Below are 72,089 nucleotides of genomic sequence, written 5' to 3' on the forward strand. Positions count from 1 at the left end.
CCAGGAGATCATTGTATACTTCAACAACAATACTATATGATGATCAATTCTGATGGATGTGACCATCTCCAACAATGAGATGAACCAAATCAGTTCCAATAGAGCAGTAATGAACTGAACCAGCTACACCCAGGCAAAGAACTCTGGGAGATGACTATGAACCATTACATAGAATTCCCAATCCCCCTAATTTTGTCCGCCTGCATTTTGGATTTCCTTCACAGGCTAATTGTACACTGTTTCAAAGTCAGATTCTTTTTGTACAGCAAAACAACTGTTTGGACATGTATACATATATTGTATTTAATTTATACTTTAACATATTTAACATGTATTGGTCAACCTGCCATGGTGGGGGGGAAGGAAGGGAAAAATTAGAACAAAAGGTTTGGCAATTGTCAATGTTGTAAAATTACCCATGCAAATATCTGGTAAATAAAAACTATTAATAAAAAAGGAAATGAAATTTAGGAAAAAATGTATAAAAATAAAAAAGATAATTTTGTTTAGAGCATTTTCTAGGGACATAAAATGTACTATGTAGAATTTAGTTTGCTAATGAAATTATCATGTTTGATTTTTCTGAAAAGAAATATACTTTTATTATATACTTTGTGGATCTCAAAACCCCAAGACTAAGTTTCAATTCCCTTTCAACTCATAACATCTTTAGGCTTGTACTTATTCTACTTTGTCCTCAGAACAAGAAGCAGAGGAAATGGATCCTTGTTTCTCATCCTTCTGGAAATAAATGGCTGTTACTTCCAATATGCACTCACTCTCAGGGTTTTGAGATCTAACCAGGAAAGGAATTATGTGTCACCTCCTATATCAAATAAAAACAAGAGAGAAATCCACAATTTTCTTGTGAAATGACAGTGCTCTAGAGAGAGAACAGATTTTTTTCTTTTTTTAATATTTGAGAGTCATACTATACCATTTATCTTTCAGGTACAAGAATCGAAGTAATCTCATATTATAATTATATATAGAAATCTACCAATTCAGTAGTTCTTTAAAAATCATTTTTGAGGAAGCAAAAAGTAGCAATATAGCGATACCTCAGAAGCAAAAAAAAAAAAAAAAAGAATCTTTAGACAGACATAAGAACAGTTTTCCTTAAATTTTTACATTTTCCCTCTGTGTTTGTATAGTTAGTTCTAGAATTTACAAGTCAATAAATTTTGTTCCATTTCGGTCTCCCTTCAGATGAGTCAATGAATAGGTTTAGGACTCCATTTCTTTATCTGTAAAAGGGAACCAACTATCAGGACATTTGCCTTATCTTATTATCTATGTGACTGTGACCTTGAACAAGTCACATTCCTCTAGACCAATGCTTGGACTAGATCATTTCTAAGTTTCCTTTTAGCTCAATACTTATGACCCAATGGTTCTATTTTGCAGGATTGTTAAGAAAATAAAATGGAAATAATAGGTTCAAAAGTTCTTTAACAAGCATAAAGTGTCATACAAGTGAAAGGTATATTAAAAATGTCCCTTGCCTCCAATGATTTTACAATCTAGTTGGATTTGCACAACATAGTCATAGAACTAGATGGTGATTTCTCTAGAGAAAGTACTGGACTTGGAGTCAGGGGCCCTGGCTTTGAGTTCTGACCCACTCCCTGACCACCTAGAAGCAAATAGATGGCATGGTAGATAGAGCATTGAGTCATGAGTCTGGAAAATCTAATTTTAAATCTGGCCTCATATACTTACTAGCTATATTATTAGCCTGGGCAAATCACTTACCCTCTGCCTCAGTTTCCTCAACTGTAAAATAGAAATTTTAATTGCATCTACATGTTGTTGATCAAATGGGATAATATTTGTAAAGGACTTAAGCACAGTACATGGCACATAGTGGGGATTAATAAGTGCTTGTTTCCTTCCCATTTCCTTCCTTTTCATTGAGTGCATTGGAATAATAAGACTAACCCTACTTCACAGAATTGATATGATAATGTAAGTAGAGTATTTTACAAATTATAAAGTCATACATAGTTATATGTAAGCCATTGTAATTATTACTTGCATAATTTCTGACATTCATTTTTATTATTAGCCAATGATAAAACAAAGGAAAATGTGTACAGCTTTTTGGGACCAGTCTCAATGAAGATTTTCCCTGAGCACTTCACCCAAGTAAAACAAATTTACCTTTCACTTAACTTGACTAAACTCAATGTTTAAATTTAACTTCATTCTAACTTCACTTATGTTGACTTAACTCTCTGTCCCAATGTTTGTCATAGAACTATCTGGTTGGTAGCAAAACTGTCATCAAAATGCATAAGATATTATTAGAGCTTAAAGATCCCAACTCCCCGATTTATTTCACAGAGCTACTTAATGACATTGGGGGTAGGAAGGTGAGGGTGAAGGTTGAGCCCAGATCTCCTCATCTTCAGTTCAATATTTTTTGTACTGCCCTTGGGAATCTGGATCTGCTCAATTCCTAGCCTAGCATTCTCTAAGCAAGACCAAATGGGTCCTGAGGTCACCACTTTGTCTACTATCATTATTATTATTTGTGGTAGATCAGAAAAAGGAAATGAATAGCGCTGCAGATTTCAATCCCTCCTAAGGCCTTGTAGCTTGAATGATTTCATCCATCCCAAATTGGTGAATGAGCTGGATACTTATAAATAGATACCATCTGAGCAATTTCCTCTCCTTTTGTAATCTTGGTAAATCATTGATGACCAATCCTTTTCCCTTCCAAATTGGGTATATTTGGGACTAGAAGCAAGGATCATAAAAACCCAGTAAGGAAAGGAACAGGTATTTATTAAGCCCTTACTGTGCATGTGCCAAACATTGCAATTTCAACTCTCTTAGAGGTGATCCAGCGTGGAGATTCTTAATTCTTTTTTTATGTCATGGTCATTTCTGACCATCCGTGAAACCAATGAACACTTCCTCAGGGGAATGTTTTCAAAATCATAAAATAAAATACACATAATTACAAAGAAAGCTAATCTTAAAATCATTATCATAATTTTAAAAAGAGAAGTTCATGAACCCCCGAGCTAAGAAATCCTGAATTAGTCCAGCTCCTACATTCTATAGATGAAAAAACTGAGGGCAGGAGAGGTTTTATAATAGAATTATGAATGTAAAGGCAAAAGAACAAAGTTCAAATTTCAGGCTCCCCCATAGACATGGACTGTTAGACAGTCATTTGACTTCAATGAGCCTCAGTTTCCTCATCTGCAAAAGAAGTTTGTTTGACTGGATAACCTGTAAGGTCTCTCCCAGCTCCAACATTCCATGTCTCCAAGTCCTAACCAAGGTTTGGCCTCATAGTAAATAGGGGAGATAGAATCTAGACATGCTGACTTAACTCCACCATAAAACCAATCTCCTTAACTAGAGGATTAGCAATGTTTTGAAAAACAAAAATGAAGAGGAAGAAAGTTATTCAATCAATAAATACTTATTAGTCACCTACTGTTTACAGGCACTGTTAAGCACTAGTAATACATAGAAAAGAAAAAGAAACCTAAAACAAACAAAAACCAAAACAAAGCAAAAAAACACTGAAGGCTCACAGTCCAGCTGTAAGCAGCTATTTAAAAAACAAACCAAAAAAAGATATGCATGAAGTAAATTAGAGATAAATAATAGAGGGAAAGCATTAGAATTAAGAAAAATCAGGAAAAGTTTGCTCCTATAAGATGAATTTCATCTGGGACTTAAAGGAAACCAGAAAACAGGAGTTGGAACTAAGGAAGGAGAAAATTTCAAGGATGGTTATCGCCTATGTATACTTCCCTGAATGCTTGTTATCTTCTCTAAGAATTAGAATCCTCTGAGGACTATTTTGGGAGATAACGAGATCAAATGCACCATCTATGAAATTTAATATAGGGTGCCTATGATGCTTGAATGGGAAAGAGATCATGGATATAAGTATGAATAATAACAATAACTCTGAATATACAGTACCTTGCAAAGATTCTTCTCAGAAACTACCCCATTTGACCCTCCCAAAAATTCTGTAAGGTAAGTGTTAATGTCTTCATTTTGCAGGTGAAGAAATTGAGTCTCAGAGAGGTTAAGGGACTCAATGAATGTCATATAACTAGTAAATATCAAAGGTAAGGTTTGAACCTGGTCCTCCTGACTTCAAGTCCAGCTATCTATCCACCAAGCATTCCTCCCTGTCTCTCAAGCAAATGTGCTACACAACACTGTCTATAAAGAAAAGGCATTCTATTTAAATGCTGCATCACAAACATAGATTAAGTAGCAAAAGCCATCAAGATACTTCAGTGGGATAAGAACTGCCAGGGCCTTGCAGGAAGAAAAAGACTAGGTGTAAATACTTGTGAAGTCCCTGGGGTACTTGGATGGCCACTGATCTTTTATCTTCTGCAAAGATATGAAATGACGGGGAACAATCTCATATGATCTGACTGCTTCTCAATGGAGCAAACAGACATGTCTACCTGCTCCTGCTGCCCCAAATTCAACCAGAGAGCCTGGAAGAGATTTCACAGAAAGATCAGAGATTGGCAAATCAGGCCTGTGCAATACCTGTATAACCCTCCTGTTTCACTGAAAGACCAATTCCCAGGAGCCTTGGAATTGTGAGACTCAAGCAAGAGGCTAGGAAATCTCAGATGCTATTTGCCAAGCAGAGAAATGTCACCCGCATGCACATGCACTCTCTTCTCTCTCCTCTCTCTCTCTCTCTCTCTCTCTCTCTCTCTCTCTCTCTCTCTCTCTCTCTCTCTCTCTCTCTCTCTCTCTCTCTCTCTCTCTCTCTCTCTCTCTCTCTCTCTCTCTCTCTCTCTCTCTCTCTCTCTCTCTCTCTCTGACGCTCTGTCTCTCGCTCTGTCTAAATGTCTGTGTCTGTGTCTCTTTCTCTTTGACTCTTTTTGACTCTGTGTTTCTCTCTCTCTCCTCCACCCCCTTCCTTCTTCTTCCTTCCTTTCTCCCTTTCAATCAGGACCCAGTAGCTTTAAACTGCAGTCCCAGCCCACTTTTCCCCCTTAGTTAAAAAAACTAAATGATTAGCGGTATGCTTTTAATATTCATATGAGTGCTGCCTCTGTTCTAGACACTGTGCAAACACAAAGACAGATAAGGTACCCTGCTGGTGAGCAGAAAGCTTGCATTAGATAGTCAGCCAGGGGAAATCACAGACTGACTCACCCGCCAGGCTATTGAAGGCCTGAGGTGAGACAGTATTGAGCAGAAAGCTGGTGCTGGAGAAAACAGGCAAAATGAGAGGAGGAAGGAGAGGGAGAAAATCTTCTAGTCTTTAACAGAGTGTGGAGACCTAGACTCAGCAAGGATATGGGAATAGAAATATCAAGACTTTGACTTGAAAATACTGCATTTTCAGCTCTCCACAGGGGCTGTTATGGGAATCATAAATTGAAATCTTTCAGGAATGTCAGAGGTAATCTAGTCCCCTTGTTTGACAGATAAAAGAAACTGAGACTCAAAGAGGTTCAATATTTTGACTAAGCGCTCACAATTAGGAAGCAGCAGAGCTGGCTTCTGAGCTCAGAAGTCTTATGCACAAGGTACTATCTAAGGACTTGATTGAAAAGAGACAAGAGAGGCAGCTAGGTGGCGCAGTGGATAGAGTGCCAGCCCTGAAGTCAGGAGGACCTGAGTTCAAATCTGGTCTCAGACCCTTAACACTCCCTGGTTGTGTGACCCTGGGCAAGTCACTTAAGCCCAAATGCCTCAGCAAAAAGAAACAAAGAAGAATCTCCTACTGTTTCACTCAATGTAACCAATATCTACCACCTAGCCATTGACAATCTATTTTTGGCCCCCCCTTTGCCTTCAAGTCTCCTTTTAAAATGGCAAATACTTCTGGGAGTGATGATTCAGTAGATGGGGAGCTGGGTATAAATTTCTGATTTTTCTATCGAGTGTCTCTGAGACATTAGGCAAAGCTCTTAAACTTGTTAGGCTTTGGTTTTTTCATTTCTCAAAGCTGGGAGTGGGGGATGAGGGCATGGGGTTGGTTGCAAGATCACTAAGGTCCCTTACAGTTGTAAAACCCAGAACACTGGGCAACTACTTTTCACTAGTGTGAAATGACTTAACTCTTCTTATATTCTAATTCCAGGAGAGGCTGTTCCTTATAGGAAGATGTCAATCATGCAACAACCACCACAATGGACAATGAATGCCAAAGACAAATTTCACCAACATCAAAATATGGCTCTGTCATTAGGGAGGAAAAAAAGACAAGCTGGCCAGAAGTTCAAAGATAATTTTTAAAGGAAAATCAATTGCCTTCTCCTCGGTGGAAGGTGTGTTACCCATATTCTTGAGACTTCCATCCATTATCTTGGGGACTATCAAGTCAGTTGTAACTTGGTCCACAAGGAATCCAAGTCATTAGTGAAGTCCCTACCTGTCTGGGAGCACATTAGTGGATAAAAATTCTACCCTCCAACCATGAACTACACCTGAGCGGTGATCAACCAAACTGAACACATATACATGCTATTGACCAGTAAGAAGAAAATGTAGAATAAGTATTAAAATAAAACAATTAAAAACCCCCCACAATAGGCTGAGTACTTGCATTTGTGTTATATATTTACATATGTTGTGCATATTGCTCTGGAAATACAGCTTCCTTTTTTCTAACATAAGAAATGGAAAAAAAAAAAAAGGAAATGCTATTTTTCAAGCAATATGTACTCAGGATTTCTGCCATATTCTGTAGTTCCATCTAACAGTGAAATCCAATCAAAACCTGCATTTTGCTATTAAGATTCTATATGTTTTGTATATGGTTCTTCATGGGGGTGGAATTGGAATCAACTATCAACTCACTTCTGAAAACATTGAAAGTTAAATGTGTCTGTCTGTTGAGATGAGAAGACTGAAAGAAAAGGACATTTTAAAAGAAGTAAAACAAATAAAGGGATAAATGTATTTTATTTGGAAACCAATAAATTTTTTGTTTTATTTTATTTTATTTTTGCCTTTGAGCAGAAACCAATGCTGCTGTGTACTGAGAATAAAAAGCCAAGTCCACTTGTTTTTTAAAAAAAAAAAAGGATAGAAGAATAAGACGTGTGCCTTCAAGGATTTACTGACTTATTGAGGAGAAAAGGCATACATACATGAAAGAAAAAACACTGAACGAAACAATAGACCTCAATACTTCAGTGGGTCTGTGATCTCTTCAATATAAGTGCTCTCACCATCAATGCAGAATCTATCCCATCCAAGTCTTCTCATCCTCTGCAGTTCTTATTCACATTCTTCAAAAAAAATCCTCCACAGACCATCTACTCACTAGCTGAAGACATTCCTCTAGGACTTTTTACATCTTATGAGTACTAGAGTGACTCTGGGGTTGCCCATCTGTTATCTCTCACTCTAGCTATATTACCTATTCCGTTTTCCCATTATTCTCTTTTCAGTTTTTTGTCTGTTTGGAGACTGGCTCTCCCTATCTTGCTCATGCTGAAAATCCAAAGGCTATTCACAAATCCAATTCCAATTATGACCATCAAGCTTTGAGTTGTTTCATTTCTGACCTTATGGTCTTAGGGAGCTTGGTAGCTGGCCATCCTCCCCCTACAAATTTGCAGTTTGCCATTTTGGTGCCAGATTTAGTTCAGGTGTAGCGCATTTCGGTTCAGAAGTCTGAATTAAACAATCTACCAGCTTCAGTTTCCCCTGATAGTAAGATTATAGACATGCTTATCTCTTCTGATTTTTAGTACAAGAATGATGAATTGTAAAGTATGATATCCCATAGAATGTAATGATTGTAGGAATTCAAAGGAGGACCATGTAAACTCATAAAATTTCATATTTTGAATTTGAAATATGAACATTATTCCTCACTTTATATATGAGTAATATCAGGACAGGCTTGATTTGGTCTTTGAAAGATAGGATGAATTTGAAGACAAGAGGGGAAAGAGAGTTTACAAACTGGTGGAATAATGTGAGGAAGAGGAGAATAAGTATAAAACTTTCTACAGAATGATCTGGGTCTAACATCAAGAAGGAAGAGATGTGGCTGGATTGGATTGAGAAATTTTGAGTTATATCAACAAAACCAAATGATACATTTCCCTCCAAAGTTCTCTTCCACATCAACATTCTCCCATTGATGCTAAATGATTGTGAGTTGTGGATCAGAATGGCTTCTGTCAGTCGTCAGTCTATAAAAATTTATTTTTTATTAGGGTATATGGGGTATTCAGAGAGGATCAGCCCTTCTTGTATGATGGCTCTCTGAGCCCTTTTCAGCACTGTTCATCTACCTTCGGTGTCCATGTGATTTACCCAACTCTCCTCTGGGGCTCCAAGAAGTTGTAGTTGAGAATAACCAACAGGCCTTAAACTTAACCACTGGTGAATTAAAGGGATATCTATTACAAGCATGTGAAGACTTTCCCGGTAGAATGGGCAGATGAGGACCACTTGTTCCAAAGGCCATGAAGGCAGAGGATCTGTGGAGTACTCAGAGCTTGGTCAAGTATCAGCGACACCAAGATCATCCACTGCATCCTAGGCCATCAGCAGCTGCACTATCTTTTTGTATTGTCACTGGATTTTGATGATTATGCTATAAGAAATTATGAGATCTATAGTCTTAGAAAAACATGGAAAGGGGCAGCTAGGTGGCGAAGTAGATAGAGCACCAGCCCTGAATTCAAGAGGACCCGAGTTCAAATCTGGTCTCAGACACTTAACACTTCCTAGCTATGTGACCCTGGGCAAGTCACTTAACCCCAGCCTCAGGGGAAAAAAATAAAATAAAAAAACAACAACAAAAATAAAAACATGGAAAGACTTGCATGAAATAATGGAGGAATGAAGCAGAACCAAGAGAACATTGTACAAGCGTTGCACAGCAATATTGTTTTAAGAATTTGAGTGAATAAGTTGTTTTGACTATTTACAAATACTCAAATTAACTATAAAGAACATATGAAGAAAGATACAACTGCATCCAAAAAAAGAACTGATAAACAAAAATATGTATAGAAATATATAAATAATTTGTATTTAATGGGGGCCATCTCCAGGGCAGGGGAGAGAAAAAAATCTACACAATAACTTTGTTGTATATTTAAAAGAAATCACAAGTTACACATAGTAGATTTTCAGTTTCATGTGCACTCATCTTTTTTATTATACAATGTTATAGAAATATATGTTATTCTATAAATTAAAAATAAAATAGTTTTTAAAAAGATATCACTATTGATATTCCTCTTAGAAAATAAAAGACAAACAAAAAGCACAACAAAGATTTATTAAACTCTGACTATGTGTCAGGCATTATGCTAAGCACTGGGGATATAAAATGAGACAAAAGATAGTCCCTGCCTTCAATAAATTTACAATCTCGCGGTGGAGACAGCAAGCAAACACAATGTACAAGTAAGTACAATTATGTCCAAATAAGTTATATACAAAATAAATAGGAAATAATTAGCATAGAAGAAACACTAGAATTAAAAGGAATTGGGAAAGGCTTCCTGTAAAAATGAGATTTTAGTTGGAACTTTTGAAAAGATTGGATATCTTAAATAACAGACAATGTAAAAGGTACCAGGAAGCCACATGTGGGCGTCCACAGGTTTAATCATGTTACTCTTATGTTACTCATGAGACTCTCTCAGCCTCAATTTCCTTATTTGCAAAATGAGAAGAATAAAATGATAATCCTTCCTTATACAGAGCTATTATGAAGATTAAAGGAGACAACGGTATGCAAAGCATTTTGTAAGTGACATACGAATTCCAAATATCATCATCATCAACATTTCATTAAAATTCCAGATATCATCATCATTAAAGACATGCCCTTGGTTCTTCTTGCGATCAGAGACTAGCCAGGACTGGAATATGCTATTCTGTAAAACATTTGTAGTGAAACAGGTGGTAGTTGCACAGAAATGAGAGGAATAGCAATCTATGTCACTCAGTGGAGGTAGAACCAATATTGAGGAAATTCTTTTTTTTTTTTTTTGCAATTTAAACATTTTTAAATTAAATATAAAATGAGAAAGAAAAAATAATTGCCTTGTATAAAGCAATCTACAAGAGAAGATTCAATATAAACATTAAATTTTCATTTCAAGAAAACATACATAATAAATATTACACATTGTTTTTAAAACTATTCAACTTTTTTTTTTTTGCTTCCTCTTGATTTTCTTTTGTTCTCTTCTGTGCATTTTTTACTTTATTTTTTCCCTTCTCACCGCCCTAAAGAAAGCTACAATTAAGTATGGATATAAATATATATATATACATATATAATATAGATAGATTATAGATATAAATAGCTATAGACATACACATATATACATTCAAATACATATGTATAAGACCTATATTATGCTTATTTCCAACTATCATCTCTTTCTCTGAAGGTAGACAGCATTGAGGAAATTCTTGATCAGTCCAAACATCAAAGTGATCAGGGAACCAACAAGAATTTATGAAGTGTCCACCATTTGCCAGGAACCATTATAGATCCTGGAGATAGAAACTTAAAAATGAAACTGTCACTGCTTTCTAGGAGTTTATAATCTAGTCAGGAAAGACCTCATACCTAAACAAATGTATAAAATTGAAAAAAAGATCATTGGAAGGGCACTAGCACAGTGATCAGCAAAGGCTTCAGATAGAAGGCGATGTTTGAATAGAAACTTTTTGGAAGCTGGAGATTCTAAGAAGCCAACCTGAAGAGGCATAAGAAGGACAAAGACGCAGAGAGGGGAAATGGTATACCATGTGTGGGATCAAAACTCCAGATCCGTTAGATCCCAAGCCTGCTAATTTTTTTGTTATTCTAGAAATTTAACATTAGTGTAAAGAGCTCTGGGTAATTTAGGTTTTGCAAATCTGGAAAAAGGACTTTTCCTTGTCTCTAAACCGAACAACAAAAGATGCTGTTCCTTTAGTTTGTGGTAATTTTTGATAATCCATTCTCTTTCAAAACTTTACCTTTCTCTGAAAAGCCTGGAGGCTTCCACAGAGCTTGTTCAGCCTCTGCAGTTTGTTTTTGAAGTGGTCCATTGGTTTTGTGAACGGTTCTATAGATTTGCTAATCTACCTTCTGTCATCTTTGTATTCTTCTCATCATTTAATTCTATTCTTCTCATTCTTTGATTCTGTCTCCCTAGCTCATAAAAAGTTTTGATTTATTTTATTCAAGCATTTTAAGAGATGTTTGTAATCCAGACCCTCTTGGAGATTCTGCTACGAGTCTCTCCCATAAATTCATATCTATTGATTTTGTTTAAATACCTTAGTCTTGCAATTAGCAGAATATGAGTCTTTTCTTTGGCATATATATATATATATATATATATATATATATATATATATATATATATATATATATATATAATATATATATATATATATGAGGAACACTAACAAAGTCAATGTGGCTGGATTGTAGAATGTCTAAAACTAGAAAGATAGGATGGGATTAGGTCACAGAGGGCTTCACCAGCCTGTCTGGAGTAAAGACATGGGCAGAGAACTCATGAGCCAGACTTGGGTGGGAGAAGTGATGGAAAATAGGTAGATTGTTACTTGAATTACAGCAGGAAAGTTGGCTTAATGTGGCAGGCAATAGAGAGCCTTAGAAAGTTGTTGAATAAAGAAATGACCTCATGAAAACCTTTTAGACCAATTAGTTTGTTAGTAGGTGGCAAACTATGTGGAGATCTGCAGTCAGGAAGAGTAGCATTGGAGGGTAATACAATTTTCTAGGGATGAGAAGATGAGAGTTGTAAATTGTCCATAGAAAGAGGTAAGAAGAAATGTCAAAAGGATTAGCTCATCCTCCACAAGAGCTTCCTAAACCCAAAGAGTTATTGTCCGTACTCCTTAGAGAGATGCTTTTTCTTCTGTAAGGGAAGGAGATGGTGCCTCAAAGGCCAGGAGAGATGAGTCGGTCTCAACTCAGCCCCTAGTCCAGGATCTTTTGTTACCAGACTCTGCCCTCTTCCTGTAGGTCATTTCTTTGTTCAACAACTTTCTATGGCTCTCTATTGCCTGGGAAAGCTGGCTGTGAGTTTTGAGATGTTAAACTGCTTGACAGCTTTAAAAAAAAATCAGTAATGTTTTTCATAAGATAAACCTGTTTGAAGTATTGCACTGTAGTTCTCAATTTGGTGTATTTTTTAAAAAAAAATTCTTTGATGTACTCTTGGCAAATTGACTCTTGATTTCTTTCCCACCTCCCTCCTCTTCTTTCCTCCTGTTTTTCCCCCACTATAGAAGAGAGGAGGGGGAACTTACTGAGGCAAAAGGTGCTGTGACCAAAAGCATAATTTCCTCCCCAATGGAGACTTTACAAGCTTAGTTACTTAGTACCAAACATCTCATTAAAGGATTTTTTCTCTGCCTTTCAGCAAACAGGCTCAGAGCTCCCTCTTTGACTGCTCTGTTCAAGCCTTCAGACTAAATATCTCCTGCTGTTAATGCTGCCACTAACCAAAGCAGTTTTTAAGTCAAAAGGGGAGAGAAAGGAACAAACCAGAGGCCAAACACTATGGCTTGCATAACAGAGATCAGTAATCCAGGTAACACATTTATTAAGTACCTACTATATGTCAGGCATTGTGCTAACTAAGCCCTGGTGGTACAGTGGGTAGAGTACCAGCTCTGAATTCAGGAGGACCTGAGTTCAAATTTGGTCTCAGACACTTAACCCTTCCTAGCTGTGTGACCCTGGGCAAGTCACTTAACCCCAGCCTCGGGAAAAAAAATGAGATGGGATGGGAAGAAGAATAATGGAAAGAGATGAGAATTCAAGAAATGAAAAATTATACAAGTAAATACAATCAACACAAAACTCCCCCACAAAGTGTCCATAACTACACCTTGAAAATTCCAGGAAAAGATGTGGACCACACACAATTTTATTCTATTATTAGCTTCGTATGTCTTTCACTCCAACCTTTTCTCCCCTCCCCCAGTGAGAAAGCAGGAAACATACCCCAATTACAATTATATATAGTCAACCAAAGCAATTTCCCATATTGGCAGTGTTGAAAAAGAAAAAAATAATATTCTTCAATCTATACTCAGAACTTATCACTTCTCTAATTGGAATTTGGTGGCATTTTCATTGTTAATCTTCTGGAACTGAGAATACCCAAGCTGTTTGCCTGAATTTTCTTAATAGTAAAACGGGGATAATAATAGCAGAGTTTTTGAAGGAACAAATAAGATAATGTTTGTAAAGTGCTTAGCACAGTGCCTGGCATAAGATATATAAGTTGTATAAGTACAAGCTATAATAGCAAATTAATATATTATTATTATTAAATGGGGATTTAGTTTGTGGCCAAACTGATTTCTGCTCCAAAAAGACCTGAATGAACTTTAAAAACTTTCATGCTAGATCAAGCAAACTACAATCCAGCAAGTGTTATGTCAAGATCCACCAAGATCAGTTACAATAAAGCAGTGAATACCGTGCTCCCTTAAGCACACAGTACACTTCCATCTTCTACTGAGGCATTTTTTTCCCAGTTATAACATTGAATACATTCCCCAGTCAGCTATTCTTAGCATAAGGCAGCTGCCTTTAGTGGCTCGTATATACCTGTTCAGTTCCCCAAGGAGCACTGGGGAGAAGACATTTTACTTGAGATACTATTGTTGAGTCGTTTCAGTCACTTCCAACTCTGTGACCCCATTTTGAGGTTTTCTTGGCAAAGACACTGGAGTGATTTGCCATTTCCTTCTCCAGCTCATTTTGTAGGTGAGAAAAGGAGGCAAACAAGGCTAAACAGCTTACCCAGAATCACACAGCTAATGTGTCTGACTTTGGATTTGAACTCAAGCAGATGATTCTTCCTGGTTCTAAGCCCAGTGCTCCTCTCCACTTCAACACTAGCTGCCTTCCATATTCATTTTTGTTTAGGAGGAACTTTCTATGTTTGTTAAGCACTGGGGATATCAAAGCAAATCAAATAGTTCTTGCCTTCAAGGAGCTTACATTTAATTGGGGAGATCAAATTTGTAAACATCTGTGCATCTTTGGGCACACTCTTGTTCTTCCTTAAGTTTCAAAAAGGACCAGGGACATTATGGAGTGATTTGGATTTAATGTCATACCAAGTCATTGATGTCATGAACTGGATTTAAGTGAGGGTCAATTAGTTGTACAAAGTAGAATTTCAGTGGCAGGATAAAAGACAGTACAACTGGTGGTGGCCCAGGATGGGGAGATGACTTTGGCATCTTTGACATGTGGCAAAATTGTAATTGCTCCCCAGAACCTGCTTCGGCCACTTTCATGCCCTTTGGAACAAATTGTTCCCATTCACCCATCCTACCTAGGGAAATCTTTCCATGCTTGGGGTAGACATTCCCTTAAATCATCAATGGATTATTCCCAATCACCTATCCTGCCAAGGGAAATCTTTCCATGCTTGGGACAGACATCCTCTTAGGTCACCAATGGATTGTTCCCATTTACCCATCCTACCTAGGGAAATCTTTCCGTGCTTGGAGTAGACATCCCCTTAAGTTATCAATGAATTTGTGTTTCATTGGCTACTATCAATCAGGTTTAGCCCATTTTCCTAAATGGTTATCAGGGTGCAGCCAGTGTGCATAGTATAGCTTCTTAGATCCATAGATGAGAGTTGAATGAATGAGATGGACAATAAAAGGTGGATGAATAGCTTTGAAAAGGGATCAGCAGTCCCTCAAACTAAAGGTGCCAGTCCTCCCTGAACATCCCAATCATCCAGATGAATACACATAAAATCATTTAAGGAGGGAGAAAGATCACTAAAAATTAAGAAAATCAAAAAAAAAAAAAAAAACTTTCTCATAAAGTATCACTTGGGCTGAGAATTTAAAGAAGTGAGGAATGCTAAACAAAGGAATATATTCCAGACAGGACAGGCCGGTGGTAAAACCAAAGGAAAATACAATGGCAGGTTCAGGGAAATTTGAGTAAGCCAGTTTGACCTGAATGTGGAATATGTAGCGATGATAACATAAAATGAATCTAAAAGAGTAGGCTGGCAGAGTCAGATAGTTAAAAAAAATGTCAGGGCTCATCTAAAGTGAACCCTTATTTTATTTTATCCCAGATATTTTGGGAAGGCACTAAAGAGCATTGAGCAAGGAAGGAAAGGAAACAAACATTTATTAAGCACTGGGCTATGAGGTGGAAACACAAATACAGCAAAAAGAAAGACATTTCATAGTATCAAGAAGCTTGAATTCTAATGGAGCAGGGTAGAGACATTGTCATGCAAGTGCCTCAGAGAAATTATTTTGACAGATGAGTAGATGATGGATTGGTGCAGGATCAAAGGATCATAGTCTGGAACTGGAAGAAATTTCAGAGGTCATCACAACTTCCTCATTTTATAGATGAGGAATTGGAGACCCAGGAAAACTAAGTGACTAGCATTACAGGTGGTTTCTGAACCCAGGACATTCCTTAGAACTATATCCAGGCTGGGCAATTGGGTAGCACAGTGGATAGAATACTAGCCTTGGAATCCAGAAGTCATGAGTTCAAATCCAGCCTTGACACAAATTTACTATTTGACCCTGGGCAAATCAGTTAACCTCTGATTATCACACATACACACAGAAAAGAAGTATTTCAAGGGTGATGAGAGTCTAAACCAAAGGAGCGTTTCCATGTTTGGAAATAAGGAAATGTATGCAAGAAATGTTGTGGAGATAGAAATAGGTTTAGGTGACTGGTTTATAATGCATGTATGCAAAAATGACTAGCTAAGGATGACTTCAAGGTTGAGCATTTGTGTGATGGGAATGATTGCACAGTCATCAACTGAAATGAGGAAGCTGAGAAGAGAGGTAAGTTTAGGGGGAAAGATAAAGTATGAGCTTGAGATGTCAGGACATCCAGGTAGAGAAATAGCTAACCATGTCAAATTTGATTTCAAGAGACTGACCAGAGATGAGACGTACTGATTTTGGAGTTATCTATACAAAAACAAATTGAAAACATGGGAACTAATGAGTTCACTTATGGAAAGGAGTAAAGAGAAGGGACCAGGAGAGAAGGTGTGTGGCCCTGGTGTGTAATAGGAAAAAAAAAAAAAACAACAAGAGGTTAGATTATGGAATACCATAAAAACACTATGGCAGATGAGCTATAGCAAATAAGAATCATTGTAGTTTGTTTAAAAGTACAAGAGCATAAGAGAATTGCTTTAGGACAGGCAAACTGATATAGCTGTGTAGTATGTACTGAAATGTACATAGTAGGCACTTAATAAATTTTTTTTATTTATATTTAAATGAAAAGATCAGCTAAAAGACACAGGATGATTAGGTGGTCAATAGAGGGAAAAGAGAATTCCTAGAGATATTTCAAAGAGAGAAGTAAAAGAGATTTTCACAGATTAGCATTCCCTCACCTTCACTTTGTTTAGTGTCTCACCAACTCCTAGTCTACTTTCCATGATATCCATTGCAGAAATGGAGAAGCTAGAAAGAGGAGGCAGTCTGGAAGGAAGATATTTCAGTCTTGGTCATGATGAGCTCAAGGTGCAGATGGAACATACATGTTCTATAGGCAGATGGGAAAATGAGACAGGAGTAAAAGTTATAGAAAGGAACATATTTGAGTCATCAGCACAGAAGTAATAGGTGAAACCAGGAGAGCAGATGAAATCCTTCAGAATGATAACAATGGCTACTATTTACATTGATACTTTAAGGTTAGCGCAATGCTTACAAATATTATTCATTGCTATCCTCAAAACAGCCCTGGGAGATAGGTGATATCATTAGTCACTTTTTACAGAAGAGGAAATAGAAGTATAGAGAGGTTAAGTATTAATCTTGCCCAGAGTTAATGTTGAATGACTTGTCCAGGCTGGATATGAATTTGGCTCTTTCTGATTCCAGGCTTAGCACCTCAGTACTTTACCACCTAACTGCTTCTCCACCTTTCCAATCTTTTATTTTATTTTTTATTTTTATTTTTATTTTTTTAACATTTTACCCATTATCCCAGTTGATCCTCTGATCCTGTTACACTGACCTCCTCCTTGCTGTTCCACAAACAAGACACACCTTTTGCTTTGGGACATTTTTCTTGCTGTCCTCTCCATGCCTGGAATGCTTCCCTTCTCTATCTCTGCCTAATACCTTCCTTCAAATCCCACTTTCTAAAGGAAACTTTTCCCAATTCCTCTTATTTCTGATGTCTTATCTATTAATTCTTTTTACTTATGCTGCATACAGATAGTCTGCACATATTTGTTTCCTTGTTTTTCAACACCATCATTATCATTATTAGCTTGTAAGGACAGGTCCTGATGTTTGCCACTGTTTTGTGCTTAGTACAATGTCTGGAAAATAATAGGTGCTTAATAAATACTTATTAATTGACTGATCAGAAGGTGAAAGAGAAGAAATAAGATCCATTGCCTGGGAAATAAAGATGGACTTTGGGACACATAAAGGATTAGGGATAGAAAGAAAAGAAAACCCAGGGGAAAAAAAAGCTGGAGAGAGGAAAAGTAAGGCAGTTCATGAGGAAGGAATATTGGTATATTCAGAGTTTCAAAAAGAAGGGAATATGCAGTGGCAAAAATTATAGAAACAATAAGGAGCAAGGGAACTAAGAAAATGCCATTGACTTCAGTAGTAATGAGATTCTTGGAAAACTTTGAGTCACTAAAGGTGTGGCAATAGAGGCTATAATGGCAGAAGATTATATTTTAGAAATGAAGTAGGTGGGCTTATATCCCAAAGAAATACTAAAGAAGGGAAAGGGACCTGTATGTGCCAAAATGTTTGTGGCAGCCCTTTTTGTAGTGGCTAGAAACTGGAAAATGAATGTATATCCATCAATTGGAGAATGGTTGGGTAAATTATGGTATATGAATGTTATGGAATATTATTGCTCTGTAAGAAATGACCAGCAGGAGGAATACAGAGAAGCTTGGAGAGACTTAGATCAACTGATGCTGAGTGAAATGAGCAGAACCAGGAGAGTATACACTTCAACAATGATCTGTGTGAGGATGTATTCTGATGGAAGTGGATATCTTCAACATAGAGAAGAGCTAATCCAATTCCAGTTGATCAATGATGTACAGAATCAGCTACATCCAGAGAAGGAACACTGGGATATGAATGTAAACTGTTTGCACTTTTGTTTTTCTTCCCAGGTTATTTTTACCTTCTGAATCCAATTCTTCCTGTGCAACAAGAAATTCGGTTCTGCACACATATATTGCATCCAGGATATTCTATAACACATTTAACATGTATAGGACTGCCTGTCATCTAGGGGAGGGGGTAGAGGGAAGGAGGGGGAAATTCGGAACAGAAGCGAGTACAAGGGATAATGTTGTAAAAAAAAATTACCCATGCGTATGTACTGTCAAAAAATATATAATTATAAAATTAATTTTAAAAAAATTTTAAATGAAGAAGTAGGGGCTCTGTTTAAGTGACTTCCAAGATCACAATGGTGCTGTGAGCCAAGTGGTAGGCAGGAATGAAGCCCAAGTGTTCTGACTTTTAATCTAATACCCTTCCCATTTAGTGGGTGTAAATCCTATTTTAGAAGCAGCTGTGTGGAGGATGGATTGCAGTTGGGAGGAATTTGAGGCAGGGAGACAAACCAGAAAGCTGTTGCAATGGTCCAGGTGAGAGGTGACAAAGGCTTGCTCCTAGGTGAGTAAACAGTAACTCTGCTGAAATATTGTGAAGGCAGAGAAAAACAAGATTTTGGCAATTGATTGTGAACAGGTGGGGATAACCAAAGGAACAAACCTGGGTGATGGACACATCCTGTAGAATACTGCTGCCTTCTCAATCTGGAAATCCTAGAGTTTCAAGAGATTTTAAAATCAATTTTGTGACCTTAGAGCTTCCTAGATCTTAAAGGCTTATCTGGGCTGAACCCCCTGAGCTTGTTATAGTAGCCTTGGATAAATAGAGAGCTAGACTTGGAGCCAGGAATGTCTAATTAGATTCTGAGTAGACATGATCCTGAGTAGACACTACTGTATGACTCTGAACAAGTCACTTAATTTCTTTCAGACTGATTTCTCACCTATAAAATAGGGATTAATAACAGCACCCACTTCATAGAGTTGTTGGGAAAATAAAGTGATGTAATATATATATATATATATATATGTGTGTGTGTGTGTGTGTGTGTGTGTGTGTGTGTGTGTGTGTGTGTAACACTTTGCAAACCTTAAAGTAACATATACATATTAATTAATATTATTTCCTATAGATAATATTTTAAAGGAGAAATGATTATGCTATTCTTCATCTTCATCTTCTGATCTATTGCTGATACATATTTCTCTCCCCTCCTGCCCCCCCATCCCTACACTGTCTTTCCTTTCTATTCCCTCCATCTCTTTTTCCTCTGGCTTTCTGTCCATTCCCCCTCTCCCCTTCCATGCCTAAGCTACTTCTGTTCTCTCTTTCTTTAACTCTTTTAAAAACAGATCTTCCAGCCTTTCCCCCCTACCTCTCTCTTTTGACTTTCCCCTTCTCTGCCTCTCTATTCCATAGTGATCCCAGGACTACAGATCTCTAAACCTTGTATGAAGTTATGTGCTTGAGTAGCTGACAGCAGCCTCCGGGCTAAACTTTTGATCCGCCTGTATGCTGACATCTTCAAAACAGTATGGATTTCCGGATCTCCCTGTTCCCTTAGTTGGTGGTGGCAGATCTCCTACAGGGGTGTGGTGCAGGTAATAACTTTACAGATGTAAGGAAACAAATACAGAGAGCATGAGAATTGTCGCAGTTGGTCAGCCCCATGGTCCATTCGGCTTAGAGTTCTGTCCCTGACAGGGCCCCCAGGGGATGGTGTCTGGAAGGGATGATAGACTACTGCTTCAAAAGGTCTGGCCCTAGGCAAAATAGCCCAGCAGAACCCTACCTCCTCTTTTTGTGACCTCCCTCTATCCTATTCTCATTCCCTTCCTCTGTTTCCAACCCAGCACCTAAATTAATCTCACTTCCTTGGACGCTGATAAGTTTTGAGGCAGCATTTCTCCAGTCATGTTCCTTTATGTGAAAAAAAGCTTTTGTGAGACAACTTCCATGCTGACAGTATTTTCCCTCTAAAATATTTAATAGTAAATGATGTATTCATAAAAAAAATGGTTAAGCAAAGCAATTTTCACTGATAAAAGGAGGTTTCATTCTCTCCACTTTGTTCCAAAATGCCCCTGATATATACCTCCCTCCTTCCATCAACTATGAATTCTATAGCAGAATTATTACTAGAGTGGGAATACTGGGACTTTCCCACCAAGATATGGACCAGGGTCTGGAGTTAACTTCTTCCTGATGGTGCAATTATCTATCTATATACTTCTGGTCTCTTGGACAAAAGTTTGATGTTGCTGAGTCATTCTAGTCATGTCCAGATTTTTGTGATCCCATTTGGAGTGTTCTTGGCAAAGATACCAGAGTTGTTTGCCATTTCCTTTTCATTTTTCAGCTCATTTTACAGACCAGGAAACTGAGGCAGAGTGAAGTGACTTGCTTAAGCTCACACAGCCAATAAATGTCCGAGGCTGAATTTGAATTCATTAAGATGAGTCTTTCTGATTCCAATCCCAGTGTTCCATCCACTGTGCCACTTAGCCATTCTGGGCAGAATATCTGGGTTCTAATTCTATTCCCAGTTGTTTAACCTTGAATAATACTACAACCTATCTGAAACTACATCTTTCAACATGATTCACCTCCCTTGCCCATTATGTCCACGTATTTTAGGATTCTGCAAAGGTACTATTAGGAGATACCTTGTTTTCTACAGTTAAAGTCTAGCAAGTAAATTGTGCCCTGAGGTTGACATAACAACAATCCTTTGCACTCACCCTCTGGATTACCTCATCCTCTGGCAAAATCACATGATTACTGCATTGCTTTGATCAGCACCAGGTGCTTGGGCAAGCACCAGACAAACTCAGACAAGTCCTACAGTCATGTTCCAGTCAGGAAGCCCTTCTATGAATCATGCTGGTCTCATTGTTGCTATCAACCTCATTGTCAGGAATATAACCCACTGTATAGCCAGTGATGTAAGAATTGAGACCCCTCCACACTGCTAGACACTGACCCATGTCCTTGCTTACAGAGTCTGACCATCCCCTTGTCCCAGGAGTTTTCTGACCTTGTCCCTTCTCTAAACTTCTGAGCTCCCTACTTGACTGAGCTCACCATTCTTTATGAGGAAAACTCCAAGGTCCTTCTGGTGACCCAATTTGTCTTGGATTATTCTTTTTAAGTTGCACACACCTCTATTAATTGGGTGTGTTTCTGATCTTTTTAAACTGTGTGCCTCTGTTGCTTCTTAAACTTCATGCCTGGGAAACTGTGCCTCTGCCAAACCAGTTAAAATTAGAATTGTAATTGCATGCTTTGTTAGAATTGTTTGTGTCTGCTTGTATTGGTCATTTTGTCTATATTTGTGTCTTTGTAAAGTGTCAAATGTCTGTGCTGTGTTTGTGTTGTGGGCTAGATTCTCTTACCCTGAAAGGTTTAAAATGTAACCAACCATAAAAACTTCTGGAGATTGTAGCCTTAGTTTAGTTTAGAACACTGGGAAAGATGAATGAACTTTCGTAGCAATTGTCCCAGTATGCCAGACTAATTTCCACTTTATGCTTTCCTTGGGAGATTAAGTTATAAGAAAGGAGAAAAACGAAAAACAAAACACCTTCCAAGACACTTTCCCCTAGGTCTTTTTGGCTTTAGCTATGTTGGAATTACAGAAATAAAGTCAGATAATCAAAGTTTATGGAACTATTGAAAACATTTTAGCAGACTAAGGATTTTGGAGATTAATCAGTTTAATATGTAGGGGAGAACTCCTTTGACTTTGGGGTAATTTCAGGAACTTACTCCCTTTTGAAATATCTTAACTTGTAGAATTTGTTTTAAGAAAAAATAAGGATTAAATTTTATAAAAATTAAAAGTATATGACATTTTCTCTGAAAATCCATAGTTTCATTGTTCTAAGGCAATGAAGTCTGGAAATAATTTAGAGTGAAAAAAGAAGAAAAAATAATTAAAAAGTTTGCATATTATAGCTACCTTTTGTTAACCCTTCATTGACTTTGAAAAGACAAATAATTGTTTAAACCAAAGATTTCCACAGTGCAGAGCCTCTCTCCCTCTTATTCTGTTAACCCTCTCATCTCATATGAGGTTCCCAAATACAATTGTTGAAGAATAAAATGCTGAAAAACTGATTTGTAAAGAGAAAAATAGTAATGGCACAATTTCCCAGGTTTGTTGTAAAATTAAAATAATATAATGATTGTAAACAGCTTAACACAAGGAATAGCAAATGGTAAGTACTACATAATTATTATTTCTTTAATTGAATATAATTGTTCCATACCTGAGAGGTCTAAAGTAGTTTTTTTTTAAAACCACACATAATAAGATTAATGATTTTTATATATAATAATTTGGAAATGCAACTAATTGAATTGATGTCATCTGAAGTTTATTTCATGTCTTAAATACATAATATTGTTTATGTTATTAATATATTTCTAAATTTTCTTATATTATAAAATTTTAAAGACCATGGTAGTAGAAATTCTATTAAATAAAATAGCTTTTTAAATTAAATGCAGTTACACATGAATTGGGCTTTTTAAAAGATATGATTAAAAAACAGATATTTCAAAACAAATATTTAATGAGATGTAAGATAGATAATAAACTTAATAGCAACATTTCTTGAAAATTCTTAGTCATTATGAAAGTGTGTTTGGTAATTTGAATATGTAACTTCAGCATATTAATGGTGAATCTACTATCAGGTTTTTGCTGTAAATCTGAAGCCCCTGAATATGTATAGTTTTAGTTTATAAATAAAGGATAAATGAAATGTTAACTATTAGGGAAATATTAGGAAAGATATTCAAGCCCAAAGTTGTGCTTAGCAAAACTTTGCTATTTAAGGTGAAAATTCCTGTGACTGTAATTTGCTGTTGTTTGAGCTTTGATTACTGGGATAGTGATCTGCACTATCATGAAGCTAATAGAAAATGGAATGTGCTGCAGTCTGGAAATTGCTAAAGGTGGCTATCTATGCCTGGGGAAAAATTTGGGGAATCACTGTAATATGGCTTAAAATAGAATCCTCCTGACTCTATTTTCCCATTGGGCTATTTCCTTTCTGAAGAGAAAAAGTCCCACCTGGATAATCCTGAAACTTGCTTTTAACACCCTGTGACTACATGATTGGCCATCAGATATGACTCATGCCTGTAATCAAACAGAGCTAAAGGAGTTCCACCCCTTCTCCATGATATGTTTATACTTCTTTTTTTCCTTTTATAGGAAATAGCTATAATCAAGAAGTTTTCTAAGTATAATACTAAATCTATTAAACAATAAATTGATGCTGCAACATCTCTGAATTACTATAATTGGGTGCTAGTATGAACAACTTACAATTTTAACTTGTATTTGTTGTCAAATTGTAATATAGGGATGATATCTTCCTAAGGGGAAAATGATCAAATAAAGTTATAAGACAAAGATGTATTTTAGGGGCAGCTAGGTGGCACAGTGGATAGAGCACCCCCCCTGAATTCAGGAGGACCCGAGTTCAAGTCTGGCCTCAGATACTTAACACTTCCTAGCTGTGTGACCCTGGGCAAGTCACTTAACCCCAGCCTCAGGGGGGGAAAATGTATTGTAAATGTCTTCTAAATAAATGGATTAATAAATTTTGAGAAAGCAACAGGATTTATATGATTTGCTTCCAAATTTATCTATCATGGAAATTCAGAATTTGAGTATGTTTTAATAAAGTCTCAAAATCAGATTAAGATTTTACACAGAAATTATCTGGATAAAGAAAGTTAAATTATTTTTCCATTATTAAAGTATATGTTTGACAATTTTAAAAGGCTTTTGCTCAAATTATGGGTGGACTCTCATAAATTTTTTAAAGATTCATATAAGAATCATGTACAAGATTTAGGTAAAGATAGAAACAACAGAAATTCTCTGAAATTTCAAGATTAGAGAACCAAATTTGCTAAATTGTATAAAGTCTTGCTACTAACAGAGTTATCTAGAAATGTCTAGATTTGAAACTAGAGAAGCAGAGCCCTTTTTAGAGCTGAACTGAGAATGGAGTATATTGTCCAATAAAAAATTATCTAGGAACCAGATAACCACATGAGACATCTGGGACTCAAAATGTGCTGATTAAATGGATATTGAGATGAGGACTAGGAAACAAAGAGAAAATGTTAGTTAACATTGGTGATAATTATTGTATTGCTTTTCATGGTTTAAGTTATTTTAGGGATATGTAAATCTCCCCTCTCAAAACTAGTCTTTTGTAAGTCCTCTAACTATACTGGTACCTAATTTAACATAATTTTGCACTTATGAAAATTGTGAGAAAACCTTATTGCATTTTTTTGAACCTAGTCCTCCATGCCTAATAAGCTGGACCATCTCTCTATGTGCTCCTTAGAGATACTGACCAGAAATTCAGATCTAAAGATTAATGCATGGAGTTTTCTCACAATTGTCAATCAATCATAATTACTCCCATACCTGTCAAACTTATGGATCATCTAAAGAAAGTCCCTGCTCCTGAGTGAACTACAGAGCCCTCCAGGGACCTCAAAGTCTATCTAATATGAACCCATAAGCAGCCAACATCCAGATGAGATAGCTGTCCCAAGATTCTGGATGAGGGCTGAGTATACTACCCTTGGTTTTGGGGTTTTTTTTAAGTTCCTCTTCCCTTATGTGTCTGATTCAAGAGTTTGTTAGCATGTTTTCCCTCTACATTCTTGGTTCCCTTCTGTTTTCTGCTTGCAAGCAAGCAATGGTCAGCAATGATACCTGGGACATATTTCCCATAACTTCTCTCAAAGAAATGACCTCCTGGGATAAAAATGCTCATTCTGCTCCAACTGACTCTTTTGGCATCTTGGCTTATATCTGTCTTTCCTTTATTAGCCAAAAAGATAGGGGTTCTTCCAGACCCCTTTCCTTTTCAAAAAGGGGAAATGTCAAGATACTATTAGGTGACACCCTGATTTCCAGAGCCTTATAAGACCCAACAACCTAGCTGTGCCTGAGCTTGGCATAACAACAATAATAATAATAATAATTATTATTATTATTAATAGTAATAATAATCCTTTTGCATACCTCTGGATAGTTTCACCCTCTTTGACCAGCACTAGGTGTTCTCTGAACTTGGACAAGCACCAGACAGTTTCGAACAAGTACTCATGTTTCAGTCATGAAACCCTACCATGAATCAAATTTATGTCCTTTTTGCTTTTATTCAGGGCTCACTGTGTGGCCATTGGTATAAAGATAGAGATTACCCTACACTGCCTCTGATCCCTGCACTGGAATGGGGCAGGGCACATGTACCCTTGCTTGAAAGCCATTTCTCTCAATTTGTAAATTTTTTACTATAGCTTTTTATTTACAAGATATATGCATGGGTAATTTTATAGCATTGACAATTGCCAAGCCTTTTGTTCCAATTTTCCCTTTCTTCTCTTTACCCTCCTCCCCCAGATGGTAGGTTGACCAATACATGTTACATATGTTAAAGTATAAATTAAATACAATATATGTATACGTGTCCAAACAGTTATTTTGCTGTACAAAAAGAATCAGACTTTGAAATAGTGTACATCAATTTGAAATTAAACTTCTGTTTGATTCCTTACTCTTTTGTTTCTTACCTGCTCTGTTCAACTCTGACTGTCTATAGGTTAAAGGCCAGTTTAGCCTGGTTGACTTACTAAAAAGTAAGTCATCAGCTAATAATTTCTTTTTCTAAGACACAGCAACTCATGAAGATCATCTGACAAGATGTAAAAAGATGGAAGTCTACAATCATTCTCTCCTCTGATGAAATTAGGGATCCTTGAAGTAAATATTATAAGTAATTCCTGATTGAATCAGGTTACTTTCTTCCATGTCTAGTGGCTCTCAGACACAGTAAGGAAAATGAATGCTTAGGAGAGGGACGATGAGAATTAAAGTGATCAAAGGGCAGGGAAAGAAGAGGCAGGAGACATCTGTACATTGGACAGGTCCTGGCTTAGGAGTCTAATATTTATCATCTCTGCCTACTTTATGGGCAACCCATTTGGAGAGATCTATGGACTACAGAAAGAACTGAACACTGGAATGGGTGGGTCCCTTCCCCTATTCACTGAGGTGGGGATGGTATAGAGAAATAAATATCATAGTGGAGCCAAGAGTAGCCCAATATGAAGACACTTAAGTCCAATTCAAGCTCTACTCCTCTGAAAGTTCTACTTCCTCTTGTCTATTTTAGTCTTCACTCATCTCCATTTCTCGTTTTTTCAGTCATATCCAACTCTTTGTGGCCCCATTTGAGGTTTTCTTGGCAAAGATACTGGAATGGTTTGACATTTCTTTCTCCAACTCATTTTTACAGATGAGGAAACTAAAGCAAATAGAGTTAAATGGCAATATTGTTAACAATAATCCTTTGCATTCCCCTTTTTTGACCAGAAGTGTCTGACATCAGGAAAATGAGTCTTCCTAATTCCAGTCCCAGTGCTCTATCCATTAGGGTGTCACCTAGTTGCCCAGTTGGTCACTTATTATCTTGTATTAATCTCTAATAATTTCATTGTGTTAGTCATCTCTCCATCTGGATTACTTCTTAAATGACCTCTTTATTCCAAGAACTTTTATAATAATTTGTTCATTTCTCTCAAGTGCACATAAGAATCTATACTGTATTATCGTTTTATGAAAATGTCTTATTCTTCTCCCACTCCCTGACTATAAGCTTTTTGAGGGGAAGGATTATACCTCACTTATATACTCCATCACACTGCTTTGCACACATTGGGATACGATAAATGTTTGCTGAATTGTGCCAGATGCTAGGTTTCTATTTCCAGTGCTCTTTTTTGCTATTCTAGAATGTTGATACTCACTCCTAAGCATAGAATCAGAAGATGTTAAACTGAAAGGGAGCTTTAATTCTTCCAGTAATTAGACATTTATCTTTTATTGAATTGCATTTGTATTTTTTTTCTGTTTAATAGAATTTTATCTAAGCTCTTCTTTTATGTATCATTACTAACTATTCTCTCCCACTCCTCCCCCTAATCACCATTGTCACAAATATGAATAGACAAACCAAACCAACACATTGGCCATGCCTGAGAATACATGTCTAATTATATACCTCTAGTCAATCAATTTTTCTGCCAAGAATCTCCTGAAAATCCTGCTCATATTAGAGCTTCAAGGGTTTTCAGAGTAGTTTGCTCTCACATCATTATTATTGTTATTATGATCATCTAATAAATTGTTCTCCTTGCTTTGCTCACTTTTCTCTGTATCAGTTCATAAAATTTTCCATATTTCTTTGAAACATTAAAATTTTTATTAATTCATTCTATTTTTACATTAGAAATATTTACATTTATGAATTATTCCCATTTCCTAACAAATCTCTTGTAACAAATTAAAACAGGTAATTAATAATACCATGCTCTCATTTAAAAACATATGCAACATCGCACAATTGTAATATCCTCCTTGTTTAATGTAAATATACAGTATATATCTATCTGATGTTGTGTCTTATGTCTATTACCTCTTTTGCATAGTTTATTTTATCATCGGTCCTCTGGAATCAAACCGGGGGCTATCTCCTGTTATTCTGATCTATGTCTTGCCACTGAACTCAGATGGCTCTGGAGGAGAGAGTAAAAGTAGTGACTTTGAATATAGTCCTATCTTATTGTAAGTTAAGACATCCTGATGACATTGGTCCTCCTTGAGAACAAACAACAACAGCAACAATCTGGAATCATGAATGAACTTTGTATTAATCATTCTTCTTACATCTTTCAAGTGTGTTTTTGTTTATTTGTATTATATAAATACTTTTCCTGGTCCCACTCATCTCATTATTCAACAGACCGTACAAGTCTTTAAAATTGCTCACTATTATAAAATCAATGTACTAGTGTAAATTATTCTGCTGGTTTTATTTCTTTCACTCAGCAGAAATCCTGAGAGTCTTCCCCTGTCAGATTAATTTTTGTTGTTTTTTTGTTTGTTTGTTCATTTGTTTTTTTCTGTTTTGGTTTTGGAGGGTTGTTACTGTTTTTGATTAAGCAAAAGAAGGCATTTTGGTTTTAACTAAGTAAAAAAAAAAGACATTCATTGCCTCGTTTCTTACCTAGGTTTAATTACTGAAGGGATGTTGCTTCAAACTGCAACCTAGGAAAGACCTTAGTTTAAAAAGACCAAGGTTCTCCATTGCATCAGGACCATCTCTAGTCATCCTGATCTATGTCTTGCCATTGGACCAAGATGGTTCTAGAAGAAAGAGTGAAGCTGGTAACTACACAGTAAATCCAATTTACTTGCAAGTCATGAACATCATCTTCCTGATGCCATTGTCATCTTCAAGAACAACAAATGAATAGCAATTCATGTCTTCCCATGTCTTTTTGTAATTATTTATTTTCCCACTTCTTACACCACAAATATATTCCCTCACATTTATATACTACAACTTATTTAATCTATTTTCCCCTGAGGCAATGGGGTTCAATGACTTGCCCAGGGTTTACCCAGCCAGGAAGTGTTAAGTGGCTGGGGCTAGATTTGAATTCAGGTCTTCCTGACTTCAGGGCTGGTGCTCTATCCGCTACACCAGCCAGCTGCCCCTTATTTAGTCTTTTCTTAATTGGCAAATTATCCCTTCGTTTTCAATATTTTGCTACCTCAAAAAGAACTCTCGATCATACTTGTCATTTCCTGTGGCACAATACCATTCCATTCCACTTATATATCATAATTTGTGCAACCATTTACCAAATGTTAGTCACTTATTTTATGTTTTATAACAAAAAGTAACCATGCAAATATTCTTATACATACGGGCTCCTTCCCTCTGTCTTTGACTTCTTTGGGGTAAGTGATGGAAGAGTAGTATTGTTGAATCAAAGTATATGTACAGTTTAAAGACTTTGAGGGTAGAATTACAAACTGTTTTCCAGAATTGTTGAACCAATTAACAGCTCCATCAAAATGAACTAGTGTACCTGATCCCCCACAGTCACCCCTATAATTGCTATTTACTTATTTTGTCAACTTGTCACTGAGAAGTATGAGTTAGAAACCAATGTCCATCGTTTACTAGGTAGAAGTTGAGAGAAAATATGAGTTATGCAAGATCATTCAGCCAATTAGTGGCAAAGCTCTAGAGCCTAGAACCCAAGTCTTCTGACTGCTAAGTCCACTACTGGTGTTCATTCACAATGCACTGTCAGCAGTCACAACACTGTTTAATCACCTGCATTGTACAGAGCTAGAAAGAAATATGCAATTCAATAAAATTGGGAAAAATTCAATTCAATTAAAATTTTCTAAGCAACTATTATGTGCAAGATAATATGCTAAACTCTCAAGAAATGCCAAAATTATATAAGAAATGCTCTCTGTTCTCAAAGTAGTATCTAATAGGGGAAGGTAACCCTGGTGATGTCTGTTGGAGTACTTTTAAGTGTTTGAAAGGGAAGGGATATATAAAAATAATACTAAAATTATATATGGTAAGTGTATCATAGAGACACAAAATATAATGTGAACCCCAAGGAGGAAAAGGTCAAGAATTATTGGGTTGTTTAGGGAAGATTTCTTGGAAGAGGTGAATTTTTAATTGAGCTTTAAAAAGGAGAAGAATAATACATGGAAGGGACCAGAAGGAAATTTGGAGTAAAGCCCTGGGGACTAAACTGTTTCAGAATCCAGGGGAATAGAGATTATTTGGGAGTCAGATAAGCAATGATAATAATGGTAACTCACATTTATGTAATGCTTTAAAATTTTAAAATGTGCTTTCCTAGTTTTATTATCCCCATTTTACAGATAAGTTCAGAAAAGATTAAGTGATTTACCTAGAGTCACACAACTGGTCATTATGAAGCAGAATATTTGACATATGTTAAATATTGCAGGTGGGAAGGAGGATCAGAGAAGATAAAGAATTAGAAGGGGCCTTTAAAACTTGATAATTAGGAAGAGCCTTGGGATAGTAGAAGAGCGAAGATAAAAACCAAATTGCAAGAAGAAACAAGACTGGGTGATGAGAAAGTGAAGGCACTGGGAAGAGACACCTATGTAGTAAATTTAGCCACGAAGGGGTGGCAGATATAATTGCTACCATGTAGATCAAGACAGTGTTCCCCATTCCCTTCCAAGAGTAAGAAAACTGTCCCTGAAAACTGATTGGTCCAAGAGTATGGCTTGACTTTGCAGTCACCTAAGGGTATAAAAGAAACCAGACCTGAGAAGTCAGGGCAGCTCAGCTTGAGGGTTGCTATCCCACTGTCTTGGAAGTTTCTATATTATTCAAACCAGACAAGTTTCTCTGTGGAGATGAATAGAGACGCATCTATCCAAGCCAGATGTATTTTTGCTGAGTATACTTTCCTACTACAATTAAGTAAAGCTCTTTTTGTTAAGTGTTAGATGATCTCATGGTGTTCTAACAAATCTGAATTACTAGACTAGAATTCATTTCCATTCACTCTGAGTTAATCAGGGCCCAAACAATGACCAGTTGGGGCTTGGCCCAATCAATGAGAACCAGAGTGATTTGGATTTAAGGTATGGCCTTTAAGAAATCTATCCAGTAAACGCCAAGATATTTTGAAATTTTTCAGCAATTATATATATATATATAAAGATAGATTGATAGATATACATAGATACACAATATACATAAAAACATACATATATACATATAAATGCATATATATTCCTTTGGGCAGAGAACTCGGACCTAAATTGCTCTGGAGGAGAAAGTGAGACTGCTGACTTTGCACAGTCCACCCTCACTTAAATCTAATTCACTTGAATATTTTACCATTACCTCCATGAAGTTATGGTCCTCTTCAAGAACAAAAAACAAAGGACAAAAAAACAAGGACAAAAAAAAAAATAACTAGACTGGTCTAAAAAATATCTATCTATCTATCTATCTATCTATCTATCTATCTATCTATATCTATATATATATATATATATATATATATATAGATATATAGATATATAGATATATATAGATATATATATTATAAGAAGGAACATTGGGCTGTGTGATCCTAGGCATATCACTTTACCTGTAAAATGTAAAGTGGAAATAATAATAACATTTACTTCCCAGAATTACAGATGAAGTACATAGAGTACTGGACCAAGAGTCAGGAACACTTATCTTCCTGGGTTTCACTTACTACCTGTGTGTCCCTGGGCAAGTCACTTAACCCTGTTTGCCTCAGTTTCCTCATCTATAAAATAAACTGGAGAAGAAAATGGCAGACTACTGTAGTATCTTTGCCAAGAAAACCCCAAATGGAGTTACAGAGAGTCAGACTGACTGGGAAAAAACAAAACAAAACAAAACAACCAAAGAGCAACAATATAGAATGGCGTAACATAAATACTAAATGACTGTTTGGACGTTCTCTGTATTGCAGTTGAAATCTGAGAGCTTACCAAAAAAAGGGGAGGGAGAAATTGAGCCCGGAGCTTATAGAAACCTCATTATCACACACATCTTTTGCCTTAAAGTGACTCCATCTAATTTACCCTCTAGATCTGGCTTCCAGTATGGCATGTTATTAGATTGTTTGGAAATCAATCTGAATGGGAAGTGAGTACTAAAGAACAGCAGCAGCAAAGTTGGAGTACTAAGTCCTGACTATAGAGGACCATGAATGTCATTAATGTCAAAGGTTGGGGGTCTTAATCTACAAGCAATGAGAAGCAATTGGAAAGTTTTGAGCATGGCAAAGCAGTATTTTGTAAAAATTAACCCAGGCCCCATAAATAGGATGATTTTAAAAGGTGAAGAGAAGAGATTGGAGGTGGAAAAGAACCATTGGAGACCAATCAACTCGTGAGATTTTGCTATTTCTCTCAGAGAAATCCATTTTTCCACCCATTGCTTCAAAGTCTTTTCTTCTCCCATCCTTGGAGCCTAAGTTGAAAATCAGCATCAGCTCAGAGCTGTCATTTCTCAGCTCTGAGAGCTCGGCGTTGCTGGCTTGATAAGGGATGGGTGAGTAGTGCTGCTGAAATCTGGCTGGCCCAGCCTTTCTTGGGGTGTGTTAATCTTGCTCCCAGAATGGTGCCAGCTTTTCATGGAAGGCTTGAGATCCTCCTCCTCCTCCTCCTCTAGCTTCAGGGAAAGTTCAACCTGATTTAGACTTCTGTGATAGTGCAAAGAATTTCTGAATGCAGGAGGTTACTCCAGGCTGGATTAAAAAATCCACTTTCATGCCAGCTGGGTTTCTGACAGAAATGCCACGAGCTGGCATCTAGCAGTATTAGTTGGCTGGCAAAAGTCAGAAAACTTTTGATTTTTGCAGTTCACACCATGTAGCCTTCAGCATTTCACCGACACTTTCCCAAATGACTCAAGGATTCTGAATGGGGGAGGAGAAAAAGGTGTGGATAGGCAGATAAGATTCCCTTTTTAAGATTTGGAATCCTAGGTGTTCCACTGATTTGTAGCTCCAGGGCAGACTGCCTAATCACCTGATATTAGAATCACCCACTAATTATGTATTTCCCAACTAAAGCCCAATTGGCTATTGTCCATTAATTAGCAGCAAGTTAGTAGACTGTGCCTCTGTTGACAGTTCTGTCTTCAGACTAACGATTTGTTTATTTAACTAAGGGCTACTTTCTCTATAGGACTTTTCTTAGCAACACAAAAGTGGGTTTAAAAATAATTAGTCATTCAGAAGAAAAGGGTAAAACACAAACCAATTTATCACTTTGTTAGGTTCTACAAATACTGTTTTGATATGCTAACAGTCCCTAAGGGCCCTCTTCAGTTAAATGAACAAACCATTAAGTTGGGGACAGAAGTATCAACACAAAGACAATCTAATGATTTGTTGATAGACGGGACTTAATTAATGGGCATTAGCAATGGCATGTAAATAAATTGTATATATCCATCTTTGACCTAAATACTGTAGAAAGAAAGCAGAATGATCAAATGGAATCATGAATAAATAAGTGCAACATCTTTAGGAAATAGCATAATTAAGTACACAAAATAAAACTCAAATGGAAAATTATGCATACAGAGCATAAATAGAGATGTAGTGCAAAAGAATTTCCATTTTAATTTTAATTACACTACTTTCAAGTTATTTTATTTTATTTTATTTTTTCAAGTTCTGAATACATGCACAAACAGAAACCATTATAAAGTCATCTTATTTTACTCTTGCTTCCAGATTACACTAGGTATCATTTAAGAACAAACACATAATTTCCTTCTTCCTAACCAGAAAGCAACAACATGTCTGATCAGTTCCAATGGTCCTGTGATGAAGAGAGCCATCTACTCCCAGAGAGGACTGTGGGAACTGAATGTGGACCACAACATAACCTTTTCACTCTTTTTGTTGTTGTTTGCTTGCATTTTGCTTTTTTTCTCACTTTTTTCCCCTTCATCTGATTTTTCTTGTGCAGCAAGATAATTGTATAAATATATTGGATTTGACATATATTTTAACATATTTAACACATATTGGACTACCTGCCATTTAGGGGAGAGGGTAGGGGGAAGAAGGGGAAAATTTGGAACACAAGATTTTGCAAAAAGCTTTAATAAAAATTAAAAAACAAATAAGTCTGAGAGAAACAAATATAAGGAAATATTAACTTCTCAGGTTCTATCAGTCTAACAGCTGATTCAGTTTACAGCATAGAATCAAGAGGAAAATTCTAAGCCCGTTAGATGGACGATCCAGGTTGAGGGATGTCTACCCCAAGCATGTGAAGATTTTCCCTGGTGGAAGGGACAGATGAGGACAGTTTGTTCCAATAGCCATGAAGGCAGCTGAAGAATACTTGGAGATTGATCAGACATCAGAGATGCTACGGTTATTCCCCGTGTCCTAGGCCATCATCAGTCATCTTGAGTTTTGACTTGACACTGGACTTCCACGATTTAGAAAAAGTGATGAATTTGTGCAACTCTGACTCACTTAAATCCAATTCACAATCAAGACATCACCCGTGACATCATTGATCCTTTTAGGAAATGAGGAAGAAACTACCACATGAGACCATGGTGATATCTTCCCATAGAGAAGCAGAATGGTCCCATAAGCAGTGATAACCAGGAAGATATATATGAAAAGCAATTTGCATTTAAGTATGATCTCCTAAGCTTATAACCTAGATGTAATATTCAACTTCATATTATCTCTCACCCTCTTTGCCATATTCACTCAGTTGCCAAGGTTACTTTTACAACAGTTCTTAAATACACCCTCTCTCTCTTCTGACACTGTCCCCTCTGCAGTGCAGACCTTCATCACTTCATACCTGAGCCATTACAACAACCTGCTGGTGGGTCTGCCTGCCTCCAGTCACTTCAATTCACATTCAACCACTAAATCAAAGGTCAGATCCCATCATCCCCTACTCAATAAAACTTCAGTGAATCCCTCTTGCCTCCAGGATCAAATAGAAAATGTTCTGTTAGATATTTAAAGCCTTTTGTACCTAGTTCCCTTCTACTTTCTAACTTCACTCCCTGAATAATTAATACACTTCAATTCAATAACACTGGTCTGCTGGCTGTACTCCATCTCTTGATTTGGGGCAATGGGTCTGGTTGTCCCCCATGCTTGGAATTTACTTCTTCCTCTGCTCAGACTACTGACCTTCCTGACTTCTTTTATGTCCCAATTTAAATACCACTTTCTATATGAAGTCATTTTCAACCCCTCTGAATTCCAGTACCTTCCTTCTTTTCTTTATTTCCTATTAATTTTATATAAGGTTTGCTTTATATATATATATATTCCTTTGCATGTTGTCTTCTTCTGTTAGATCGTAAGATTCTTATAAACCAAACCAAGAAATTTATTGTTCTCTTGATAGACTATTAGCTTAAAATAAACATTTAAGGATAAGTTGTACATGTGATTATTTGTAAAATGGCTTTAGTAACAGTATTAGGTACTGGTTATATAAAGTACCAAAAATACAAAGGATTCAGACATATGACTTCATACAATGCACATGAATGTAAATGTATAATGTAAGCATTTGAATATACTTGTTAAATGTCCTATGTTTTAAATGTGCTTATCATTCCATTAAAATTTTCCTTTTCAAATAGTTGCTGAGCTTAATAAAAATGGCAGTTTCAGGAACAAAAGAAAGTGTAATATTCTTGAGGGCAGAGCTTGTCTCTTACCTCTTTCTATATTCCTACCAATTGATTGGTTGCTTGATTGGTCTCCCTGCTTCAAGTCTCTCCCCATTCCAGTCCATCTTCCTAAACAATCTTCCTTAATAAAATCCACTGATTTCCAATCACCTCTAGGATCAAATATGAAATTTTCTGGCCTTTCACCCTCTGGCCTCTTCTTTCCTTTTCAGTCTTTTTTACATCTTACACCACCCTTCTTCCACCTACTCTGAGATCCAGTGGCAATGGCCTCCTTGCTGAAAAAGACACTCCAACTCCTAAATCTGGGCATTTTCACTGATGGTTTCATTTGCCTGGAACGCTCTTTCTCCTCATTTCTGCCTAGAGTAACTCAAATTCCAACTCAAATATCACCTTTTACAGAAGGCCCTTCCTGGTCCCTCTTAATGCTATTCCCTTTTCTCTGCAGATTACCTACATCATTTGGTTGTGTATAACTGTTTGCATATAGTTTCCATGACAGAAGGACACAGAACTTTGCCAGGACATGACGCATAGGATACCTTTAATAAATGCTTATTGACTGACTGATGTGCAATTTATGAAAGCCAAACCTTAGCTCTTAGCCCAGATGTTGCTATGGACAAAATAAGGAAAGTAATGAGGCTTATCTTTGGAGCTTAATAAAAATGTCTACAGCCTGATGTTAAGCTGTAAGAGTCCAGTAAGGGCAAGAATAACTAGGGAAAGTTTCAAGAAACAAGTAGTTATTGAAGTGAGCAGGATTCGGAGGCATCAAGGACAGAAGAAAGGTCACCTGAAGCAGAACAAGGTTCAGAGGTGAACCCCAATCTGATGTGTTCCATGCTTCTGTCTGGTAACTCTGTGCTAAGTGCCTTACAAATATCTCGTTTAATCCTCACAACAACCCTTCCAAGTAGAGTTAAACTTAAAGAAAACTGGGTGTATGTGGGGCAGGGAGGAGGTTATCAGTTATTATCTCCATTTTCCATTTGAAAATCTGAGTATTCCAGGCATTCTAGACAGTCTGTGCAAAGGAAAAGAGATAGACAGTGCCATATTCAAAGAATATTAACTAGTCCAGTATAGTTGGATCATAGGTTTTGTGCAAGAGAAATGGGACCAAGTTAGGAAGAGCTTTCAATGCTAAATAGGGGACTTAGTGTATTTATTGAGCAGAGGGGAAGGAGCTGGAGGAGAAGGGCCAGGTGACATGAGCACTTTAGGAAAATTACTTTGGCAGCTGAATAGAGAATGGAATGCAGTGGATAGCACTTGCAGGGAGACCAATTAAAAGATTATTTTAACAGTCTAGGTAAGAGGTGATGAGGGGGTTGAATCAGAGTGTTAGTGGCTGAGTAAATGTAGAGAAAGGGGTGTAGTGTAGTAGAAATGACATGATTCAGCAATGCTTTATATGTGTGGGGTAAGTGAGAGTGAAGAGTTGAGGCACCTGACTAAGGGAATAGTGGGGGTCTTCATCAGCAAAAAAGAAATTTAGGAAAGGGGAGAATTAGGGGAGGGGAAAAGATAATGAGCTTGGGATGGATATTTCGAGTTTGAGATGACTAAAAACATTTATTAAGCATCAACTGTACAGAAGGTATTGTGGTAGACATGTGTGTATATAAAAATCTATATTTAATGTTTGATTTATTCCAATTTACCATGCCTATTTCCACAACCATACTTCACATTTTCTCTAATGTAGATTTTTTTAAGTCTTCTAATCCATTGTGAAGAAGCCAGCCCCGGATCTCAAACCTAAAGCTTGGGATGCTAGATAGAAATCTCCTACACTCTTTAACTTAATTATATTCCCTTCTTTTCTGTGTCTATTGCCATTATGTTTTATTATTACTAATAATAGCTAGCATTTATATATCACTTTTAACTTATAAATGTTAACTTATGATTATTATAACAATCCTGGGAAGTAAAGAATACAATTCAAGATATGCCCATACATCTTACATGCAAAACAATATGTCCATATATATATATATATATATATATATATATATATATATATATATATATATATATATATATATATATATATATATATATATATATATATACAATATAAGATATGCCCATATATTACAATTCAATGCAATATATGCCCATATTACTGTGAAATATATGCTCATTTTGTAGATGAGGATACTAAGGCATAGAGAGATTGGGTGACTTGTCTGAAGGGGGATTTGAACTCAGATTTTTCTGACTCCAAGGTCTATTACCTCCCAGTTCTAGTATCAACTTTCTTTGGTATTGTTATTCTTTTCCCTTAAAAAAAAGTGCTAGTTTTTTCATTCTTTTCCAAAAAAAGTGCTAGTTTTAAAAATTATTAACTAAAAATCATGAGAAATGAAGATGTTCATATATGAAGGATTATATATGAAACCATGAATATTACACATAACTCGTATATGTACTATATATAGATATTTATCTGTATTTATCTAAACATGAGAGTACCAACATTTCTCTGCTTTTGTCTCATGGACTTCCTTTTGTTCTTTTTTTGACATTTTCTAAATATTTCATCAATGTCCTTTTCCTTTTTCTTTGTTTTTGTGTCCTAAGCAATACCCCCCCAATTCTTTACCCCCAAATAAAAGCCCTTCCTTGTAATAACTATAGTTCAAGCAAAGCAATTTGTGTTAACTCAGCCAAGTTTGGAAATGTATGCTCATTTTCTCCACGGTGCATCACTTTTCCCACAAGGAGAGGGATTCATGCTTCATCATCAGCCTTCTAAAGATCTGCTTGACTCTTTCTCTGCTAACTCCAAGTTTCCACACCTTCCCAACCACAAGAGTTTATCTTTAGGGGATTATTTTTTGAGGGAAAAGAGACTATAAAAATTCAGAAATAAGACAATAGAGTCAGGTCATTAGCAAGATGAAAGAAAACTCTACAGTCCCCACAAAGCGGGGACAGTTGTCAAAACTCAGACACATGACTCTGCGGTTCATCTGCAGGATGCTGGGCACATCTCCAAGACTCAGATCAGCTCTTAGATGAAATCTCTGTCCTGGTTCTTAAGCAGTACAGAATCAGACTTGTGTAACCTGACCCAAGCCACTCATGAAAACACAGGTGCACTACATGTGCTTCTGACCTCCTTCTCCAGAGGTACACAGACCTGGGCCAGACACCACAAAATCAAAGGAGACAGAAGGGGAAAATAGGAGCTACTGCCAAATTCATCTCTCTAATGCACAGTTTGATCATTTCACTGATCAAAAATTGTTAACAGCTCCCCATTCTTCCAAATCGCATGCAGGGGTTGGTGGGGATGATAAAAGCAATTGAAATTTCTATAGTATAATAAGGTTCACAAAGCCTTTTTCTACCCACAATCCTGACAAGGAGACAGTGCAGGTAATTGTTATTCCCACTTTGCAGATATAAAAATGAAGCCCAGAAATGTTTAAATTAGTTGTCTAGCACCAAAGAAGCTAATAATTGAACTTGAATATTATTACTTCAGGACCAGTGTCCTATTACACTATACTAAAAAGTCTGAACCAGTAATTTGGGGTATTATAGCTCATCATCTCTATTTATTTCTGTAAAATCTTGTTGATAGCATCCTCGCCATCAACCAGGAGATGGTCTAAAGCTTTGTTGCTAAGGATTCTCAAAGGAGATTCTTAGTAGTGCCTTTATGACTACACCAGTTGGTTGGAGGATTCAGCACTAAAAATCTGGTGGAAGCGAGGGAATTTCCTCAGTGCTAGAGATGAGCAGAAACAAGACAGTGTTGAACCTCAAAGAGTGTATAGTTTAGTAGGTGAGAAAAGACTACATACATAACTATCATGGATACAAAATAGAATGTCATATAGCAAAGGCATCTAAACAATGTGCTAGAAGAAAAACATGTTGGATTCATTTAAAACTTATTAACTACTAACAAAAAGTACAAATAAAAATATATCATAAATCCTTAATGTAAATTATATTTTGCAAAGTATGACAAAATTAATCAATATCAGATTAAAAATGTGTTCACTGTGTCCCTTCTGAAGTTCCACTACCTTTGATTTATATATGTGTATATGTATGTATGTATATGTATATATCTGTGTGTGTGTGTGTGTGTGTGTGTGTGTGTGTGTGTGTGTGTGTGATGGCAGGTGACTCAGTGAATAGCCCTAGCTTTGAATCTGACCTTAGACACTTACTGTGTGACTCTGGGCAAGCCACTTATTCTTGTTTGCCTTAGTTTCTTCATTGGCAAAATGAGCTAGAGAAAGAAATGGCCGACCACTTCATTATCTTTGCCAAGAAAACCCCAAATGGACTCATGAAGAGTTGGATATAACTGCACAACAACAACAGTATATGTATAAACACACACACATACATATACATGTCAATAGATCTATAATTGTAAATGTAAGATTCTGGTTTGCTGATCTTGCTTTGAATCATTTCACATATTTCCTTTTATGTTTCATGGTAATTTTTTTCTTTTTATGCTGAGAAGCATGGTATAGTAGATAGAGAATCCAAGCCAGAAAGTCCTGTGTTCAGTCCTACTATGTGACCTAAGTAAATCACTTTAACCATACAATGCTCTGGGAAACTCTCTAAGGCTTGTACAGTTTTAAAAATTAAATTAGATTTTTATTCCAAACCTAGGAAACATAAAATAAAATGATCATTTTCATATCTATTGTTGATTGAAAAAGGACTACATACAAAACTGCAATTTTTCCATTATGTAAAGTTTCCTTTTTTTTCTAAGGTATATAGTAAATTCAACACATAACTTTCAAAGGTGTCCTGATTATCTTTTATTCTTCTGCCTAAACTTCCTTCTGTTCTCTCTTTTTGAAGGAGAGGAGGTAGAGAAGGGGAATCCTAGCCTTATACTCCTGATTTTTCTCATTGTCAATGAAAAAAGAAAATCATTGTAACAAATTAAATAAATTCCCAGTTTACCAAATGGATCTCATTCTGCATATTGGTCCAGTGCCTCTTTGTTTCAAGGTGGGTTTTAAGACCTTCATGCATCTTCTCCACTTGTAGCTGGCCATTTCTTTGATCAAAGTTTTTAGATATAACTAGAAGTTATAGAAAGGGCACAAACCCACATTGGTTGTGGAAGTTTCCTCTCCTGGGAGAACCTTCTATCACTCAATTACAGAACCCATCCCTATGCTTATCATTTTTATACTACCATAACATTTACTTATATTAATGCATAATATTTTACTTATATATTCCCAAATTGTTGGACATACAGGTTATTAACAGGGACTCTCTCAAGTACTTTATCACTTCCCACTAATTGCACTCCATATCCAAACTCTGGGAGAACTCATGTATTTCTTTCGGCATGCTTCCTTTTTTGTGCAGCCACACCTAGTAATGGCTAAAAAGCTTGTGAAATCCAGCATCTACTTGTCATTCCAAAGCCTAGAATATTGACATGACTCCATGAAGCTCCAGGGCCATAACCCGTCTCCATTCAGTCTCATAGGAAGGGAAGCTGCCTTCTGTTGAACTCAAGAACACCTACTTCCACACACAAAATTCAATCCCAATCTCACTTTATTTTATTTTTGAGGCTGGGGTTAAGTGACTTGCCCAGGGTCACACTGCTAGGAAGTGTTAAGTGGCAGATTTGAACTCGGGTCCTCCTGAATTCAAGGCTGGTGCTCTAACCACTGCACCACCTAGCTGCCCCCAATTTCACATTATAAAGGAAGAATTAACTTCCAAGATTCATGGATTTGAGGAACCCCTTCTTCCATATATGCATCCCCCAGTATTCTGTTCTCACTGTAAACTCACCCAACTCTTCTCTCCCTTCTATGCATCCTTCATTCAATACACACTCCACATACTATCAAAGTTACATAGTAGGGCTGAATCTCACAGTGCCATATAAGCAAGGATTACCAGTATCAAGAGAACAGGTTCTTTTATAGACTGGGGGGTGATTGTTTTATTTTTTTCCAATTACAAGTAAAGACAATTTTAAACATTCATTTAAATTTTTTTTATTTCCAAATTTTCTTCCTGCTTCCTTCCCCTCCCCTCCCTAAAAACAATCATGTAAAACATATTTCTATATTAGTCATATCGTGAAATAAGAAACAGATCAAAAGAGAGAGAAAAAGCACAAAAAAGATAAAATGAAAAAAGTATGCTTCCATCTGCAGATTCCATCAATTCTTTCTCTGGTTGTGAATGGCATTTTCCATCATGACCAGGGACAATTCTTGTTTATGTTATGTGTTTCCGTTGAATAGTTGTTGATTACTCTTTAGAATTTTCAACTCTTGCAATTATTTCACATTTTCAGCTCATATGGATAAAGTATCTAGGAATATTTTGCTTTCCCCTCCCTTCATCAGTTCTGTGACCTTATTTATATAATGTCATACTGTTTAAAAAAAAAAAAAAAAAGGATTGTATCAATTTAGAATTCCACCAGAAATGTACTAGAGTATTGACTTTTCCCAAAGAACCATCCACAGCAAATATTACCATTTTTTTAAAGGCGCCATTTTAATGGTTGAAGTGTATAAAACTATCTTGGTTTGCTTTTTTTTTGGTGGGGGGATCAATACAAGGAATCCAAGAAGAGAAAGGTCACTTTGGAGAGAGCAGAGAAGAGGAGTCAGGAAGGACTTCCTTCATAAGCAGAAGAATTTCATTGGGCAAAAGAGTTGGAGGAAGTGTGTCCAGATATTGGAAATGGCCTGACTGAATCCACAGAAATGGCAAAGTTTTAGTGTCACTAATAAAGGAAAAACTAACACTTCTATATCTTCTTATGAAAACCTTCAGAAACTAAATTTCCCTTAGTTATCTAATATCTCATGTGGACACAATTTACATTTATATTAGCAAATTTAATTCAATCAGCATTTATTAAGCACCTGCTATTTGTGAGCCCATGTACTAGGTGCTGGAAATATAAAAAGAAAGCTACAGTGAAGTTTCTGCTCTCAAGGAGTTTAAAATCAAATTGGAGGTTGGATAAGGAAAAAGATGTAAATATATAGGTGTATATATATATATATATATATATATATATATATATGTATATATATATATATATATTATAGTTAGAAGATAATAGTTCAAAAGATAAGCCAAAGAAAGTGGCATAAGAAATTTGAAAGAGTAAAAACTCTCAAATTGAAAAATATATAAATCTTTAAAAGTTGTGACTGGGGTTATTATGATTAGCTCTACTCTCTATAACTGAAGGGCAGATTAACTAATTTGAGATTCATTCAAGGTCTTTACCATTCATCATCTATCCTTTCCATGATCTACCTTGAAAGAGAAAAAAAGCTGACCAGGAAGAAGTGAGTTAGCTCATCTTATGAGAAGAATTGGTCTAAAAATAAAATTTAATTTAAAAAGAAAAACAAATTAATGGAAAGAATACTAAAAGCAGAAGCCCTGTAGAAATGGCAATTGTCTCTGCCACTAACTAATTGTGTGATCATGGACAAATTTCATGTCTCAAATGAACTATTAATATATGAATATATTTTGTCAAGTAGTCCATATATATTTATAAAATGATAAGCATGAATTTGTTAGAGGTAAAGTATCTTGTTAGTTGTTTTGTTTGTTTGTTTGGGTTTCAGGTAAATTAGCAATATCCATACATTGGCAGCTAGGCGGTATATTGGATAGAATTCTGGGTCTAGAATCAGGAAGATTCCTTTTTCCTGAGGTCAAATCTGGCTGCAGATATTTCCTAGATTGTGACTCTGGGCAAGTCACGAACTCTATTTACTTCAATTTCCTCGTCTGTAAAATGAGCTAGAGAAGGAAATGGCAAATCACTTTATCATCTTTGTCAAGAAAACCCAAAAAGAGTTAGACACAACTGAAAAACAACTGAACAAAGGCTTAAATGGGAGAAACCAATAATGGAGAACAATCCTAAGTCTGATTATAAGTACCTACAATGGTAGACAACTCTATTCTCTAAGTTGGAAAGAACCAGGACCCTTTAGATCCATTTTCAGGAAATTCTAAAACTGCTTAAAAATAGAACTGCTAATCTGAATACTACATTTCTAATTTCATTTTCCCAGGTTTTCTTTGCAAAGAGAGCAATATGAAGGGGGTGAGAATGGAGGGAAATAGTGATAGGAAGGACTATTTCTATCACATATGTTTAGACTTGCTCACTTTAGGTGTTAGGAATATACCTAAGTATCTAACTGAAGATGTCACGTCTGAGGTAGGTAATACACTTAACCCTGAGGCCCTTCCCACCTTTGGATTCAACAACATAACTATAGGTAAAACCAAAGAAAGGTCCCTTCCTCACCTGCACCTAATCCAAGCATTAGCTCTTATATTAAATACATAACCAATTGGAAATCCTTTCCACAAGTTTCCCCCTTCATTACATGTTGATCCCTAAGGCTAAGTAAGCGGTCTCAGCAACTGCCTGGGGCTTTTTCCAAGCCCTTAGTAAGTATTATTACATAATACTCATAACCATTTAATTATAAGCTTTTGATTACCTACCTCCTGCTAAGGAAAAAGAAGGAATTCTTTTTTTTTTTTAAACTATAGTCCTAAAACCGCAGGGATGATATGGAACAACTCCTTGACTGATCTCAAGGATGGGGGTAGTGACAGATTCTATAACATTTTGCAAGAAAGGACAACAGAAGAGCTGAGATCTCTCTCTTCGGTTGCTTTTACGTGTGAACCTCTTTCATCTTTGTCCCTCCTTGAAGGCTGAACAAAATTCAGATGCTTCCTTATTTGGGGATGGCAGGCAGTTATGGCTGATTTGCCAAAAAATTCAGTACAGAAAAGTATTTACTGAGTGTAATGCCTTCACTTGGAACCAGACCTAACCTCTCTTTTCACATGACTGGAAAAGGCATTGTGTGGGAGACAGAAATGCCAGTCTATTGTCTCCAGAGTCCAACTCCAGAAAGAAGACCTGCGTTGTTCAGCCCCACTAAACAAGAATGAGCCCTAAATGATCTCGAGCATTCCAATCCATCTATCCCACATCCAGATAATTCCCTTTTAAAGCTGGAATACAAAACCAGAGCCTGCCATTTACAGGTTAAATTGACTTCTCCATTCTCCTCCTACTCCTTAGCTACTTTAATCTTCTTCCTCTTCATCCCTGCCATCTCTCACATTATGGAGGTGGGGGGGGGGGGAATAGCATCACAGAGGCCAAATGGATTATCAATTTTGTGTGTGTGTGTGTATGTTTCCTTGTTAAAAAAAATTAAACCTAGCAAGGATTTACTCCTTAATTAGCTAGCAGGAGACAGATTTCTTCACAGAGGGATAGCAGGTAAGAGGCAGTGTCTTTAAAATGGCTTCCACTATTTCCATCCTTTGGCAAATTGTCACATGAAAAAGAAGTGGATTGGGGATTCCCCTGTGAGATCAGCCCATAGTCTTGGAGAAGCTCATAATGTTAAACTGGAATTTCCCAAACTATTTTTGGAAGATATATAAGTCTGAGTGTACTAGATTTGAAAATATTTTTCCCCCTTTGCAACCAAGAACACCAGCAAAATGGCTGCCAACAGTGAGAATTGGTAAAGAAGGCAAAGAAATACCAATCCATTACAGGGCAGGCTCCAGACAAAAGTGGTTACAGAAAGCATAATCTTCCAACCAAGAGAAGGCTTTGGGTTCCTATCAAACACGTTTTACTTTGTGTCAAAGGAAATCCAGACTCAGTTCTCCTAATGTACTATCCTGTCAATAAGCAGATAATGCTAGTGACCCACACTTACCAAATAAAGTTAAGAGTTTATAGATAAAATATAGCAAACAAAAAAATCACAGAAGAAAAATTCAGGCAGAAAATAGCAGAAAATTCAGCTAAAAGAATGATGTTTATATGATTTACAACTTGGGCAAATTTTAACTTTTTTTTAAAAAGTCACAAAAGAACAGAATGTTCATTCCCTCTCTGCTTCACATCTTTCTGACTTTAAAACTATACAAATCTGTTTCTATTCATCAGAAGAGAAATGGACCTCTTTTAAGGTGCAATAGGAAACTTCAATATCCTGGCTTATGTTTATATTATAACTATCAAGATATGGAATCTCTTATAACTGAAAGCCAATCAGGCTTTCTGTAGTGAAATCCAGGCTATGTTGAAAAGCAGCATTTTAGGCTATAATTGTGCAATTTTGAATTTTCTATAAGGCATCCAATTTTTTCTCCATTTCACTTTTCATCCCTTTCAGTATTTCCCTTTCCAGCTTACTGTCCATTTGCTTTCTCTCTCTGAGGCAAACAGGGTTAAGTGACTCGTCCAGGGTCACACATCTAGGAAGTGTCTAGGGCCAAAGTTGTTCTCAGGAATGCTTTCTGATTCCAGGTCGGGCATCCTATCCGCAATGCCACCAGTATTGCCACAAAACAGTCAACATTTACATAAGTATGCAAAGTACAATTTCTACAACAACCCCAAGATATGGACAACAATGCAATCACTAGATAATACTTTGGTAAACCTATTACTTCACACTGTACAATGCCGTATTTTACTGACTTCACTAAATTTTTATTCTACAACTTCATACAAAGTGTTAGAACCTTGAGTTGCAAAGAAGAATGCATTATTAATTCCATGTCCCTGAATGCACCCAGTGAAACTAGCTTTCTGACTTTGAAATACCCTGATAATCTCTGGTACTTCAAAAGAAATGGTAAGGTTTTTTTTTTTTTTTTTTGTATTTGAGCTATGAACCCTTAGTTCTTCTTACTTAGAATAGACATAACTACCTCATTTCCTGAGCGTTATCTTCTTGCAAAGAGGATAGTAGAATTAAATTTTTAAATGAGTTTGGAAATGGTCTACTTTACACAATATTTTCTTGTAACATTTTCAGGAGATGCGATATGTTAAGACAATTTTGCTGGTTTTACACACACACACACACACACACACACACACACACACACACTTATAGAGTCAATGTGTTAATAATATTTATACTCCTACCTCACAGAATTGTTGTAAAGACAGTGCACATGTTCCCCATCCTCACCCTACCAACACCACCCACATCCTGTACATGATAGGTAGATGTGGCTTAGCCTCCCAGGGCAGGCAGGACAGGGGGAATATAAGATTTCATTTTTGTCTTTGCATCTCCAGCATCTTGTACTATGCCTGGCACACAGTGGGCATTTAAAAACCTGAAGATTGATTAAAAGCGTTTTTAAGAACTTAGATTCACGATTAAGCTCTCCCAGCAAATAATCATAAAACCTAATGAGAGTCAATGAATAATTTTGAGCCCTAGTTTTCTGCTCTTTAAAATGGGAATGATAAAAACTACTCCTATTTCACAGGTTGTATGTGAAGCACCCTGTCACTTGAAAAGCCAGATATGAGATGCTAAAACCATTTCCCCACACCAACCTGAGGCAGCTAGATGATAATGAATGGAGCCGAAAGACCTATGTCTAAATCAAGCCTTAGTCACTTACTAGCTGAATGACTGTTAACAAATCACTTATCTCCTGTCTGCCTCATTTTCCTCAACTGTAAAATGGTAAAATAGCACCTAGATCATGAGGTTCAAATGATATATTTGTAAAGCACTTAGCATAGTAGATGTTTAAAAAATGCTCATTTCCTCCTCCCCCTCTCAAAAAAAAAAAAAAAAAAAAAACCCTTTTCAATCCAACCTTCCTTACTTGATACAGTATGAGTTAAGTTGTCACTTAATATACTTTGCTGTGCTAGTAATGGAGAGCTGGGTTTGTGTATGTCTGAAGTACTGTATATTCTTGGGCTCTATCCATGATGTCTTGACTTATAGCCACCCTTTTTATTTAACAATCCTCCTAACAAAAAAAATGGCTGAATGAATTTCACTAATCTCCCCTATTTAGTAGAGCATCAGTTAGCAGGGAATTCATAGACAAAGACTTAAGTATATGCAAATCACATGCAAATCACTGCTACCTTCCAGTGGATGACACTTTTTTTCTGCTCAGCCCTGCCTTACTGACTTTTGAAAAATGAAAAAACTGAGAATCTTTCTTGATTAAAAAAAAAATCCTGATAACTGCTGTGCAGTAGTACCTTTATAATATTGTGTTACAGATAAATAGATACATACATATATATACATACATACTCCTGAAGAGTTTGATCCATTTTTCAGTAACTAAGAATCATGCTTATTCTTGTCAAGTGTTTTACTAATCAGGCAGGAATGAAAACCCTGGATCACAGAATCTTAGGTCTACAGCTAGAAGGAAACATAGAGGTAATCTAGTCCAACATCTTCCCTTCCCAGATGAGAAAACTGAGACCCACAGAGACTAAATGTCTTGTCCATTACCATACAAACTCTGTTTTTTTTTCATAAAACCAACTCTTAGTTTTATTTATAAATTTAGTAGTTTTCTTACTTTCAATTTTATTAACCTTTCCTTTTATTTTTAGAATTTAAAGCTTGGTATTGGATTGGAGGGTTTTAATTTCCTCTTTTCTAGCTTTTTTAGTTGCAAGTATCATACAAACTCTAAGTGGCAGAGTTGGGATTTGAACTCAAGTGCTATGACTCCAAGTTCATTGCTCATTCCACTGCAGAGTTGAGGATATGTGCCATTTTTTGTGGGCTAAACTAAAAGTTCTTCATATACATGAAATCTCCTATATATGAATATTTATAATTTTTAAAAAAATTAGAGAGGATATATATAAATTTATTACTTTTCTACGATATATATGTATATATATATCGTAGAAAAGTATATATATATATATATATCCCTCATTTTGCAGAAAGAGAAATCAAAGTACAATTAAATCATATAGACATAGGGTAGAGATGAAAGGGACTTTGCAATCCCTCTAGTTTGACCCCATCATGTTACAGATTAGGAAATTGAGGCTCAGAGAAATAACTAGCCAATGTTACAGAAGTAATAAATGGCTCTGGGGCTAGGATTTAAATTTAAATACTCTGACTACAAATCTATACTTTCTCTTAATATATCATAGTGATTTCTTCCCTCATACTTTCTTGGTTGCCTGAGTGCTGTGGGGGCTTCTTGGACAGTGACTATCCAAAATAGCAAATTGTGTAGCTCAAAGATTTTCTAAAGATAAGGCTTAAGTTTCACAAAAACCATCCTCAATCATTGGAATTAGGAGGAAAGTGGCATTCTTCTTGGCGCCTGACATCTCAAAACAAGGTCTGAAAGTTTATTTATAGAAAGAGGGTTTAAGCTTTTTTTTATGACAGATCCCTTTAGCAATCTGGTGAAATCTATAGACCCCTTCTCAGAATGTTGTTCAGTGCATAAAATAAAATGCATAGAATTATATTGAAATACAAATATGGAAAATTTTTAAATAAATTCATGGATCTCTGGTTAAAAACCCCTGATTTAGGGGCTCGCTTGGAAAGAAAGCAGTAATGAAGAAGGAACAGAAGAATACCAAGGGCCAAGTATGCATATGATTATGTGACTCCAGAATTCATAAAACATAAAAACACTGAATTAGAAGAAAACTTAAAAGTGCTTTAGTCCTAATTTCCACTGGCTATAAAAATCCCGAGAGGATCATCCAGATTTTGGTTGAAGGGCAAGTCACAATCTTACAGGGCATCTTATTTAATTTTTTGATAGTTCTGAATGTGAGAAATTTTTCCCTCATGGATATAAGCATCAACATATGTCCTTATTACGTTTACACATTACTCCTAGTTTTGGAGCTGCAATGTCTAATCTTTCATTCAATTAACAAATACAAAATATTAAAAGATAGCTATTGTGTGCTTCCCAAATCTTTTCTTCTCTAAGCTATTCATGCAAATTCCTTCAATTTTTCTTCATATGACACAGTTTGTTACCATACTTCCCCCTCACCCTGCAAAAATCTCCCTTTAATTGTAGTGCTTCAAACAAACTCCAATCTAGATATAGTATGGACAATGCAGGCAGAGTGCAGTGGTTGTCTTGCCTCTTACTTTGGACACTAATTTTTTAAAAACTTTTTATTTTCAAAACCTATGCATAGGTAATTTTCAACATTCACCCTTGCAAAATCTTGTTCCAAATTTTTTTCTTCCTCCCTTCTCCCTACAAAAATAGAGCAACTAGCTGGCAACTAATCCAATATATGTTAAACATGTGCAATTCTTCTATACATATTTTCACAATTATCGTGCTACACAAGAAAAACTAGATTAAAAATGAGAAAGAAAACAAAATTCAGGCAAACAATAATTTAAAAAAAATGAAAATTCTATGTTGTAATGCGCACTCAGATCCCACAGTCCTCTCTCTGGGTATAGATAGCACTCTTTATCACAAGACCATTGGAACTGGCCTGAATCCATAATTTTGCTGTTGCATATCTCACTGTTGACTCAATGAATTTTTTTGATCTGCTAACGCCCTAAAGATTTTTTTCCATGTGAATTTCTGTTAATCCACAACTCTTCATCCTATGAACTGATTTCTTTTTAACATAAGTGTAAGATTTCACATTCCATAGAATCTTAAAAGCTAGAGAAGAATTTCAGAGATCACCTGGTCTGACCCCTAATCAATCACCAAATATTGTATTAAGCACCTATTATATGTCAGACACTGTGCTAAATCTTAGAAATATGAAGACAAAAGTGAAAACAGTTTCTGCCCTTTAGGAGCTTATACAAAAAGATGACAATGTATGCAAAATGAATGTTAAATAGTTTGGGGAAATAGTGTATTGGGAGGTGGGAGGATCATAAAAGAAGTTCACCTGGAAGGTGATGCTTGAGCTGAGTCTTGAAGGAAACCAGTGACTCTGAAAGGCAGAGAAAAGAAGGAAATTCATTTCCAGTCATGGGGGACAGTTGGCACAAGGGCATGGAAACTTAAGTATACCTTTTCATTCCTTTAAAATTGCATCATATTAATTTTGACCCATGGATTCAGCCTGTTGGATCTTTGGGGCTTTTGTTTTTGCCACATAAATGCAAAGTATGAAGCATTCTGGAATCTCAGAGGTACAATAACACTTAGAAATCAACTAATCTAAAGCACCTCACTTTAGATAATAATAAACTGGAGCACAGTGATTTGCCAAAGAGAGCTAACGTATACAATGTTCCTTCTAGCTCAATGTCATCTGAAACTTTGCTAAGGATGATATCTATTGTACTCAGATAGCATTTCAATACTCCAAAAGATCTGACTGAATCAATGAGTATTCTCTTCACTGATACAGATCACAACTATCCTAGGGGATGGTTTCATAAGTTGTTGTAGTAGCCAAACATTTCATCACCTAGTGGCCAACCTTCTGATAATGAGCCTCTCTGGGCTTAGCTAAACTAGCAACAAACTGATAGCTCCTGACTGGGCCTGTTCTCAAAGGCTACCTAACGTGGTTGGATGTCAGAGTTTATTCAATTCAACAAACATTTATTATTTATTTTAAAATTCTATTTTGTTTTCAGTTCTGCATTCTCTCCTTTTCATTTCCACAATCCCCCATTGAGAAGCAAGGGAAAGAATAACAACCCTGTTGAAAACATGTATAGAAACATAGCAAATTCTTGCATCAGCCATATCCAAAACAGCAACAGCTGTCTCAATCTTTACTCTGATCATCTCTCTATCAGAAAGTAGGTGCCATATTTTATCATGAGTCCTCTGGAATTGTGATTGCTCATTGTGTTGATCAGAGTTCCTAAGTCTTTTTAAAGTGGTTTGCTTTATAATATTGCTGTATAAATTCTAAATAAATAAATAAATGTAATATTGCTCTATAAATTCTTCTAATTCTATCATTTCACCTTGTATCAGTTCATATAAATCTTCACAGGGTTCTCTGATAGGATGCTCTTTATCATTTCTTATAACACAATAGTATTCCATCAACTTTATATAGCATTCCAAATTGATGAGTATTCTCTCGATTTCTAATTCTACCAAGAGAACTGTAATAAATATATTAATATATATGGGTCCTTTCTTTAGATATCTTTGATAGAGAAAGCAATGGTGTTATTGGGTCAAAAGGTATGGGCAATTTAGTAGCTTTTTGGGGCATTGTTCAAGTTGCTTTCCATAATGGCTGAACCAGTTTTAATTTCCACTACCAATGCATTAATTCAACACACATTTAATATAAGTGTCTATTTTATACAATCCACTATTCCAGGTAGTAGAAATACAAAGACAACATGTCCTGATTTTGAGATGGTTAAATTTTACAAGCATATTGAGGCAACTGAGCAGGATTTTAGTGGAAGTCATTTATATAATGAAGTCTCTTTATATAAAAATCATTTATATAATAGTTGAACAGACCAAGGAAGAATTCCTTCAGGTAGACATTGAGTAATAGCACATCAACAGCACCATTGAGAATAGTTTTTCAATCAATTAGCTATAAATTGCTTAACTGTTTTGGCATATTTCAAACTATAATGTCAGGCCATATTTCTCCATCTTGACCACAAACCTATAATGAAAGACTGTCTAATGTCTTGTTGAGAAGGGTGAATATATTACACCTAAAACCTAATCAATCGGCCTTGTAACCCCATAAAAAAGACATAAGGTTATTTTGATATGACTTGTCTTTGGTGAATTAATTTTGAATCTTTCCTAGGAGCACTGATTCCCTTTCAAAGAACTCACAAAATAATGTCTATCATCTTCATATAGCATTTCAATATTCTAAAAAACTTTACTGAACCATGAGTATTTTCTGACTCTGAAAATCTGCCATTACATTTTCCTCACCAGTTTATAAGTTGTGAAATATATTTTTTTTGGAAAGCCATACAAACATTTGCTTCAAATACTACAGACAATACTGCAGAAAAGGCCTTTTAAAATTATGTCAAATCTTTTAGGAACTTCTTCCTATTCTTCACAATTCCTCAAATATCTCATCTATAAAGTCTTTCAATACCCTGAGATAGAATTCTCCTGGATCAAAAAACCTGAATTTATTTTTGAGAAGTTAAGTCTTCTTGTCTGCCATGGGTTTCGATTTCTTTGTAAGAGGTTTGTTTCGCCCTTTCCAGCCTAAAGCTGATTCTTAGTTCCACTCTCTGTTCCTCTGTTGTCTGTTAACATACACCATCAGCCCCAAGCACTAGACCTTTCCTTTTCTTATTCTTTTACTTTATCCAAACATAAGTTTAAAAGTCCTAGCAGTTGTCTGTAGTACTTCACAAACCCTCAGTTCGTTGTGGGGTTTAACTTTCTTGACACTACTTTTAAAGGTTCATACCACTGTTTTGTTTTGTTTTTTGGTCAACTACCCTCTATCATTGTTTATACCTATTCTTAAATTTTAATTTCCTTAGAAAGCTTCTTGTGAAAGTACTTTGATATCTTTTAATTTTTTCTTCCTTTCTTTTACAAATAGATTACATTTTTGAGAGCCTTTAACCATTCCTTTTGAGTGATTTCTCCTTTTTGGAATAAAAGCATGCTTATTCTTTCAAAACTATGCTTTACTGAAATCTAAAGTTTATCACCGATAATTCTTTCTTCCTTCCTTGGTTACCACAAATTCTAATAGTAATGGTCTCTTTTTCCAATGTTTCAATCACTTCCATTTTCCCAGCCATTTTCTCTTTGCCAGAATTTTAATTCAGAGTATCAATTTCTTTCATTGTTTCCTAAACTTTCTGAAAAGTAAAAGTTTCCAATGAGGCAATACTTCATCAAATGCAGAATGTGTTTTCAGGCAGGTATTAGGGAGGTTATGGAGGCATTAGAGAGTACAAGTCTCAAATATCTTGCTTCTGTGCTGGGAAACATAATGCTATTCTTACTGTATTCAATGTTCTCCTGGTTCTGCTCATTTCACTTTGCATCAGATGTTCATGTAAGACTTTCCAGGTTTTTCTGAAAACATCCTTCTCTTTATTTCTTATAACATAGTAAAATTCCATCACTATCAGCCATTCCCCAATTGATGGACATTCCCTCAATCTCCATTTCTTCGCCTCAACTAAAAGAGCTGCTCTAAATATTTTTGTACATATGGATCCTTTGCCTTTTGGATTGGAATACAGGCCGAGTAATGATATTGCTTTGTTAAAGGACATGTATGGTTTTATAGTACTTTGGGAATAGTTCCAAATTACTTTTCAGAGTTGAATCAGTATACAACCTCATCAATAGAGCATTAGTGTCTCGATAGCTTTGGTTACTTCATCTGAAAACTTCCTGTTCATATCTTCTGATCATTTATCAATTGAGGAATGGCTTTTATTTCTATAAATTTGATTTAGTTCTCTATATGATTAAGAAATGAGATTTTTATCAAACAAAAACATTTTGCTTATTCTCCATCTGACCATGCATGAGAAATGGTGGCAAGATTCTATTTTGTGTAGCTTTCTTTTAGAGAGGCTGCTTTGAGTTCTCTGCTTCACTAATACAAAATTAGGTTTATATTGTAGTCTTGAATGAGTCCTAATTAGGATATATCAAAAGATATCATGAGATATCAAGAATCTTTACCTCAAACAAAAGCTAACAATAAATAGAAGTGAAATGGTACATTAAGATTTACAAAGCATTTAACAACTTATCTCAATTTTACAACTGAGAAAATAGAAAGACTCAGAAGTTATGTGACTTGGCAGAATCACACAGCTAGCAAATATCTGAGCCTAGATTTGAACTCGGGTCTTTTAACTTCAGGAGTTACCCTCTATTCATTGTTCTTAATAGCTATCTGATAATCTAACAGGATTGTACTGTTCTCACAATGAGTGATTCATTCCCAGAACTCTAATTAATCAAGTTGGAAAAGTCAAATCACACCATTATTTAGAGGATATTTTTGTTTTCTTCTTGCTGAAATGTTATTTTATATGTATTTTGGAAAACATATTTCCTTCCTAATATCGGCATATGTATATATTGTTTCCCCAAGTACATAGTGAAAACCTACAATGTTTTTCATCTCTTTCCCTATTATCCCTAATGAAGTTCTGTATCTGGTTTGCCTTCAATAAATATAATTGATCATCCTGAAATGAGGCTTCCATTGTACAAGTTATTCCTTGTGGATAGTCACCTAATTGAAGAAAATGTTTAGAATTCCCTAAATTAAAGTTTATCCTAGCAATAATAATTACAATGACGATATTGGTGTCTTAAAACTTACCAGTTTCTTATATCCAAGAAAACAGTGTTATGGGGAGTGGGGAGAGATGATGTATATATAGAATGACAAAATACCTGTCCAAGTCTAATGTCATTCATGTGTCTGTTTCTTTTTCAGTCATTTTAGCTATGTCCAACTTTTTGTAACCCTATTTGGGTTCTTGGCCAAGGCTTGTTCATTTTCTTCTCCAGCTTATTTTTCAGATAAGAAAGGGAGGCAAACAGGTTTAAAGGATTTGCCCAAAGTCATACATCTAGTAAGTAGCTGAGGCTGAACTTGAACTTGGGCGGATGAGACTTTTTTTCTTCAGGCCCAGAGTTCTATCCATTGCATCAGCTATGTTCCAGCTAAACTAAAAATCTTAATAGTTGAGTAAAAGTTATAGTTCATTAATATTAGGACAATATTCTCTCCCCTACTCCTACTTCCATTTAGCAAAAGTGTAAAATGAGCATTCATCTTACCTTATAATGCATTTTTCATAACACTATCAGAAAAGTCTTCCTTATATGTAGATCTAAGTATATTACTTTTCTGCTAAAATAAAAAAGTCTTCCACATGCCAGATATACCCACAATATTTGCCTTCCATCAAATCTTGGAAAGTTGAAAATAGCCAAATGAATGGGTTTGAGTATCCCTAAAGATGCTAAAGAAGAATGGGGAAGGCTGTAAGAAGGAAAATGTACTGCTTCGTTCCAAGAAATCTCTAAAATGGCTACACAGTGATTTAAACAATACCAGTACTGGAAGAGAATGAGTAATCAATCAGATAATATGAACAAGAAATGCTATAGTACTGGTGCCCGTTCCCTTCCCCTCTGCTGTCAAAATCCTATTCCAAAAAGCTCTATGCAAGTTTTGTCCCTTCTGATTGCTCTGGTGCTTGTATTGCTTAACCTATTTTATTTATGTCCTGTACCCCTTTGGCAGTCTGGTGAAACCTATGAAATAGGCTCAGAATAATGCTTTTAAATGGATAAGATAAAATACATAGGATTACAAAGAAAACCAATTATATGGAAATACAGTTATAAAAAAATTTATAAAAGGTTCAAAGACCCTAGGTTAAGAACCCCTGTCTTGGAATCTATAATGTGCAATTAAGCACCTAATTAACCTGGATCACATTGTAATAGCTTAAGATTTGTAAAGCATCCTGTCTATATCCATTTCTTGAGGCAGCTGGGTGGAACACTGGATAAAGTGCCGGGTTTAGAAATGAGAAGATTTGAGTTCAAATGCAGCCTCAAACACTTACTAGCTGTATGACCCTGAGTAAGTCACATAACTCTGTTAGACTCTGATACCCAGTTTGTGAAATAAGCTGGAGAAGGAAATGTCAAACCCCCTAGTATTTTTGCGAAGGACACCCCAAATGAGAACATGAAGAGTAGAATAACAAATACCTTATCTCAGTGCATCTAATGCCATCTTACAGATGAGGAAACTGACGTGACTTACCCGGGATCACACAGTTGATAAAAGACAGGAATAAGATTTCTATTCATATATTTCTGACTCTAAGTTCTACTGCCTAGTAACTACATCCCCGATTAATTTTTTTACTTGTTGCATAATAATTTTGTCCCCCCTCTAGATTTTAAGTTATTTGTGCGTATGGATTACATTTTCCATTTTTCTGTATTCCTCAAAGGAGTTACCACAATGCTATTCAATAAATACTTGCTGATTTATTGATAAGGTCAATAGGAGTAGTAGGAAGATGCTCAATTGAGACTGTGCAGCCCACAGCACCTCTTTGTAGGAATTGAAAATATTCAGAAGTAAGCTTAACCAAACGTGAGAAATGCTCTTGGGCAAAGTTCAATGAGTCTAACTCCCTGTGTTAGTACAATCAGAGAGAGAGGGCAGTGGAGATGTGGGCCAAGAAGACTACAACTGCTGATAATAGCCTGAAGAAAGGCACTAGCCAGACTCAGCTTTGAAGCTTTCTGCATGAAGCATTCAAAGCAGGGAAAGCCAGAACTTCTGGTACTCCTTAGCTGCCTTTTATATTATGGCTACAGAGTTGACTGTCTTATTAGAGAAGTGGGCAAGACAGCCAAATGAGACTCGAAGTTCTTACTGATTGGAGTATAGCTATAAAGTAGGAAGGGACCTCGTGGAAAATTTAATCCAATACCTACATTTTACATATGTAAAATCTGAGTCACAGACGAGTTAAAGGGAGAGAACAGTTGATCTGATTTCAAATTTGGAACTCTTTCCATTATTCCATAGCTTTAGGACCTTTATGGCAGAGCAGTGTAACTGAGACCCTGGGTTGAGGTCTTGATCACAAAGAATTCCTAAATTTGGGAGAATGAAGCTGCTGCATCACTAGGTCATGAACAACCTTTGATATTCCTAACTATATTTTGGGAACCCTGTTGCCCATCTCTTTGTTAGATTTGCTATTGGAAAACTTTCTTATTTCCCCTAAGATGTCAGATATTTGCTCAGGAGAGCATACTGAATATACTTACAGAAAAAGGTTGAAAATGGACTTTTAATCAGTAAAGCAGCAGCATTTTCCCAAGGTACACCTGTGTACTTTGGCAACCTGGCAGAGGCGTAACATAACTTGCTGTGGAGCCATCACTGAATTTGAGTGGGGAGAAGAGATATTTTAAGGTGACATGAAGACATCTCTTTTTAATGGTTTTAAATGGGGTGGAGGGACCAGCAAGATCCTACAGCCTAGATACTAGGACAACTACTTCATTTTATAGATGAAGAAACTGAAATTAAAAGACAAGAATGTATTTGAACAAGCTCATATATTAAGTGGCAGAACAAGGACCAGAATCCTGGAATCTTGATTCTCAATTCAACACTCCTTCCACTGTATCAACTAAAGTACAATGCCATGTGTTCTCTGCCTGTATGATGTTTAGTGGTCATTCTAGAGTACTTCAGATATGTCATTTTTGTCAGTAACCTTGCAAGGAAGAAACTATCCTTCATATGATTAAAGCAGAATAATAATAATAATAGCAATGATGATGATGATGATGATTTCTTATGCTTGGATAGTGTTTTTATGTGTTTATATGTGATGTTGCCCATGGCTGGGGAAATAGTTGCTGGTATGGATGATCTGTGATTTTATCAAGGGGTGGAACTTCTAGTAAAAACTATATTTCTCCATAAATGCAGATGGGCATCTGCTTTGCAATTTACAGCTTTAGAGAGCCTAGGGGGACAAATAGCATTATTTGAATCGCAAAGGTAACATTAAAAAGCTTACCTAGTTTGCCTTTTTCACATGATGGTTGATGGAAAGACAAAAACACAGATGAGACCTTCTGATTTTAGTCAATTGCTCTTTCCCCTATATCACCGTCTCTTCCACAATACACGGTCTTTTTTCTGCCTTTGTGCATCCCTAATCTCCCTTATAATCAGAACAACTTCCTTCTCCCATTAATTGTTTGGTATTACATACCTTGAGCTGAATAGAAAAAAGCTTTGGTGCTATAATATCATTCTTTGATTCTCAAGAGTTACACTCATTCCATTTGGGGCTTCTGCTGGGGTATGATGGAGACAAAAGGAGAAGTCTGAAGTTCACTCTCGGATCTAAAAGTTATGATTCTTAATTGGGGGAAAAGGAAATTTCAGCCTCAGTTCTTGGGGTTTCCATGGGAAAGGCTCTTTGGGAAAACTGATGATCCAGAATCTGTTCCTGCTTACTACTTAGCCTCAAATTCACTTGATTTGTTTGACTGACTAAGGAAGAAAGAGAGTTGCTGCTTTCTGTATCACACACCCATGTTCCAAGTGAATGTTGCCATTGTGGAATTGGAAGGATAGGTAGGATCATAGAATCATAGATTTACAACTAGAAAGGACCTTAAAGGTCTCATTTTCCAGATGAGAAAATAGAGACCCAAAGAAAGTTAACGGACTTTGAATTGCATAGAATCACACTGATTGAATTAAACAGAGAGAAGTCAGGATTTGAGCCTGGAGGCAACTTGGAGAAAGATGCCTTGAAGATGAATGGCCAGGGCAGCTAGGTGGCGCAGTGGATAGAGCACCAGCCTTGAATTCAGGAGGACCCCAGTTCAAATCTGGTCTCAGACACTTAACACTTCCTAGCTGTGTGATCCTGGGCAAGTCACTTAACCCCAGCCTCGGGGGGGGGGGGAATATGAATGGCCTTGGGAGCTCTTCATGTGGGCAGGAACACTGGAGACTGTTGCCACAAGCTCTCCTTTTTTAGAGGCAGCTAGTGGTACAATGGACAGAGCACTGGGCCTGAAGTCAGAAAATCCTGAGGTTGAGTCCAGTCTCAGATGCTTAGAAGTTGTGAGAAATCACTTAACTTTCCATTTGCTTTTATTACCTCAAATGTAAAATGGGTATAATAATAGTGCCTACATTACAAGGTTGTAATAAGAATAAAATTAGATGATATTTATAAAAAGACGGTTAGAGCAAGTACTAAGTAAAATGCTTATTCCCCTTTCCTTCTTGGGATATGATTCTTATGTTAGAGTGTGAGAAGTTCTGGGTTTTTTGCTCCTTTGTTTCCTGTCTTTACCAAAATTGACAAGATTAATCTTTCTTAGGCATATATCTGGCAATTTCATTCCTCCAAGCAAAATTCTTCCATGGTTTCCTATTGCTTCCTCTGAGAATCTCAAATTCCTTGGCTGGGTATTCAAGGACTTCCAAATTTAACACCCAACTGAACTCATATTACTGACTTTTATGCCAAACTAGTCTAATTTGTTTACCTAAAATCAGCATGTGCTCTTCCATCTCTGCAACTCTGTCCATGGTATTTCCCTTTCTTCACACATCTTCTCAGAGGTCCAAGAGGGAAAGTTATGAGATAATTAATAATTACTAAATAGCATTGTTCCCCTCTATACTCTACCCTTATCTAGAATAACATCATTTTCACTGAGGTCAGATTGGGGGTAAGACAATACATCTTAGAGTTGAACTCTTACAAAATAAAAAGGAATTCAACAGGTAAAGATGGAAAAGAAAGGGAAACCAGTTTGAAGGTCATTATGATAGTCCAAGAGATGGATGACATGGATTCTAATTAGAAGGATGGCAGTGTAAAGGAAGATAAGTGTATGAATAGGAAGACTATTGTAAAGGCACAAACAACAGAATTTGGCAATTGATTGAATATGGGAATATGGGAGCTAAGTGTAAAGGAGAATGAAAAGTCTCTTATGCTTGATTCCAAAATTTTGTATGTGAGAGAATCATTCCATCAATGGAATTAGGGAAGTTTGGATGGGGTTAGATTTTGAGTGAAAGATGACAAAATCACAGGTCAGTTTTGGACACGGAAAGTTGAAATGCGGGTGTTCCTGAAGCAAAGAATATGGATTAGGCATTCAGGGTAGAGAGCTAAAGATATAGATTTGGAATTTTCTTCAGAGAAATTGTAGTTGAAGCCATGGAAGTAGATGAAATCATTAAGGAAGAATATCAAGAAGATTTTCTCTTTCCCCTGGGGAGGGGAAAGTGGTACATTCAAACTGAAGGGCGCAGGAAAGGAAGGATGAACCTATGAATAAGAATGAGAATTAGTCAGACATCTAGGAGAATAATGGTGTTTCAATAGTCAACAGAGGAAAGGGTATAAAGAAGGAAAGTAAGAATTGATAACAAAAAAAGCTACTGGCCCACAATTCCAAAGACGATTGATGAAACAAGCTGCCTACATTTTCACAGAAAGGTGATGGACCTAGAATGAAAATTCACATATATGTGTGTATACATACATGCATACACATACACATATACAAAACCAATAATTTGGATTTTTTTTTTTGGACTATGCATATTTGTTACAAGAGTTGGTTTCTTTCCCCCTTCCCCCAGGAGAGGAGGTGGGAGCAAGAGAAAACAGATTTTATTTATGGGAAAAAAATAATTTTGAATAGTCATTGGGTGGGATCATTGGTGATTTCAGAAAAAGTAATCTTAATAGAGTAGTGGGGCTCAAAATAAAGAAAGCATTTCAGGAGTAAATTGGTGGTGAAGAAACACAGATGGTTATTAAGAATAGAATACTTTTCTCAACATTTGGCAGTAAAGGGGAGAGGTGAGAAAGGATAATAATTCCTTGGGTGGGTGTGGGGTACCAGGAATAGCCAGATCAAAAGAAAGTGGCCTTTTTATATACTAGTTAAGAACTGAACTTGAAGTCAGAAGATAATGGGTTTTAGTCCGAGTTTGGCCATTAGCTAGCTGTGTGACTGTGAGATGAGATTTGACAGCTGAGCTTCAAAAAGGTTAAGTGATTTGCCCAAAAAGTTGTCATGAAAATCAAATGAGGCAATATATTAAAAATATGTTTGAAAGGAATAAAGCAGCTACTCACATGGAAAGTATCATTAGGAGAGATCAGGTTCCTAAGGCAATGGTACACAGAACAAGTTGAATTTCACATGAGGAAGAGAAAGGAAAATGTCTCAAAGAATCAACTGCTATACATAATGCTATATCGTGGAAGTCTGGAGAGAGAAGAGGAGGCAGAATTGGAAAATAAATTTCTGGGTATGGCGCCAAGAAAGGATGGGGGGAGAAGGAAGAGAGGCTACCCAATCAAATGTTCACTGCTTTTATAATTCTTCCTACAACCTTACTACCTTGCTACTATAGTCTTACCTTCTGGTCTCCTAAAGACAGGCTGCCTGGCACTTGAGAATTTCTGAATTTTTAGAGGTCCAGCTCCAGACAAAATTGTAACCCTGGGTCTGAAAGACAAAGAAATGAAATCCAGAATTCCCTACAGGCTGTATAACAATAACCTTTACCTAAAGTCTTGCTTGTTTTAGGGGCTCACGCTGGCATAGGGACGACCCTGGACTCTTGAAGACCATGTATGCAGATCACAAGCTAAAGGTTTTCTGTTAAGATTATGGACACCCTGTCATAGATGGATCATACTCATAAAATATTGAGGGTTTCTTCATCAGGCTTGGCAACGAGAGGATGAAATGCTGCTGGCCACAAAGTTCATACACAGGGTCTACTAAGGCATGGAGGATTTACAAGGAAATGAGGAATTCTTGATGTTATAACAACACATGTCATTATGACATAAAGAACTTTTCTCACAGCAACCCTGTGAAGTGGGTAATATTTCTCTCTTTACTTTTAAATTTTCTTTTTAAATTTTTTCCAAGTAAGCATTTGTTTTCTCTCCCTCTCACCCCCCCCCCCCTGCAAAGGAAAGAAAAACAAAAACCTTTAAAAAATATATGATAAAGCAAAACAAATTCCAACACTGGTCATGTCCAAAAATTCGTATTTCATTCTGTTTATTTAGGTCAGAAGGTTAGTAGCATTCTTTCTCCATTCATTGTGTCCTTTGGAATTATGGTTGGTCACTGCGTTAATCAGAAGTCTTAAAGTTTTTCACAGTTGTGCATTTTTACAAATTTGTTGTCATTATCTGTTTACTTCACAGTGGATAAATTCTAAGGTTGTTTTTTTAAACCGAATTTACAAATAAAGAAACTGAGGCTCAGGCAGGTGAAATGATTTGTTCCAGCTCACACACAACTAAGTGCTGAGATATTAGCAGCTGGAATAGTGAGCCAATGGGGCAGCTTGGCTCTTGGAGAGGCTGGGCCATGTCAACATCTCCGAATCTCAGTCTCCCAAACAACCCAAGGGTGCACCGAGACGGGTAAGGATAAGAGACCTGGAGAGAGAGGCTTCCCTGGAGAAGCTAGTCCCGGGGAAGCTTCGTCCCACCCTTGGCTCTTTTGCCCATTCCAAGGCCTAGAGAAGCTGTTGTTCCGGGAGAGCTCGCTCGCCACCGTCTGACTGTAATCGCAGCCAGACCAGAAGTCAGAACGGATTTTGCACCTCTTGCGCTTCCCGGCACCACAAACCTAATTTAAAGCATCCAGAGCATCGAGCTTCCAAGGGGAAGAATCCACCGTCGTGGGCTGCGTTCCCAGAAGAAACATCCGCAGTGAAATACACACAGCATCTTAAATCAAGTTCCCCGGGGAAGGGAGCCTCTCTGCCCCGCCTCGACAACGTCGGGGTCCGGTTCTCCGCCTGCCTCTCCGGTTCCATCTGCTCACGCACGGTTGCGCATTGACCATTTGTGGCTATTCTGGCGATGTGCGTTCTTTGGCTGGGAGCTGAGGCATTTGCAGCATCCCAAATGAAATGAGTGCACCCAGATCTCACTGTCAGCCTGGACGAATAAGTCGTGTAATCACTTTTTAAGTATCCTACATCCTGGCTAGGAGACTAGTTCAGGTCTCACACCAGGTTAAAATCTGAGATGCAGGGGAAAAGCACGGTTCCACTTCCTTCTGATTTGCATCTTGTTTGTGAGACCTGCATTGGCCTAGTGGATAGGAGCTGGATTTGAGGCAAGCTCAAATTAGGCTCCTGACACTAACTAGCTATGGGACTCTTGCAAGTCCCCAGGACAAAGTTACAGACCCATTGCACTGGTGGAGTGATTTCTTTCATGGCTGAATGTAGGAAATCCCCTTGTTATTTGTGGGTCTACGCTGATCCTTGCTATTTCGAGTTTCTAGGCCTTTGGGATGGTTCTTCTTCAACTCAACTTGTTAAATAAACTGCCATTCCTTTCTCCCTAAGTAACCCAGTCTTACAGAAGAACAGCTTCTAATGGTTCATCTCTCAAAGTAGGAATATACAAAAGGCCCAGAGAGCTGATCAAAGGAAGAAAAAGGAAAGGAAGAATGGGAGGCAAGGGACCTAGGTCCTTATCTAGTGAAAACAATGACCTAACCATACCAAGAGAGAGAACAGATAGAGCTATAATTGCTTGGGGGCATAGCTATATAACCCTGAGCAAATCAGTCTCCTAACTTGTTCTCCCATCTGTAAAATGGGGATGTGTCAGCACTTGCAATGAGCATCCACGGGTTGCACTGAGGAAAGGACTTTCTAAATCTGAAATCACCATTGAAAGGCCAACTATTCCTAAGTATTTTCAGAAACCGTAGATGGAAATAAACAATTGCCTGAGTTGCCGACCCACAAGGGAGGGTTCTTGACATGAAGTCTTGGTTTAAAAAAAAAAAAAATCCAAAGTATTTTCTCATTCATTTTCTTAAAGTTTTAAAGGAGTGGATGAGAAAGTATAGTCTTCAAGGTGAAAGTCCCACCTCTTAAAGATACCAGAGATAGTGGGAGAGGAGAAAAGCAAACTCTTCTCCCATTTTGAGGCCTGCCTACCCTCCTCAAAGACCAATTAATTCTCTTTGGATCATTTCTCCTCAGAAGTTGGGAAGGACATTTGCTTAGGAACACTCAAAACAATTCTCTCTTCTCTGTCAGGATCCAGGAGACAAGAGATCAACTTTCTCCACATTTAAATTGTCAAAGTTGGTACATTTTCTAAGGGGAGGCCGGATGTCCTCTAAATTCTGACTACTCCTTCAGCTTAAAAGCATGACTGGTCAAAGGCACAACAAACGCCACATATAAGGTACATTCAGGCTAAAAATCACCCTGGGATAAAAGAAGGAAAAGGCAGGATCCAGGTGTCGGGAATTCACAACCCACACCCACTTACCTCCCACTGAAGAAGGTTCAGGAGTCATCAGAAGCACCATTCTCCCGAGGGGGACCTACAGGCTTCCTCCTCAACCACTCCTGCTATTTCTTTTTTTCTTGGGGGAAGGGAACTAAAGAGGAGGGTCCAGCTTTTTGTAGTCAAAGGGATTGTAAGGATCGGAAAGAGCAGGCCTCGTCCTTCTCAAGAAGGGTCCTGCCTGGGTCACTAAATGGGAAGTGTGCCTAGGAGTTGGGGTTATGGGTTGAGAGAGGGGCGGGGGAAAGAAGAGGGAGGGTTAGTGATGGGGAAGAGTGGGGGTGGGGAGGTGGAGGTCAGACCCACAGTAACCTCCTCTGAAAGAAAGAAATGAGCCGCTAGGTCAGGGACCGACCCCTGGGGCACCCAGCAGGATTAGTTAAGCAGTGGAAATGGCCCAGAGAAACACCCGCTGCTCCGAGAGCATTGAACTCCGCCCCAGTATCGAATCTCTCACCCGGGATCTCAGACCCAGAGGGTTTGTTGCTGCTCTGTTATTTATTTATTTTTTCTGTCCAAGGTTGAGTGTGGGGAGAAGGAAAGTAGAAAGTCATCACCCTAGGCTTTTGGAGAGAAAGATTTAGCATCCATCCCGTCCTTTTTAATCCTGAAATGTCTTACAAGGCGTTTCCTACTCCGAACCTTCCTTCTCCCCAACTCCCACCCCAGTTCACCCATATGTACACCCCGCAATAAGAGAGACTGGGGGGAGGAGGGGACAAAAAACAAACAAAAAAACCCTGATTAAGCGCTGAAAAACCAGTGCTGGGCTGGGAAGTAATTGGGCTCCATGGCCGCTAGAGCGCTGCCTAGGAGACGAGAGAAATTGGGAGAAATAGGGAGGGAGGAGGAAATGGAAAAGAAAAAGAGGAGAAAGTGAGAAGGACGGAGGAGAAGAGAAAGAGGAGGGGGAGGTCGCCATTTTCCTAAGGCCTTAATTAGGCCAATTACCCGAAGGGAATAGACCAAGTCAGAGACCCTGACACTAATGAAATAACCAGCTTACAAGGCCTTGGAGAGGGAGGAGTAGGTCCACCAGGTATCGCGCGTAGGTTAAAGGGAACACAGCTCCCCGAAACCTCGCCCTTCCTCCGTTTACCTCCTCCTTTTCCACCCACGCGCGCGCGCGCGCACACACACACACACACACACACACACACACACACACACACAAGTTCTAGTGCCAAAGGAAGCATCAGGCCCTGCTTCGGTGGGGGAGGATCCAGTGGGGACGCTCACCACTACACCCCTCACTTTTCTTCTCCCCCCTTTTCTTCCTCAGCTGCAGTACTGTACATCCCCTCGCTCTGCCCCAATTCCCCTCTGTGGCGGAAGATGGAAGTTGGCTTTTGTCTGGCCGGGGTCAGACAGAGCCGTTTTGTTGGATAAAGCTTTAACGCTTTGTGAACACGCAGAAAAAGCTCAACGCTGGGCCCTCTGACAATCCCTATTGTCTCCAGGCTCAGCCGGGCTGGTTGGGTCTGAAAGCGCCAAGTTCATGACATTTCAAAGAGAAATGATACTAGGGTATGGATCTCACAGCCCTCCCCACTCCCATCCCCACCCCCATTCAAGAAATGGATGTGAAATAAAAATAAAATACCAAGCTATCAGTATTTGACTCCACCATCAAACCACGTCACCCACCAACCCCCGCCTTCCCCAGAATAACACTTTTTTTTGTTTTGTTTTGTTTTGTTTTTTTTTTGATGGGCATTGGTATCAGGGCCTGTGGTTTGGGGATACCATGCATTTATGAAATCAAGGATAATTGGAGACAAAATCACCAAGGACTGGAAATCGGAAGGTTAAAATGTGAAAGGATGACTGCTAACCTTCTTGGGAAATAGTATCCCTGTTAGAGATATCATCAGGATCCCTTCCCTGCCTTACCCTATTCCGAAAAGAAAAGTTGTCCCCAAAAGGTCTTTAGGTAGCCACTGAGTTTATTTTACAAAGAGCTAGGGTGTTATTTTTTCCTTTTATTGATATCATTTTAGTATATATATATACACACACACCCCAAATATTTTTAGATATTATTTTTGTAGTTGGTGGAAGCAAAGAAGGTTTCATTTTGAGCACTGGATTTGTTTAATGTGCCTTTGCAAAAACAAATAACCCAGCAAAAGGACTGGAGTCAGGAAATTGAATGTGTTTTTGTCTCCAGTGAAGTTTCCCTTGAGTGATTTCGTTTGGTTCCTGTCTAGCCTCTCAGGCTGTATAACTCAGAAGACCTCCAGCATGGACCATCAGTGGCCCAGGAACAGTTCTGCAGCTCTTCCCCTCTCTCTCTACCTAGTCGCCAAGGAAAGAAGGGGGGAGGAAGGAAAAACTCCACATAACAATGCATTTGTCATGTAAAACGTCTGCCAGAAGAACAAAATATGTCATTTCACAGTCATTATAATGCATGGAGAAAATAGGATTAGGCCAAAATATCAGCAAGGTAAGTCGGATTAATGGGGAGGTTAAATACATTTTGGCATTCTTTTGCAATTTCAGGGGAAAAAATATTCTTTCCACTTGCTTGTGTTATTTATTTATTCATCTATTTATTTATTTATTTTAAAGAAGCTGTTTATTGTGCCCCAGAGGTGAATGATGAGCGATAGGAGTCTGGGTGGAATTCGAAACGTATAACCTTGCAAAACGACTTTTAGCCTTGTAACGTGTGATACACCAGAAAAGATGAAGGGAAAGGGGGGAGGGGGAGAGATGCCTTTTTAGCAGGCCTTTGTTAACTCCTCTTGCCCCCTGGCGTTCCCTTGATGTAAGGGCAACTCAGATGCTCTGCCAAAGTCCATACTTTTTGTCTTGTTTTTGGTATTTCCTAAACTGAAAATCCTTTTCCCCCACATTAAGCTAAAAGAGATCCTTTTCATTCAATTTGATTTGTTATTTTTCTTTAATGCCCAATGCAAGACTGTTGGGGTTTTTTTTAAGACTAAAACTAATGCTGCTGCTGAATCCTTATACCAAAAGCTAAGAGGTATAAGCTCAAATGAAACAGGGATGGTTATTGGAGGATGTATGTTTTTTTTTCTATTGTCCTTGCTTACCTCCTTATCCATCTAGATTAATTAAATCGAGCAAATCTAATTACCCACGGTGAAGTCATGTAGATTTTTCTGGGACTTTTAAGTTATTTATTTATTAGGTAAAAACAGTTTGTGTTTAGCTGGTTAATTAAAGATTAACATGTGTGTCTGTGTGTGTGTTCAGCAACTCAGATTGGGGTGCCCAGGCCGGAATATAAGTGGTTTTGGGATAAATGGAGGAAAACAGTATTTGCAGATTATGATGCAAAACCAAAACCTTGGCCTGAAGAAGATCTTCAGGATCCAGGGTGAAATGATGGATTTACTGAGATTCTCTGCTCAAAATAAAAAAATTCCTTCTTTGAAAATAACCCCAATTGAGGGTCATAATAATAGTACTAATAGTCATTATTAGTATTATTATTTTGGTGGTGGTTGGAGGTAGCAGGAGAGGGGGAAGGGAAGACTCCACTTGTGCTGTCTGTTTCATTCCCTTCACATAGAGAAGTGGCAGGCTCCCAGGTTGGATTATCACGTGCGACAGGTGTCCCCAAAAGACCGTGGGTCAGAACTTCCTGAAAAGAGCAGCCTGAAGCATTTCTGGAAGGGTTTCAGCTAAATGTTGTTTTTTTAAAACAAGAAGTGAAAGCTCAGATTTCTTGGTCTGGCCTCTTTCCCCTCCCCCCCCCACTTTATTTAATTGTTGTCTAAGAGGAGCATTTAAAGGTGTGTGTGTGCCGGTACTTAAGTAAACTCAAGTGCATAGGGCTTTTCCTCTTGAAGGCAAGCTGCTCTATTTTTGAAATGACTTTTTAAAAATTAGATTATTTTGACTATAATCAATATCCAAGAAAGAAAAGTTAATTTTTTTGCCTAATGAGAACTTGCGTTTTCTTTTGTTCTCTCCTATTGTCTCCTTGTGTGTCCACATGTAGATAGATGTGTGTCTATGTTCCCACACATTTTTATAATACGTAGAATTTGTCCAACTATAGATAAACATCTGGAGGCACCATATCTTTTGATTTCATTTTGCAGAGTTGACTTCTTTCTCAAACTCTTGACTCATGAACTCCTTTTAAAAAATATTAACAGAATATTGCTGAGAAACTTAATCATGTATTTACTACCTTCCTTTTAGAGAAGTAGGAGTCATCCATCACTTGGTTTGAACAAGATTGGATAATATATGTGTATGTGTGTATATAAATTTATGTGTCCATATATATTTCCTTTATATACACAAGCTACACATATCTACCTACATACTTTGTGTATGGGTGCAGATACTTTAAATAATAATGGAATACCTGAAATCTTCAGGAGACCCAAGTCTTTCTGGTCTATTTCCTCTCATTATTTGGATATCTATATTTTGCAGTTTTAAAAAATGAAAAAACTTTTGAAGGTTTTATATTATCTTAAACATTTGCTATTTGGTTGCAACACTATTTATGATATGCTAGATTTTCTCAGCTTTCTTGTTGTGGATTTTGGGAACTCTTCTCATGGCAGGACTGGGAATATTGCTTGCATGGACTGTCCAACAGATCCCAGTCTGTTTATCCCGACACATTAAATATCTTCTACCTGATACATCATTCTGTTTATCTGGGATTAGGGTCGTGAGTGGGATTCTGTGGAAGAGGGGTCACAACCAGGGGTTTCTAAGTCAGTGAATATTTGGCAAAGCTGGAACTTTAAAAAATAACAGGAGATCAGAACTATCCAATCATGCACTAAACATGTGGGTTTATATGTACTTACATCACGCCTATATATATGGCATTATGTTGTCATGTATAACAGATCACATAGACAGATATTATTTCCTTTACTAATATGTGAGAATATTGATTTTTAAGTCTATTAACTAGAAGTAAACAGTGTGTACACAGAGAAAAAGCCCACACTGGAACAGAGCTACTGAATGATCGAGTACATCTCTCTCCCCAATTTATACTGGGGAAATCTAATATTTTTGTTTACACCCAATTTTAATTCTACCTCTGGCAGTGCTTGAAGACCCACTCATAGGCTCTGCATTTTGGGGTTTCTTTGCTCTGCTTCTTCACTCCAATCTCCCAAAAACAAAATCTCCTAGGGAAAGCTCAGACAGGAATCTGTTCCACCTGAAGGCTATTAGTTCCTTCTTTGTTGCTCTAGAGCTGAAATAGTGGCCAAGGAAGCCACATAGTTAACCCTGCTAGGGAGAGAAAAATAGGCACCTCAAGACTTTGAGACTGAATTGTCCTGGGTCTAAAGCAGGGCTGGAGTTAGAGGGCAGGGAAGGAGACATCTCGAGAATGATTTTAGCAAATACTTCGTATGCCCAGAGTTGCCCTTTCCCCCATTAAATTAGAATACAAAACATCATGGAAACACACGGTTTGGGAGCTTAAGGACCACGAAAAAGTGCTTTTCTGGTTTTAAAATGATTGCAGGCAAAGGCCTGGGTAGGCAGGCTTTGGGAGAAAGCTAAGGTGACAGCTGCCCTGGTGCCATTCCCCCATACCAAGAACCTTAACACAAATCTCAGGAAGAAACCAGCCTGACACTTTTCAGGTCCTGTCTCTTCATCCCACCCTAGAATCCATTCTCTCAGGAAGAAACCAGCCTGACACTTTTCAGGTCCTGTCTCTTCATCCCACCCTAGAATCCATTCTCACTGGAAGACTTTTGGAAATCAACTCAGCTCCTATGTTAACTCGATAAATGGCAAACATTCAGATCATAGGTAGCAGTTGCTGAAATGCCAGAAATGTTCATCTTTTGTAGCTCTGTGGTGATTTGATAAAGGGTCAGTTCTAACATATAAGAGAATTACCAGCAATTATTAATGTTCATTTAATGAGAAAGCCTAGATGTGTTGTGTATGTGTGTGTATGTGTGTTTTAAATACATGAAAACATATCTGTCAAGTTCAGGGCCATCATACACAGAGGAAAAATTGGATAGCTCTTGAAAATGAACCAGACCTGGAAGAATATGAAGGGAAAAAGTCTCATTTTCCAATGTGATGATTAAAAAAAAAAAAAAAAGAATTTCTGTTTCCCCCAGGACTCTGTTAGAAATAAAGTAAAACAAAAGAAAAATATTTAGATCATCACCACCGTGCTTCATCAATGATCCTTTGTTTGGCATTTTAAAAGTCAGTTTTGATATAATTTAGACTCCACTTGGGACAAAGTTATACAGTATACACCCCAGCTTCTGTCCTTTGTGGATACACACACACAGTTTATTTATACATGAATATATTCAAACTTATTTTTGAACTATATTAAACCCATTTTATTTGGCTAGTAAAGATTGTGTTTAATTCATTGAATATGCATTGTAAAAGTTTAGCAGCCATCGAAAGCCTGGCGTCCAAATTGGGAAGTTAAATATTTGTTTTTAATTTTCTGGCTCAAAAATTTTAACTAACAGAAATTATTCTTCCCTTCCTAATATGCTTGCATAAATGGGCTTGTTATTAGGACCTTCCAGCTAAAACAACATTTGCCTCCTGTCCTGACACATTATGTTTGGCAACCCAAACCCGGGGAGAAATTTTAAATAGATTGTGTTTTTAAAAATGAAAAGCATCCCGGCTTAAAGAAAGTGGCAAGGAAAATGCCCCAATTGTGGCACGTTTAATTAAGAAGCTAGATGATAGACACATTTAAGCACAAGATTACATATTTGTAAGAAGAGATGTTTCCGAGAGCTTGTTCAATAGAAGGTATTACATTTAAGACTGGTCATTTTGCATGGGATGAGTGAAGACTAAGAAAATAATGTGGACATTCTCAAAGGTTACCTGAGAATTATTAGGACTTTGTCTTGTTTTGTTACTTTGTACCATGTTATCCATTTCTTATATTAAACAATCTATCCTTTTCTTCCTTTAAATACAACTGTTACAGGCCACAATTTATTTTCAGTAGCAGATGGATAATTTTAGGCAAACACACACACACACACACACACACACACACACACACACACACACAATTTTTTTTCACATCATACAAAACACAAGCCACAAACAATAGTCAGTTAAGAAACTGTGGAAAGAAGGATGCTTCTTTAAGGAGCAGTCTATCCAGGTAAATAGAATCATCATAAAGAATGTAGAACAATACAGATAGTTCCAGTGCGAACCTCAGGCTTGTATAAAATGACCGTGGAAGAGACAACCCGATCTGTGTAACTTTACACCATTAGATATGGCTTTGTTGCATTATGATGTAGGGACAAAGATCTAATCACTTGGGGGGTGGAAGTGGGGGTGGGAAAGATCATGATCGTAATAATAACCAATAACTGTGCTGATAGTGTTGCATCCTTATTTTCCTTCCTTTTCAATAGTCTTTATAATTTCAGGAGTAAAAGATGACTTCCTTTTGTATTTATAATCAATATCTCTTTAACTTAAATTGGCATTTTCCAATTGAGATTTTTTTAGTAAGTGTAGGATGAACTGAAGCTAAGGGGCTACAAGGACTTCTCAGTAATTGGCTTTAATAACAGGGACACAAAATTTCCTTTCTGTACCTTTTCGGGCTCACCCATGTTAACTTCCTTTTCCTAAACTGGAAACACCTGAAAAAGAGCCTCCCCTCCATCCCTCTTTCAGTCCAAAGATTTAAATGGAACTCACTCTTGGCAACATATTCCTTGTCATACATGTCATATACACAAAGAGAAGGATAGTTTTTATTGGTCAGAGACAACCAGGAACCATAGTTGGTAGAGACTAATTCTGTATATGTTTTGATTAGCCTCTCCCTCCCCCTGTGAAAATAAATTATAAGGGTAAGGGGGAAAGAGGAAGGATTCATAGCTTTCCAAGTTCTGACTGACTACACAAAATAAATGGTGATGAGGAGAACGAGGTGGTTTCTAATGAGTAGGACATTCCCCGTCACCAGATCGAGGTGCTTAGGAGATCATGCAAGTTATTAGTTCAGGCAACTTACTCTGTTTTGAATGTCATTTTAAAACCGTCATCAGAAGCTCCACTGACTACATTTTTTTCACCCTATTCTTTCCCTCTG

This window comes from Sminthopsis crassicaudata, chromosome 5 (assembly GCF_048593235.1).
Source record: "Sminthopsis crassicaudata isolate SCR6 chromosome 5, ASM4859323v1, whole genome shotgun sequence".
Classification (NCBI taxonomy): domain Eukaryota; kingdom Metazoa; phylum Chordata; class Mammalia; order Dasyuromorphia; family Dasyuridae; genus Sminthopsis; species Sminthopsis crassicaudata.